At 46.1% G+C, this 72,089-nt stretch overlaps 1 protein-coding gene, 1 long non-coding RNA gene and 1 pseudogene across 2 annotated transcripts; all 3 read left to right on the forward strand.

Annotated features, from left to right (window-relative positions):
- The first annotated feature begins 5,626 nt into the window (after positions 1-5,626).
- On the forward strand, positions 5,627-9,644 carry LOC121832908. Its single transcript, XR_005716291.2, has 5 exons — positions 5,627-5,681; positions 6,546-6,653; positions 8,398-8,456; positions 9,007-9,079; positions 9,558-9,644. It is a non-coding gene; the product is annotated as an uncharacterized LOC121832908 (long non-coding RNA).
- Positions 9,645-10,014: 370 nt separating this feature from the next.
- On the forward strand, positions 10,015-12,998 carry LOC115327047. The gene is made up of 3 exons (XM_040215376.3): positions 10,015-10,111; positions 12,330-12,451; positions 12,818-12,998. The coding sequence occupies exons 1-3, from the start codon at positions 10,056-10,058 to the stop codon at positions 12,913-12,915; spliced, it is 276 nt and encodes a 91-aa protein (XP_040071310.1). The 5' UTR covers positions 10,015-10,055; the 3' UTR covers positions 12,916-12,998.
- A 3,205-nt stretch (positions 12,999-16,203) lies between these two features.
- LOC115314059 lies at positions 16,204-19,630 on the forward strand (annotated as a pseudogene).
- Positions 19,631-72,089: the final 52,459 nt, after the last annotated feature.

The raw sequence follows: 72,089 nt of genomic DNA on the forward strand, positions 1-72,089 counted from the left end.
ATTAAGGAAAAGCCTTATATGTCTCGTCGTTCAGACGACCTTAAAAGTTCTTGAGTGGAAACACGTCGAGTCACGAAAGGTGCTAAAACCGGCGACACAAAAGGTAGAAAAACCTGCATTATTCAGTATCCAGCTGCACTAGAACCTTTTTGGACCAGGGCGGTCGTTAACGAAGCAGCTTCGCAGGGGTTTTAGACTGAATTAAAGTTTTCAACACCACCACCGCCACCATCATAAATATAATAAAAATTAAAAAAGACAAAAAAAAAACACAAAAAAAATATTCTCCCTTCTCCCGGGGGGAGTTGAACCAGCGACCTCTCGTTCCGTACGCCGACGCGCTACCCCTGCACCACGGGCGGATTTTTTTTTCTTTATTGCCGACATTCACACAGTGCAACCAAGAAGTACAGTGTTGTAAAAATGCCGTCAATCACTTACCGACTGACGTGGCATGGTTAAAAAAAATTTACATTTAACAGTTTTTCCATTGTTGGTAACCACTCCGGGACATTTGATCGAACCTTCCAAACTTCGACAATATAACGGACAGACTCGGAAAAATATTCCCCCACAGGCCTTGTGTCAACATTTGCATGGCGAACCGCCATGCGGCATCTCCATATGATGTGAAGGCCGAGCAACATGAAAAGATCGAAAGGCACACAATTATCGTTTTCGACTGCTAGGAACCGTATGCCATGGGAATCCAGAGGAAACTCCTTTTTTAGAGTACGCTGCAACACATCCCAGAAAAATATAGCCTCCCAACAGTCCAAGAAGACGTGCTCAACTGACTCAGGTTTCTTACACAAAAAACAGTGGTCACCCCACGCGACAAATATACCCCTCTCCACCATCCACGTTTTAACAGGCAGAGTACCGGTGTGCAACTTGAAAAAGAAGGTTTTGATGCACGCTGGGACGGACATATTCTTAACGCGTTTCAGTACATCCTGTCCCCAACCTGTAGAATACAGAGCTCTATACAGTGGAACCGGCAGGGTAACGTCAACAAGGTCCTGGTACAGCCTTTTCCTAGTGACTTCACTCAGATATTCCAACGAAAAGCGTGCTCTTAGGAATTTGTACGCTCCCACCACTTCGCGCATATAACCGAAAATACACCCACCATTTCCATACTCTGACGATACTATGAACTCAGGCAGAACATTACACAATCGCACTTGACAAACTGTGCTCAAAAACGGGTCCTTGACTTTACGTAAGAAAAGGAAACGATTTACCAGCTGCTTCAAAAACAAATGAGATAGCGCCAGGCCTCCATCACTCACACTGCGAAAAAGACTAGTCCGGCTCGTGCGCTCATAGGAAAAGCCCCAAATGAAGACCGCAAACACCCGATGCATTTTTTTGGATATTCACCCTGGAACAATGTAAAACCTGAAGCACATACCACAATTTACTTATTAGGAACACATTGCAAAGAGTGGATCGGGCAAATACCGACAGATCCCTTCCTCTCCACTTCTCAGCTTTTCCTTGCAATTCGACTACCTGGGTCCTCCAAAAAGGGTCGCTGTCCCGATAGTTTTCCAGGGGGACCCCTAAATACTTTACCGGAGACGAGACCCATTTGACGTTTTCAAACACACTGGGCTTCATGTCCCACTCCCCATGCCAAAAACCTATGCACTTTTCCCAGTTTACGGCACTACCACTTCTATTGCAAAAACGTTTTACTAATGCTATCACCTCTCGTACGCTTTCTCTGTTTGCACAGAACAACGCGATATCGTCTGCGTAGGCCAGTACTCGCACCTCGGAAGCATGTAGCTTAAAGCCACAAATGACGCTGCTTTTAACTACGCTCAAGCAGAAAGACTATATGTATATGCAAAACAAAAGCGGGGACAGAGGGCAACCCTGTCGCACGGACCGGAGGACGCCAATACGTTTACCAACTGACTTGTTTACAACCAGGCTTGTCGTGCATCCCTCGTACGCCATACGAACACCCTCTATAATTACGGAGCCTACGTTTACATATTCCATTATCGCCATCAAAACCTCATGTGACACACGATCGAATGCTTTTTCCAAGTCAATCTGGAGCATTGCAATTTTATCATTCGTTGCGTCACAGCATTCTAGTACACTTCGAGCGGTGTGAATGTTTGTTGTTATCGATCTTCCTTTTATTCCACACGTTTGGTGTGAACCAACTATTTCTCTTATTACTCCTTGAAGCCGTCGTGCCAAAATCTTCATTAATACTTTGTAGTCTACGTTTGTTAAGCTGATTGGCTTATAGGATGTAACCGAACGCAATTTGACAATATCTTCGGTCTTGGGTATTAACACCGTGTGAGACCTCACAAAGGAGGGTGGTAGTTTTTTTCCTTCATAGGCCTCATTAAAGACAATGTGTAGCACTGGCGCAACTTCATCTCTAAAGGTCTTATAGAAAGCTGCATTAATTCCGTCGGGTCCAGGTGTTTTTCCAGGGCTCAATTCGTCTATCGCTTTCACTATTTCTGTTACGGTGATCGGCATCTCAAGAAATTCCTTAGTTTCCTCATTTAGCTTCGGCAAAAGCACTAAGAACTCCTCCATAAATTCTGTCACTTTCACTGGGCTGTGCGCGAACAAGTTTGAATAATACTCAAAAAACGCTTGTTCAATATCTGTTTGGTCCTTCATAATTTTTCCATCTTTTTCGATTTCGCTGATAGTGTTCTTTCGTGCATAACGTTTTTCCATGCCCAACGCCTTTTTTGTCGGAAATTCCCCTACAGCGAACTTTTCTGCTCGTGCTCTGATAAGAACTCCGTGATAACGCTCTTGATCAAGGACTTCCATTTTTTCCTTCAATTCACGTATATCGTTTTTGAATTCGCCCGGTGACTTACTTTCTTCTCTGATGAGCGTTTGAAAGTTTCTGTGCAGGATCGCCTCCTCATGTCTCTGAAGTGCCTTTACAGCACAGGCTTTTCCTATGGTTATCATTTTAAACTCTTCTTTAAAACCCTCCCATTCTGCTGCGTAGTTGCTTGAAACTTCTTCTAACTTGTTTGAGAGGCCTCGTACCAATTTTGTAAACCCTTCGTCGTCTAGGAGTCGACAGTTCAACTTCCATAGTTCCCAGGAAAACTTTGGTCGCCTATGCGTGCTTCCCAAAACAAAAGAAACTAAGCAGTCGTCACTGAACGAAACCGGAACTACTTGATATTCGTTGCAGACTAGCACTTGTTCTAATGATATGTAAACTCTGTCTAGTGGCTGATTCCTTGGAAATGAGAGTACTGAACAGTTCCCACGTGACCGATGCATTCCGCTACGTCATAAACACCTGCCTCGCTGACGATGTCGTTCAATACCAAGGTGCCAGCATCTCTGTACGGGGTCACTCCGGTCTTATCTTTTGCTGAACAATTGAAATCTCCTAGTAAAATAACATTACGTTCGCACATACAGTAGCCACGGACAAATTCAAAGAAGATTTTGCGGTCCACTGCAGACTTCGGCGCGTACAGACAAATAACACGCCAGTGTCTCAAATAGTATGTGAAATCACAAATCACAAGCTTACCCGTTAGACATGTGACGACAGACTCTACAGTTATACCTATTGAGTCCTTTAAGAACAAACAGCAACCTCCGAAAGTTCCTACTGCATGACTTACACAAACGTTGTACCGCGATGTAAAGGGTCGTAACATGCTCTGAGTGCGCTCGTCGCTCTCCACCTTTGTCTCTTGTATTGCGACTATGTCCAGCTCTTGGTCAATAAACAGGCGATTCAGCTGATACTGCTTACGCCTATCACTTAGACCTCGAACATTCAACGTGCCTACACGCAATGGCTTTTCAAGGACTGGTGTGGTCATTTGCGTGTGCGCACAAAGAGCATATCATGCCTCAATAACAAACAGTTACTGGGGCGGCGGGCTGCCTTGAGACAAGGACGATGACCGCCTTGGTGACCCTCCGCGACATTTCTTGTTCTTGACGTCGTCCCCCTCTTGTTGCGAGCTCTGCCGAGGCTGCTCACCTGGTCGAGCCACAGCCGCATCTGCCCTTTCGTGTCTTCGCTTAATCATCGCCGGGTTGAAGTCCATGTCGTTGCCGTGTTTCTCGCCCTCGGAGGTTTTTGTTGTATCAGATCCAGGCACAGTCCTGTCTTCGCTACTTTCCGTCGTCGAAGAAGTCTGCTCAGCCTCCGACTTTCCTTGCCGTTCCTCATCCGTGGTATTCGGTGCCCCAGTAGGTGCTTGACTGTTGCTACCGTGTGCACCTTCACTCTTCGCACCCCCGGCCACGCTTGCAGCTTCCTCGGCCTCGACCTCGTCCATCAGTTCCTCGTTGACGCCGCCACCATCGTTGTGCACTGCCACAGCCCGGGCATACCTGCGGGTGCAGTCCGTGCTTTCGTGCCCGAAACCACGACACTCTGAGCACCAAGGCGCCCTACACTCACGCCGTATGTGCCCAATGCGTCGGCAACGTAGGCACACGGGCGCACGCCCCGGAACCACTACCAGGACCGTGCCCCCGTAGAATCGAAGCTGGTGCTGCAGGCTCTCCAGTGTTAGGTCCTGGCGGAGAGTTAGGACGACGGACAGCGTTGTAGACTCGACGCCCACGAGTCCGTCCACCTGCCACATCTCACGAACGACGCTCTTTACCTCGCCGTACGGTTCGAAAGCGCGGCGGACAGTGTCGACGGGCACGTCAAAGGTCACCCAATGCAGCTTCACCCTGACCTCTCTCCGATATGGGTCAATCGCTAGGCAGCGACGCCCCTTCACCTGGATTTCACCGGCTTGCAGCAGCTTCTCCTTGGCCTCTGGTGTTTTCAACTTGAGGAGCCACACGTGACCCATCTGATAGGCTCCGAGACCCGCCAACTCCGACAATACTCCAGCCTGTTGTAACGGTCGTACGAAATCTTCGGCCCGGTATGGGCGTCCGCCGGTGTCGCAGTGCAACACCACGCTGTTCTTCACCATTTCTCCTGTTGGCAATTGTGGCAGGATGGTCCGGTATTCTTCAGTCATAGTTCCCTTAGTACCGGCCGAAGCCTCAACAGTTCCCCGGCCTGTGGCCGGTGAGTTTTCCTTGGAGAACATTGAAAAGCGTCCGTTTGGAACGGCGTCTTCTTCTTTCTCCGCACCACGGGCGGAGGACTGTCGAAGGTCGCGTAAATTATGAGTTAGTCTTTAATGTATTGGCTACTGTCACTGCCGACGCATCGGCTACTTGCGGTGCCAGTTTCTTTACACGCAGTGTTGACACTTGACCGATTTCTCTCAAAAATGTTCTCATTCAAGTTCATACGCAGTGTTCGACACTCGACAATCCGTTAATTTTAATGTATACTTTATATTTTGAAAAACGTTCGCCGCTTATATCCGTTCGAGCAACTGCGTCTTCAAAAGCTTCGAATCCAAATCCAAATCCAGTTGTTTCGTGCGCTTTGTTGCCTCGGCAGCTTCACCCTTCCTCGTGGAGTGTTTTCGAGGTTTTAGATATTTCGGTAGGTTTCACTCGATTTTGCGAGAACGGAGAAATAAGCGACGTCCACAGGGCTTTATTTAAAAACTGCAATCCTTCGAATGTGGTCGACTTCGAGCGTAGGACGGCGTACAAGGTGTCTTGAGACGGCGACGCGAACACTCGAGGAGGCTTTTACGACGCCGAGATCCTCGAACTGACGGGTGAGTGTGTATTTTTTACCATTCCAAAGTGCGACGTAGCCACAAGCAATCGCCGTTTTCTTTCTTTTTTATTGCGACTGTAATTAAAAGTGAATATTGTAGACTGCTTATATGGGGCACCAAGTTAGGCAGATGAATGCATGGGCTAATACTTCAGTTGAGCGTGTGGACTGAACTGCCTTGCACGTGACATCATATGGCACCCTAAAAGCCGCCATTGCTCCTGTGCCTTAAGTCCGCGCTAATTTACTCGTACTCCACCGTTCCAAGTTTCACACTCCGAGCGCAGCAACTAAACGAAGCATAGCGTACAGTAGCGCAACACACCGAAGCTGTCGGCGAGCTGTATAAGCCACTTCCGACCACAGTTTTATGACGAACCCAGCATCTCGCGGATGCCAAAATTATTTTGAAGATAAATTAATTAAGGGCTCTGTAAAATTGTGAAGTAAAAACCCCCCTCCCCCCCCCTCCCCCCCCCCCCCAAAAAAAAGAAAAGAAATGCGCGGCGACGTTAGAAAATTTTTACGAATGTTTTAATATTTGTGAAAGGTTTGAAGACTCGCTTCGACCAGATATGCTGAATGTTACTTTGACCGATCTATTTATTGACCATGCATGCTGTTTAGATTCAAATGAAAGACAACATTCTTGAACTCGCTTGTCAAAACAAGAAACTTTCAAACTTGTCAGATATCTTGGGTTTCCGTCTTCCAGTGCGAGACGGAACCTGTCGATGTGCTACTCCAATACTGGCACAGCACCGTTCAATAAATAGCACATTAATTAGTTTTCAGGCGAGATGCATGGACAAACTGTTTCCGCAACGTTTTCGCTTTCCAATCGAAGTATCTTTATTCGCAGGGCTGTGCATTCTACAAAGGGCAGCGATCGGACTGTCCTCTCATCTCGACAACTTTTCTGTCGCTGTACCATCATAACGCTACTGTTCGATGGATAATTCGTTTTCAGGTGAGATTCAGGAACAAACCTTTTCCGTAATGGTCCTGGCTTTGAAATCAAATCATGTTACTCGCTGGGTTAAGCATTCTTCAACTGAAATGAGGCAGCGATCCACTGCACTCCTCGTCTCGGCGACGTTTCTGTCAGCGCGAAGAAATGACTTGCACTTCGAGAAATACTCGGTGCAAAAAGAGCACGTGTGAGTGTCAGTCCTTTGGTGGCGCTTCTGTCCATTTAATGGACAGAGCGCCAATCTCTTGCACTCCGCAGCACAAACTTAGGCGCACAATCGTGGCTGATTCAATGTCAATTCATGCGAGTCATATAATACATGGCTTGCATTGATGTTGCATCACCTGCCATTGCTTCCTGACCAATTTATTTATTCATGATCACAAATGTACAGTCGAAGACAAAAGTCCCCAGGACGTGCTAGCTGCGGCGGAAACCCATTGCTCTGCCACCTGCCGGCGGGTCGCCTGGTTTCGAGATCACACAAAAGCGCATGCGCATCCTACTCTGCCTGCAAACATGTGCGTTTCCTGCTCTTCTGCGGCACAGCACCTAACTAGGAATCGGGCACATGGTACCGCCTCGGAGATAGCGCTGGCGGCTGACGAGCGTCTGCTACACATTCCAAAACTCAAGATACCGCCTGGGGCTTTGCGCCGCATTTCGTCGTGTCAGCGCACCTTGCTTTATAACCAGTTCAGCTTATCGCTTAATTGAGCTGCCGTGACTTCTTGCTTTATAGGTGCCATGTCTGTAAGCACCATCTCCGAAGTGGTACCACGCGCCCGATTCCGAGTTAGGCGCCGCGCCGCAGCAGAGCGGGAAAGCGCACACGTTGGCAGGTACAATAGGACGCACGTGCGCCCTTCTGTGATCTCGAAACCAGGCGACCCGCCGGCAGATGGCAGAGGAATGCGTTTCAGTCGCAGCTTGCGTGTCCTGGAGACTTTTGTCCCCGACTGTACCTACAAGAAACCCAAGAGGAAATGGCAACTGAACTGGCCAGGCGCAAACAGGCAGCTGAACCATCTGCAAGTTCACACAAAGCTGCTCCTCCCAGGAACGGCAGCCCCTGTGCCCTCTAACGCAAAGCAGTTTTTGTGAAAATTTTGTCACCAGAATATCATTACCTGTCTATGTAATGTGGTACAGCCTATTTTTTCTGGGAGTGTCCAAAAGCTAAATCTTCGCGCTAATGAAATTGTTAGATGCGGTTTATGTCAGGACAAAAGCTGAAAGTGACGATGTTGCAAGGCTCTCAAAAGCAGCGCCAGTCACATATGGCTAGCAGCGACCGAAACGGGCACACAACTGACCAATCCAACTGATGCAGAAAGAGAGCTGGTCGTGCACAAAATGTGAGTGTGGAAAGCAGCTTGGGAACCCCAACACTGCGTAATGTCATGTCGAGTCCTTAACATTTATACTTCCTTGGGATTGCTCTGTTTCACCACTCAGTCAAGGCTTTGCAGTTTACCTAGCCTTCTTTATTTCACAAAGGCCAGTAAAGCAGTCGGGAGTGACAAGGAAAACAAAGAATCAACTAAATTACAAAAAAAAAAGAAAGATAGCACAGGGATCCAGTTTGATGCCGGCAACAATGTGTTGTCATGATTTGTTGATGAGGAATGCCGTGCTTTCTGCCTACACCCCAATGTGCGTGAGTAATGCTGCTAGGGGCCACACCGGCAGAGCTGCTAGAAACACCTTTCTCTGACTTACCCTGCTCTATCAATTGCAGGACTACCTGTGGCTCGGCTGTTGATGCGGGAGGTGCTGTAGGGCCCTACTGCCTAACACGTAAGTCATTTATGGCCTGACCTATGGGTACTCGTATGTTTACCGTACTCACAGAACCCATGCTTTAGCATTAAAAAGGTAACTTTTTTAATGAACCTGCAGTATATGAAAGAAGTTTGCTGTGCGGTGATAGAGCCGAACATGTCATATGCAACACATGGCTTATATCTTGCATAGAGGATATTCATTCATAAAGGGTAGAAACAATAATGCTGAGAAAGAAGGCATAAACGGCAAAGAGCTCTCTACTCTACTGTTGTGGCTGCGCTCTGTTGCTGTGCAGAATGACCGAGGAATGTCCTTCCTACGTCATGACTACGTAGCAAGTTCCCCAATGTTGCTAGATTACCTCCGAAATAGGCTCCACATGCATCCACCAGGTGCACATTGAAAGATTGTTTGATTAGCTTTAAAATTAGTTTGCTTGTGCCCTTCAGCAAAAGACTGGTATTTTTGAGGTTATGTTGCAACCTGCAACTCATTCAAGTGATAAAATGAACGCTGGAATTTGGTTTCTGTACCTCTTTAATGTGATATTGTTTTTTTTTAGTTGCTGACGAGGACATCCTTGCAAAGAATGAGATCGTGGATCCTAGCATCGGCCTCCAGAAAAGGAAGGAATGGTAAAATAGAAAAACTTTTCACTTTCATTCAGTGTATAATATACATTAAAAGAGTTTAGGATAGTGCAGGGGTGGCCAGAGTGACATGGAGTTAGAGCCGCAGACAAAACTACGAAAGTTTAGAGTCGCTGGAAAAAAGAAAGTGGGGGGGGGGGGGGGCTACTTTTAACAAGAAACAATATGGAGGGAACAGTTATTTCCATAGAGGACAAGTATAATGGGCGATAACAACAAATGACAATATGCATCAGAAGGTCCTTTCCACTGCTAAGCAAAAATTAATACACGATTCACTAGCCAGTCGCTGCCCCTGACAACTGTTATGCGTATACGGTTGAAAGTCTTTCTAGAACAATAAAGGAAACGGTCACTCGACGCATCTACGTGGCAAAAAGAATTCCAGGTGTATATATGTAGTGTGTTGCCAGGCTGCCAAGACTTGTAGCTCTTTCTAAATTCTAGAACCCTTTTCGTCTAGGGGACACGTTTTCCAGGGAGCCGCGAGCTGCACTTGGACCCGCAAAGAGCCGCGTGCAGCTCGCGAGCCTCACTTTGGTCACTCCTGAGATAATGTAAGCACAGTAGATTGAATCGATTGCAACAAGAAGTCATTAAAACATTATTGTAGCCAGGCTCTTAATTGTGGTTACAGCCAGTGCCTGGAAAACATTATGTTGTCATGCTCACCTGATGCAACTAAGGGATTATGTAGCTGTTTCATGCAGATGCCATGAAGCTTTGTAGGCCCATCAGCTTCGCAGATGCCCATGAAGATAGGAATTTATGTGTAGTGCTGTGTTAAATTTAAAGGCCTAAATTTCATTAATGCAATTACTTTAGTGCATTTTCAATGCATCTCGGAGTATACAGTACCACTCTACGTCAACGACTGGTATATGTGAAGCTGTTTCTCGCTTTTGTTTATAACAGATCTATGTCGGGCAAGGTGTGCACGTCAACCAGGAATGCGGGCAACATGCGGAAAGCAGAGTGCGACTCCATGTTTTGCAAGATCACTGCTGCTTCCATAGGGTGAGTGGAAGTGCTTTTGGAGAGGTCGGTGACCGGCACCCTCTCCAACAAGGCAAAGGCAGCGAGGCAAGAGAAGGCGTTTGCCCCGCTCACTCAGCGCAAGGTGCAGGCTCTCTCATTAAGCAAACATTTTTAAAATCTTGATATGAATCTCGCGGAATCGCGTAAAATATTTCATGCTAAATTCGTATCAACGAAACGAAACAAAATTTATATTTTGAAATACAAAGAATGCATGAATGTGCATTTATTTATGGCAGAAAATATCTTGTATGCAATTTACATGATTCTAACACGCCCCCGATAGTAACACACGGTTACAATCAACCCACGAATGTTGAAAAATGAATTAATGTCTATTCTACTGCGCAGATAAATGTAGATTCTACTTCGCAGATAAAATAATGACGGCTGAGCAACATACACTTTGTGGAAAACATTTTATCAAATGCACATACTCGGAAAGTGCCCACACTATGTGCTGTTGAAGCCCTACATCAAAAACTTGCAAGCAAAAATTCGGTTTCTTTGTCTTTCCAACCAAGCTCGCATGTCACCGTGGACCGCACCGAAGACGCCACCAACATCACTCGGTTTTCTGTTTTTGCCAACGCAGTTACTTTGTTTTTTTAGAGGTAACCTTATAGTAAAATCGGTTTTGCTTTTCCAAGGCTGAAACACCATTCCACGAGATCGCAAAAACAAAAAAGCGATTTTGGATTCAGATTGGATTGGATTTGAAACATGTGTTGATGGTGATGGGGCTGGCCACTTTGCACAGTTTTTTTTAGCATTTTGTTTAGTTTTGGTTTTTGGGTCCGATTGTAACATGCATGTAATTTTGAGCTCCAGTTTTTGGGTAAAGTGCGGCTGATCCCTGGCAGCAGCAGGCAATCAGCCGCCCGGAGCCTTGAAAGCTTACAGTCGCCGATCGTGGCCTCCTTGCCACTATCAGTTGTGGAGCACGCATTCGTATCAGCCGTCGCAGCGCGTAGCGGAATTCGGAACACCCAAAAATTTTCACGTCGTATGCAATGCACTTCGGCCGGGGAATTTGTTATTTTTGTTTTATTCCGAAGTTCGTACCAGTTAGTATCACCGAGATTTTACTCTAGTAGGTTGTCTGCTAACACCTGGACATGTGAGGGGGGTACCCCGCCAAGAATGAGTCAATCATAACAGATAATAACCGTAAATAATTCACACATTTGTATTTTGAACAAATAATTTTATTTTTCGTTCTAAGCAACAAACTCGAGCAAGTGCTCGAAGAGAAGTCAACGGAGAGCTCGATGCGTCGTGGGCTATCCGGCCAAGCTGGCGTGGCTACGAGCTGTGCCGTTCGGGTGCATAGTGGTGGTGTAGACGTGTTACAGCCTAGCCATTTGAAACACCTGTGGGCTTTACGTGGACCAAAGCGGACTAAGCCGTCTAAGCGCCTATGTGTGAGATAAGTAATGTCAAGGTCATCGGGTTCAGGGCGAGATTACTCGAACAGTTGAGTATACCTCCAAACAGCGGCGCTGCTCCGATGTGTAGTGCAGCTACATAGCAGTTTTCGCCATGTCACGACTACGTCCAAGATCCCCAACATTGCTAGATTACCTCCCAACGAAGCTTCGGAGGCCTCCACCAGGTGCACATTGAAAGACTGTTTAATTACCTTTAAATTTAGAGCCAGGCCATGAATGGAAGATCTTTCAGGGAATGTGAAAGATTGTTTTTATATAGAACTGCATTGTTCTTTCTGGTGCTGATGATGCTATTTTTTAATTCTGTGGCGTGTCTAAGCTGTTACCACAGCGAGGGATGATAACCAAGTATAAGCAGTTTCCAACTTACATTGTCTACTTATCTACAGTTGTAGCTCCTATTTTTTACAATGTCACTAGCCTAGCAGTGAGATTTATAGACATAGGCTACCTGTTTTGTGCTTAAAAGGATCTAACAGAAGCCAGGGTGAGCTGTCTATTGGGAGTGGAACATAAATCAGGATACTGCGGTACTTTTGCTTTCATGATGATCTCTGAACACTGTAAATACTAAGAAACGTTGAAGGCTTGTTAGGTGCCAGCTGCCACTTAATTGCTTTTATTTGAGACTAATTTACCCTTGGTCTTCTCAAACTATGACCCTCCAGCCCGTATTTATGACGTTCTATATTGTTTTAAGTCTGAGCACTGCAAAAAATAATTACCCTGGAATTTCAATATTCCAGGCTGCTTTTGACTACACCTGAGGGAGAAAGGTACCGCCAGGCTGAAAGGGCAGCCCGGCACCAGAAGATACGGCGGTACCTGTCAGAAAAGCTGTCTAATCTCAAGAGAAATCACTACAAAGGTATGTGCATCTATACTCTAACTTCCTTAATTAAGTAATATACTATTTTGGGTCTGAAGTTTGCAAGCAATTATTTTAAATGATGGTATAGATATAGATAAATTATTTAGAGGTTAATATATCTAAATGTTTATGCAAACAACTTTAAAGTAGTCTGTTGATCAGCTGACCACTTGAAAAAGGCTGTGGGTTGCGGCCGTGCTCGCTCACTCTCCAAAAAGTTGCATAGTCACACAATTACAATGAAGCATGTCACTCTTACTGCCCCTTAGTCGTCTCTAGGCCCACTCTGCTGTTTACGTATGTCAATGGTCGCCCTGTGTTTGGACTCATTGCTGATCTCTGAATTGCCCTTGATATGTCCAGGCTCATCCCTTTGCTGCCTGTCCTCCCCCGATGCGTGGTCCCACCACGGACTGCCCATGCTGTTGCAGGTCTGCCATCACTTGCACCCCATGTTGTAGCCTTTTTAACCTTTTCTTCATATTAATTTAGCTTAATTTATATATTGGCAATACTATTGAAATGGAACAAATGTACTATCGCAGCCAATATGAGCTGCAACGCCACTGCACGTGGCACGCGATGAGAGTTGTCTCTCAGATTGTTCAGCAAACCTTGGTATGCGTTGAGGTAGAAACAAATCACTTTTTGTGCTCGTTGCACCACTATGCCGTTCGTGTCAATTTTCAGCTCATAGTGGCACAATGAGTGCAAGAAGCAACCTGCCTAAACCTCAGGAAACACAGAGGTTCACTGAAAATCCGACAGGTGGCTCTGATAGTACCACACGCCATGCGCCATGGCGCTTCAACTAATATTGGTCACAATAGTACTTCCTCAAATGTTTCTGGTTTTTCTGTACCACCTAGCCATTCCGCTGAGCGAAACAATGTATGATTTCATAACTTCATAATAAAAATATCAAAGCAATGCAGCTTGTTTGTCTTTATTCTTGTTAGTAGCTGTATTCGCCGTACTCAAATGTCGCGCTGGCGATTACCAGTATGCAGTGGACAATATAATTAAATTCTAAGTGGGATATGCACCTCGTCATGCTCCAGGCATGGCATAATTAAGTTTCCAGATTATGCATTCACATATTGTTGTTTTTTAAGTTGTGGCCAACTCGAACTGTTTCAAATTAGCCATGAAACCACCATAATCAAACGTTAAAAAATAGGCGTCTCAAAATACGACAGGTCATTCGACCATCAGACCAAACCAACAGACCATCAAACCATCAGGCCATCAAACCATCAGGCCAACAGACCATCAAACCATCAGGCCAGTAGACCATCAAACCATCAGGCCAACAGACCATCAGGCCATCGAACCATCAGACGCCCCAAAATACGACTCCATCAGACCATCAGACCATCAGGATTTTCCTGATGGTCTTTTCGATAGGGTTGTTCTGAGGAAAAACAATGCCTTCTCCTATAACCCAATCGACGGCATAGCAACAGACGAGTCTCCTAAATAATCAATGTGCTCGGCTTCTACGATTTCGCGTGTTAACGCTGACTTGCATTTCCCAATTTTTACGCATCCATCCAACATTGAACGAATGCGTAAAACAAACCACCACTCGCTCTGTGGCTTGCGAACCTCGAGGGCCCTTAAAGACGCCTCGCTCGGTGGAGTCTCCAACTACCGGAGCTCAACATAACAATAGTCTACAAGTTAGGCAGCACGCACAGCGACGCCAACTGCCCGCCCAGAGTCCCTTTCGAGACACCATCCGGGAGCAGCAACAACAGATGACGACGAGTTTTTTCTAGGCGCAGCGAACACCGACAACATTGCACGACGTGAACAAGACGACCCTTAGCTGCGCGCGCTAATCGAGCACCTCGAGGGACGAAGGGTAATATCTGCCGCGACCTCTCGCGAGCCTTGCCTTCGTCGCTCGACAAGGTGTGCTTTACAAGGGGAACTCTGGAGACAACAAGAAGCCATGGCTGCTGGTAATCCCTACTTAACTTGGGAGATTTTGAAAGCCTGCCACGACGACCTGACGTCCGGACACCTTTGTTACTGTAGCACTGCGCCACTGGCTGACACTAAATCAGCCTTGTCATCGGCAGCCTTGTCATCGGTACGGCAACTGCGCCGCTAGGGCATACTGTATATAAGGCCTTATGGTGCGTGCAATAAACGTTGTTGACATCGCTACTTGCGTACGAGCCACATGGTGTCAGAAGCGCTTTATCGCCCGAGCGCCGCGGATCCATGAAGTAGCCGCTGAGCGACGGAAAGTAGGCGACAGCCACACCGCCCAAACGATGGCGTCTCCGCAGCAGGCCATTGTGCTGACCTGTACAACGGTGCTGCAGCCCCCGAAACCCCTGGACACGTCGGGGGACCTGTGGCGGAACTGGACAACTTGGAAATGTGAGTTTCAACTGTTTTCTACGGCCACCCTGCTCAGCCATCAACCGAAAGAAGTCCGGGCGGCGACCCTGTTAATGATAGTCGGGGAAGATGCAAGGAAATCGTTCAGCTTGTTTACGTTTGTAAACCAGGAGGAGAGACAAGACGTGACGACTATCATTGGGAAGTTTGATAGCTTCTACAAGCCGGCTACAAACCAAACTTGGAACGAGTTTGTGTTTGGTACGAGGGACCAGAAAGAAGGGGAACCTTTCAGCGAATGGTTAACTGACATTCGTATTTTGGCAAACAACTGCGAGTTTGGGGATCTCGAAGAACGTCTACTTAGAAGTAGAATCATTCTGGGCTTTCGGAACAAGAAACTTCAGCAAAAGCTCATCTCCGACAACCTGTCCTACACCAAAGCAGTGGAAAGATGAAGAGCCTGGGAACAGGGCGAATAACGATGCAATACAATACAAAGCGGAGCAAAGGAACGCGAAAACGAAGTCAACTTAGTACAAGAAATCGGATAATTGTGCCAAAAGTGTGGGTTTACGAAACATAGAACTAAGGTTTGCCCCGTCGCCGGAAAGAAATGCAACAAGTGCGGAAGCCTTAATCACTTCGCGAAAGTTTGCAAGTCAGGGCAAAAAAGGGCCCCCGTTCAGCAAGCACACGAGGTTGTGGCTAGCGATGACGAGACGTACTTGGAAGCGCTAACTCTCGGTGCTGTATCTTGCGAGGATCTATGGACGGCTGCGGTGACACTAGAAGGCGTTCCCGTTCATTGGAAAATAGATACCGAAGCCAATTGTTGTGTCGTCTCCAGGGCCGCACTAGGCCAATTACGACGAAGCCAACAGTAAAGTGCAACGTCACCCTGAACACGTTCTTCGGTCATGCAGAAAAGGCACCAGAAAGAATTTGCCTCAATGTAGGTAATCAAGACAAGAAATGTCACGCTGGGTTTTTGTTGTACGCCAAGAGGTTCCAGACACCTTGAGTGGCAGTGTAGCAGAACGCCTCGGACTTATTACCTGCGTTGCGGGTGTGAGCACCGCAGAGCTCTACGGTGCAGCACGACCTTTTGAAGCAGTTTTTCAGGGGCTCGGCCAGCTGAAGAGTGTGGTCTACGATATGAAGCTACAACCAGGATCCAAGGGCACCGTCAAAGCATGCAAGACGAATACATGTGGCCCTCAAGGATAGAGAAGGCAGAGTTAGACTGCATGGAAGCGGATCAAGTCGTCACGAAGGTAAACGAACCAACGGAATGGTCGGGTTACATGGTGGCCGTCGTAAACAAAGATAAGGTCAGAATTTGCTTAGACCCATCTAATCTTGACAAACGTCTATTACGCGAACATTATCCCATGCCGACGCCAGAAGATGTAGCTCCACATCTGCAGGGCGCCAAGTTTTTTTCGACATTGTATGCGTCATCGGGCTTCTGGCAAGTAAAGTTTTGAGAGGCAAGTTCGCACATCTGTACCATGAGCACCCATTATGGCAGACGCAGGTTTCTGCGCATGCCGTTCGGAATTTCCTCAGCCCCAGAAGTATTCCAGCGCCCAATGCACGGTATCCTAGAGGGACTGAAGAACGTAGCAGTCGTCATGGACGACATTTTAGTTTGGGGAACCACAATACAAGAACATGACGCGAACCTGAAGAACTTGCTGGAACGCTGCGAGAAACACGATCTGAAGTTGAATCTAAAAGAGTGTCATTTTTTGTAGGACCAAGTACGGTACCTAGCCCACATTTTTACGATTAAAGGTCTGAGCCTAGACCCAGAACGAGTCGAGGATATCCTTGCTGTTCCGGAGCCCAGAGACCGTAAAGAATTACAAATGTTTCTTGGCCTGACGAATTTGGTCGCAAGATTCATACCAAATATGTCTGCTCTCGCAGCACAATTACGCGAGCTGTTGAAAAATGATATCACTTGGGTATGGACCGAGCGTCAACAAAGCAGTTTTAAAACGCTCATGGTGCATTCACACTGGAAGCGGATCCGCGTTCGTGAAGCGGTTGCGGATGCGGTTCGCGAGTGACCCCGTTCAGACACACCGAGAGGCGGCTGGCAGTTTCTCGGCGATCACGCGTGATATTTTGAGACTTGCTTTGGCAACCCTGTTTTACAATCCAAAATCCACTTTAATCAACAATCCAAAGCCGAACTTTTGCTATTTTGCCACTCTGAAAATTTTTCTCCGGGATGTTCGCACGCATCACGAGTTCAGGCAGCGAAAAACAAAGCACGGGCCCGCCAAACTTGCCTGCGATTCCCTCGACTTCGCCCACAAGCAAATCCCAGCTAGGCCCGCCTTGCTGACTCAGAACAGGATGCCCCCCACCTTTTCTTCGAAGTGGACCCTTCCCGCATGAATAGCTGACCTTGTTTTCGGAATAGAAGGCCAGTTTCCCCCCCCCCCTCGTTGTTCGCTCTTATCATTTTCGAAGTTGCGAGCGGTGGGGTGGACCGTGGTGCGGGGGAATGTGTTCGGTGCTAGCCGGTCGTGGCTTCGTTGGTGGCGGACCTCTCGTCGCTCGCACGTCGATCGAGTCTACTGTTTTTTTTACATTAAGCTCAAATAAACGCCGTATGGATTGCCTATGCATCGTCTGGTACGTACACTTTATTCCTTGATTGGGTTCCCTTTATTTCTCTTGTTAGTAGTAAACGTTACAGGTCGAACTAGCGCAGGTACCCCGTTCGCTCCGCGGTAGTACGTTGGCTACGCAATCAAGCTCACGACGTATCTATCGGCCTTCGTGGTGGTCATGCACGGTGTCGAAAGCTTTCAATAGTTCACGCGACTATCTTAGTGGGTAGAAACTGACATTTCGATCGATCAGGGGCGGGTTCCGACGTTCTACGGAGAGACTAAGAATGCAGCGAGCTTGGGCTGTGGCACCCGGGATAATCAACAAACTCTTACCCGAACTAAATAACCGGTGCGAAGCCCGTTAAAATGACATGTCAATTCTTTTCGCGGTGGATCCAAGTGACGGACGTGAACGTCACATTTCTCCGTTGATATTTCGAAAGCTAGGACTAGAGCGCTAGGGCAACAGCGCCTTGGACGCCCCACCAGCGACAGGTGACCTCTTGTTTCGAAAGTCACTGACGTCACGTCAGCGTCTCGTTGTGATTCGTTGCCGCTTTGCGGTTCGTGAAAGCGGTTGGGAGAAATCGGTCCCGAAGCGTTTGGCAAAAACGCGCTCCAACCGCTCGATCCTCGCTTTGCGGTTGAGAACGCGCGGATCCGCTTCGCGTTTGCGGATCCACTTCCAGTGTGAACGCGCCATCAGAGAGTCGCTTATCAAGGCGCCGGTACCTTCTTATTTTGGGCAAGGTAAACCAGTGACGTTTTCAGTGGATGCCAGCCGAACCGGCGTCGGGGCGGTGATTATTCGGAGCAGACATCTCATTGACTACTCATCACGCTCTCTCACCGAGAGTCAGCAAAAATACGCCCAGATTGAAAAAAAAGGCGCTCGCTATAGTACACGGATACAGCAAGTTTAAAGATTATATATTAGGGCACTCATGTCTGACTGTGGAATCGGATCATAAGCCACTGGAAGCAATATTCAGGAAACCCCTCTTTGCCTCCTTTCTCTGATTCAGGGATCAATAAAGAATTTGAAAGGATGAGGCTACTGCTTTAGCGATACCCCTTTTACGTGCAGTACAAGCCAGGGAAGGAGCTTTTTCTAGCGGACGCGTTGTCAAGGTTCCCAACCAAAACTATGCGAGAAGACGAAAGTGACCAGTTTCAAGTAAACATTGTTTCCACGCTATTAGTTTCACATGCACGGCTGCACGACATCCTCCAAGCGACAGAAAACGACGCGGCTTTCATCTAGCTCAGAGAGTATGTATCAGCATCTTGGCCAGCTGAGAAACGAGACGTCCCGGAGGAACTTCGAACGTACTGGAACTACAGAGACGAGATGCTCGTGGAAGATGGGCTGGTCTTCAGGAGTAACAAAGTGGTAATTCCAAAGGACAAGAGGACAGAGATTTTGAAACTTTTGCATGCCGCACATGGGGGTGAAGGAAAAATGAAGATGCGCGCTAGAGAAGTGATGTATTGGCCGACCATGTCATGCGACATTGAAGCTCTTGCAAAGTCATGTGAGGTCTGCACGAAGCATAAGCCCAGAAACGTAAGATTACCATTACTGAGCCATGAACTACCCAACCTACCGTGGCAGCTGGTGGGGCTAGACTTGTTCTACCACAACAATCGGACTATAATTGTTGACTTCTACTCTTTTCTTTCCGAGATGAAAGAATTGCGACAGCCCACGGCAGCTTCAGTGGTATCCACCTGTGCAGAAGTCTTCGCTACTCATGGGATACCAGCCAAATTGTGCAGTGACAATGGGCCCCCTTCAACAGCGACAACTTCAAGGACTTTGTAAGTTTCGAATCATTCACGTCACGTCAAGCCCTCACAACCATCGCTCATACGGAATGGCTGAGGGAGCCGTACAAGAAGCAAAGAAAGTGATAACGAGGTGCTCCTACAACACCCTCGACTTCTGCAGCGCCCTCCTGGAATGGCGCTACAGCCCAAGGGATAACCTGCTCAAGTCACCAGTACAGCGGCTAATGGGTCGCCAGACACGCACACTGCTTCCGGTTCCCGACTGCTGCCTGGAACCTGTACCGCCCAGGGAGGTGCACAATCGACTACAAGAGGTCCGCTGCAAGGAGCGAACCTTCTACAACAGAACAAAGACCCTTCCAGAACTACAAGATGATCAGCAGGTGTCTACATTTGACGCCTATTCACGTACGTGGTCTCTAGCAGTCGTCATGAGGCGTGCGGGGCCTCCCCGCTTTTTTGGGATCGAAACTGGTGACGGACGTGTGCTATGCAGAACGAGAGAGCACCTGCGCGGGTTGCCGCCTCGGCAGCAACAACTCATCACCACGGCGGCTACTGAATTGCTGCCGCGGCAAGAGCAACTTGTCATCACTGCGGCTGCTGAATCCACTGGCTGCCAGGTCAGAGATGAACCCTCAACGGGAGCCCCACCATCACAAGACCTTCCAACCCAGGAGCTCAGGAGGAGTTCAAGACAACGGCGGAGCTCCGCCAGATATCCAAGACCAGAAGAACTTTAAGCGCGATCGTACAAGCGTAATATCCTCTATTCCTTGTTTTTTGTATGTTTCTTTTTCCCTTTTCGGTTACTTTTGTTTTGTTTGAAAAAAGAAAGATGTAGCGCAGCGTCACTAGCTGATACCGAATCAGCCTTGTCATCGGCACGGCAACTGCGCCACTAGAGCATACTGTATATAAGGCCTCATTATGCGTGGAATAAACGCTGTTGACCTCGCTACTTGCGTACGAGCCACAGTCACAAGAGTACTCTGGGACGAAATTGTTGAGGTATTACTGGCCGAGGCTTCCGAAGAACGTTCACTTCTACGCACTATCGTACCATGAGCGCCAGCGACGCAAGAAACCGCCGGCTAATCGGCAGACCTGCTGCAGCTGATTGCTCCCCGACCACCCCGTTCCAGCAGATCGGATTGTATTTGCTTAGGCCAATCCCTCCATCGACGCAAGGCGACCGGTGGATAATGGTGGCAACGAATTACCTCACACCATACGCTGAGACAAAAACCCTTCCGGCGGAAACTGCCGTGTAGGTCACCCAGATCCATGCAGAGTGCATCGTCCCTCGGCACGGTGTCCCCGAGGTCCTGATCACTGACCGTTCATAGCACAGTTGACCCAAGAGATCCTTGGGCTAAGTCACGCCAGCCGCCGTCGCACCTCTGCGTACCACCCGCAGACCAACGGGCTGACAGTGTGAGTCAACAAGACAATCGCCAAACATTATCTCCACATACGTCAACGTAGAGCAGTGGACCTTGTACGAGGTGTTGCCCTACGTCACGGTCGCCTGAAACACTGCGGTTAATGAGACCAGTGGAGTTACACCTTTCCAGCTGGTACATTGTCTCAAGGTAACGACTATTCTCGACGGGATGCTGCCCCACCAGCCAGCTACTGTTGGGAACGACGACTGTTGCTCAACGGGCCGAAGATGTCCGTAAATTCGCTCGAACCCGGACTCAAGACCAGCGATATGTCGACGCTGGGCGCTACAACCTTTGTCGTCGGAGTGTTCACTTCCAACCCGGAGACAGGGTGTGGGTGTTGCTAGAGGCGGGGTTTGAGCCGCACGTCCATAGGCATCCTTGCCCTCGACGACGTCTATTCCCCGATGCGAAGAATCCAAAGGTTCGGTGGAGGTGGGAGACTTGGTTACGTTACGAAAGGTTTAATTGCATATTTGTGATACAGTTGAAAAGATCAGAGAGGGAACATCGGAGCAGCGTCTCGCTCCGCCTTATAAGAGGTCCGTTTTTCCCTAACTCCCCAGGCAGAGAACCAGGGTAGCAAAACTGCCGCCAATAAAGACGCAGAAAAAGCTCGTGCGCAGTTAGGCCATGCTTCTCCGCCTTTCCTGGGCGCACTAACAAGCACACACACGTCCCTTTGACGTCACGGACGCGTCGACACTCGTTTGCGCACACTCACATGCCCAGACTGTAGGGTGAGTTTGTCGCGACGGTCCCTTTTGTTCGGGCAAATCTTATTTCCTCAACGGGGAGAAGCGTTGAGCTGTCCTCAGTTCCGCGGCGTCCAAGCTCAGAAACCATACCTCGTGGGCTGGGCCGGGAAGTATGTCACGCCTGATCCTCTTTGATGGGGTCGTCCCTGTCTCTGAAGACGACCTTGGAGCTAGACAACGAAGCAACTCGTAAAATAACACTTCGCCCACGCCCAAGGGTGTGGCTGGAAGAGAAGTTGCTTCCTCCACTCCTGTCGATAACCAGAAGGGTCGTTTCCGCTCACATTACGCAGACTGGCGAGCTCTCCTTTAAATCACTAAGTCCGGGCGAAGGTCGCCGAAGTTCCATTATTAAAATAATATGGACACCCGTTCGTCGCCGCGACCTCAGTGAGAAACTGCTGAAGAGGTACTTTGGACCGTACAAGGTACTTTAACGAGGTGATGCCCGACGAAAAATAATATAATCATACCTGACCTGAAGTCCTCCCCGCCGTTCGCCTCAAGCCGTGCTGGGCTCAATAAGATTGCGAACGGTGATCCCATGCGACGCCAGATAGAACTGTGATTTACTAGCCTCCGTATTTTCCCGTTCATTTGTTTTCTTCCACGTTGCATCGCGACGATGCTCTTTTTAGAGGGGGAGTAATGCCACGCACGGCTCCGAGCACGCGCGCCCGTGGACGAGTGACTATTTTTGCTTGGCTCCCACCCAAAGGGCCAAGGTTCGATGCCTGGGAACGGATGCACATTTTTGTGATTTCTGTAAATATCGCGCTTTGGCGAGAAGCCTGTTGCTTGTTCGAGGTCCGAATGTTCAACGCGCCTATACTTCTACGCCAATTTTTCTGGAAACCCAGGCTTGTACGCAAGGGGCTACGCATGGCGAGCAGGAGATCAGTTTCTCCCCAGTACTTAATCCTTCTGTTTCGCCGACATCGACGCCTGTGACGCTAACCTTTTTTTTTATTTTGTTTTGGGCGCCAGTTTGACCCATTAAGCGTTTAGTTTGTCCAGTTATTTGCCATTTCATAATTCGTCACTCGTGAGAGCAGCCTCTCACGCCAAATACTAGAGAACATTGTCAATACGAGGCACAGCGCACTAACAAAGAATTCTCTTTTCGCGCTAAGTTTTCTTCACGGATGCTACAGCCATTTCTTGTTTTTTTTTTATGCGAAATCATTATATGCCCCATTACGGGAAAAACCGGCGACGTTGGCGGCGTGAATGAGCGATTGTACCAGAAATAGTCGACGGCGCAAAAAGCAAAAACACGTAAAAAAATGCTTGGGTAGAAGTGAAATTTTTCATGGAGGTGTCTGTAAACAAAGTCAATTAATGGCTCAGAAAAACAAAATTTGGTGCATTTCAGTGGGGCTGGGGATCGAACCCGGGCCCGGGTTCAAGACGGGCTTCCCCGAGGCTACAGTGGTTCCACGGTTCTGGCTAACTAAAGGTGTGCCTAGTGCGAGCGTAATTGTACACTTTTACGTGCTTTCGTATTCACACACGTAAGCAGTCTTCAGTGTTTCTGCCGAATTTTCGGTCCCTTTAAAGTGAAGTCCAAATAGGAATCGCTTTCTACAGTCACAGATGCTGCTCTATCGGAAGTCTAGATTTTCTTTCAATTCCGGTACGCTTTTGCACTTTCTTTAGGGCAGGGTTGGGCATAAATACTTAAAAATGTATTTGGAAATACAAATAGTCTCATGCATGAAAATAGTACCGAAAATACTGATGCTGAAATATATCTGTAAAAATGCATCGCAGTACGTATTGGAAATACATTTTAATAGAGGCAAAAAGTATTTGGAAATACAAATACAAGAATACATTTTAGGGAGGGCAGAAATACAAATACAGAAATACTGGTACTGCAATACATTTTACAAATTTGTTTGAGCCGCCAAATGAGATGAAGTGTGAAGTAGAAGTTTTTGATCCCGAAATTTCTTTTCCGTAGACTTGGCACTTTGCCTTGAAGGTGCTGGTTTCGGACAACAAAAAGTCTTCAATAGGATAAAAAAAAAAAAAAAGTTGCATCAAGGACTGATCCCGGCCCCTTCCCTGACATCCTGTCTGTCTGGCGAAGAATGCGAAAAGACTTCAACCTCTAAATAAATTCTATGTCACCCTAAATCCTATCAAAACGCCACCACTCCCCTGTCCAATAAGGACGCCCCTGTCAACACTGATCACATGACGTCACGTTGGAATGAACTGGTATTCTTTATTTGTAGGTAGGGCCTTGAACATGAAACTTTACCACGCTGCTGTATGAAAGGACAATACGTACCTCGTTGAAGATCGTAAAGGCAATGTCATTGGGAATTTTCGAGAATAGTGGACCACCTGAAGCATCCTTGAACTCATGTCTTATGTTCTGTTACGGTTGAAAAAACGATACGGCGGCATCTCTGTTGTGAAGGTCCTGCCTGCCGACCCTCCGCCACCGACGCATGGATTGCAGTCCCCAAGTTTCGCCTAGCATCATCCAAACACAGACCTCGTGGATTGCGACCTAATATTGCAGGCACAGGCGCTAGCTCCTCAAGAAACAGCGCGCTCGAGACGAGTCGCAGGTGTACGAAGTCCGGTTCGATGCACAGCGAGGCAGCGTCTGGTCTCCTTCCTGGTTTTGGATCACCAGAGGAGCGGATCAACGTTCAAGTCGGCTGATGATATACCCACGGGCGCAGCCGGAAACACCTTCGAATATGTGTTAAACTTCACTGCGTGGGTCATGCTACCATTTCAAGTCAACCACCACCAGGCTCGTGCTGCAACGGACTGTGACTCAGCTTTGTCGGCTGGGTGTACTGTGTACGCTAAGGCAAGAGAGACGGTTACCAGGGGGCATTGGATGCCAGCAAACGATGACTCAATAAGGCCCTATCTAAGGACCCGCGGCAGAAGATGCTCTGACTCTACTCCTGCCACGCCACCTGGTTCGAGTCCCCGACTACGCATTACTTCTCAAAAGTGATAAGAGGACGCATAGAAAAATAGTGTGGAGAATCGGAAAGAACCTTGGTCAGCATAGTAACAATGCCCCAGCACTTCTTTGACATAATGCCCTCAAAAGCTAAAAAAAAAGTGTTCGGACTTGTTTCTTTTTGGGGAAAAGGGAAAGAGTAAATCTTAAGAAATGTAACGAAATACATTTCATCCTAATTGTATCGCGATACCAAAAAAAAAAAAAACATTCCAAATGTATTTTGATACAGGAATACAGGTACTGGTGAAAAAAATGTATCGCGATACAGAAATGCAGTTACGAAATATATTTCTAAAATACTATCGCGATACATTGGTATCGCGTTACTGCCCAACCCTGCTCTAGGGACGAAAGCTTCCTTCCGCTTGCTTCCTTAGACATATGTATGGAGCGCGCTCATCACGTGGTCCCGGACAGCCAGTCACACGCTCTTCTGGCAACCGCCAAGGTCTCCCCTGTTGTTGTCGCTTTCCAACCTGTCCCTCCCGCCCCCCCCCCCCCCCCCCCCCCTCCAAGAAAGAAGAAAGAAAAAAGAAGAAACGACAGCGAGGAGGCGAAGAAAAAAAAAACATGTAGTTTGCGTGGTTGATGCCCAAGCGGATGACAGACGTGCGCACCGAGACCTCCAAGTTTTTTTAGAGGAAATTACACTTTTTTATTGGCGTATTGGCATTCGAGGCATCTTTTTTTGTACAGATCTTATCATGTCCGTCTACCGCAATCTAAAAATGTCTACAGTATTCCCCCTAGTAAAACGTTTGTCTTTGGTTTAACTTTCAACAAAAAACCCGCTTAATTTCGTCGGACATTTTCTTGTTTTTCAATATCCACATTCTCTTCACCTCGAACTGTTTTAAAAGTGCACTGCTTACACGGACCACGTCACTCCGGGATGAACACGTGTGCGTGCGGTTAAGAGCGAATTATAGAACTCGCCACATGATATTAACTACGCACACAGATCACCAATAAAGTGCGTTATACTTTTCATATATTATAAACTTTTCATGTCCTCGTCAAGAACATTGAATGATACTCCAGTTACTTAAAACAAATGTGAAGTATACACGAGATGCTTTCTAGTAAACAAGTTGTACTTTGAGTTATATATTCGGCAGGTGTTTAGCTGTTTTTTTTTGTAATTAGTTCTGTGTAGTGCTTAGTACAATACTGATATAACATTTGCAGAGATGCAACTGCGCTCTAGAAGTTTATTGCATACAACCAGCCGCTAAATTACGTCTTCACGTTTCAATCCCCATTAAGTTACGTAGAGTTGTCAGGCTAATGTTTATTGAAGCAAGTACTTATGCCCTGCCTGTAGAGGCGCATATTTAGGTCCAGCCCCATTAAAGTTGGGGAAGATACAATTGCATGCAAGGTTTTTAATCATAACCGTCTTAACACCCTTAGTAAAAAGGTCGATGTTATGAATCACGCTCCCTCTAATTAACAAAATAGCTTCCATAATTTCCCAGTTGTTTTAACTAAATCAAATAAAACTCTTGATTTGAAATCGGGCAATAAATCGCGCTTGTGAACACAGCTGTCGAAAAATTAAACACTATTTTTCTTATAATAATAGCGCAGGAAACATTTTTTTATTCATTGACTCTAAATTAATAGCAACATTATTTGATATATTTTAGTATATTTCGTCGACGATCATGGTAATTGGTATCAACAAATAACACCCAAGCGGCCTCTGCCACTATGTTTACCGTGTTCTAAAATTAACTCCAATTGAAAATCAACAACTTTAAGCAAACAGTTTGATTTTTTGCTAGTTTGGCTTTAAGCCAAGAGGTGAGCTGGAAAGGCTCGAGCTACACCTAAGCACGACTTATGAGTCGTGAATGCGAAGGCATGCACGTCATTTTTCCGCTTCTTTATTTCGTCTGCAGCGTATCTGTGTTGACGGCAGAGCGAGCCCTCTCCTCGCCGCTTTGACCATGAAGGGCAACTCCGCTCAATACCGAAAAATTTAGGCTTACATGTGATTCCATTTCACAAAGCACTACTAAACAGCTCTACGTCTTCGGATTCGCGAAATGTGGAATATTATTTCTGTAATCCTAATTTAAACATCAGCTGATACCGTAACCGAAACTTCGGTTGCGTCAGGCGCCATTGGTCTCGCGTCGTCAGAGTCATGGCCACGTCACGTCGAACCACGTGGTCTTGTGTCGTTGGGGGGGGGGGGGGGGGGGGGGGGGGGGGAAGGGGGGGACGACAGACAGGACACGCGACGCGGGCAGGTCGCTTCGCATGGCGTGGACGGTGATGGTCCGGGGGAGAGGGGGTGGGGGAGAAAACGAAAGAGGAGAGGGGGAGCGGTGAAACAGACCGATAAGTACTCTGGGCAGCGCAAACTAGCGCATCCACGTTACGGTGATCACGTGGACGCGTTTAGCCAACACCGGGAGGGGAAGCTCATGACGTCATCGTTCAATTTCGCTCTGAGAAGTAAAGACAAACGAAACGTGAGAATGACGCAGTCACGCCTCTGACGTAGTGGCTCAACGTTGGCCGCTCCAACTCCGTCGCATTGACCGCGCTGACGATTGCGCCTCACGTCGCACGCTAGAGTTGGCAGATTTCGGCGACTTCGCTCATTTGAAAGTTTGCTAGCCAGTTTATTAAATATATAGACGGAATTAGTTCGTAATATTTGACACGGGGTCTTCCTATATGATATTGAAGAGGGCTACATAGTTTTCTAAATATCAAAAATGAAGCGGAGTTGCCCTTTAAACGTTTCGTGTAACCGGCGCGATGACTAAGGATGACGGACACGCAGCGCCATGGGGTAGCGGTCGTTGAAGCTGACGCGCAGCGGCGAATGGGAGCCTCGTCGACGCGCGCCAGCCAATGGACCGTTCATTAGGGTCATAGCAGAGTGGGTAAAAAGAGAAAAAAATGCCCTCCCCCTCTCGCCCGATGTCGTCTGCATCCGCCGAGTGGGCAGTACCTAGCATCCGGCTGGCGTACAAACTCTGTTTAAAAATCGCGTCATTTTGGGAATTTCAAGCGCAGATGCGCAGATTTTGGTATGCCAGTTATCGTGTATTACTATGCTAGATAAAAAAAAAAGACTAACAGAGTCCAACTGCGCTGTTATCTGCGTGCAAATAAAAAAAAAAATTGGGAAAACTGTCAGACTGGCAGGTCTCTCCGGCGAAAAGTGAATCAGGTGGCTGTACCTTTTTTACTATACAAAGTTCGTACTGGTGTAGGCCTTTAGAGACCATGAGTGGTTGTCTGAAATAATAAATAAAAACGTGCTGTCCTGCCGCAATACACGCAGTAGTTGGGGGTAGTACTGCCGGCTGACTCAACTGCTATTTAAGTAACGGAAAAAAATATGTCAGTTGATCATTTACCGAAGTAGAACAACAGAGAGCTCTAGGCTGATTTTGGAGTAGCCATAACTATTCTAAGAACGCGAACCACTTCATAACGGCAGCCACGAGCGAGAGTTCGATGTTCCTTACAGCCCGCCGATACAGCCCGAAGATGGAGAATGGCAGCCTCCCGTTTTGTCGTCTGCTAGCGGAGTCGGGCGTGTGCCCTCTCTCTCGTTTTACCCCGCCGAACCCGCTGAATTTCCCGGATGTATGGAGAGGGCGCTGCTGTCGAACAAAATGGTGCCGCCCAGAGAGTGCTAAATGGAATGGTCTATAGGACCGAAGCCGGAATCTATCAGCTTTACTCCGCTTCTTTGGGATCGGGGAGACGAGGTGCCGTTTGGCTAGGTTTTTCACGTGGTTTCATAGCTGTGGCTGGCCTCACTTGAAAAAAGGATTTAAGGTGCCGTTTGGCGCCGCTTCAAAGCTGATGACGTCGGCTCGTTCCACGGGACAGTTAATGCGTTCGCATTAAAAATGTGAATCATGTTTATCCACGCTTCAGTATAGCTTTTTTCTAGACTGCAGCTACGTTTTACTTGTTTATTCGTTGCCTCAACTTATCTACAAATCACAACCGCATTCGTTAAACTCACCGGATATTGGGTCAGGAATCCCCTGATAAGTTTAAGCATGCACTGCATCAGCAGCTTACTTTGCATGCTGGTGGTCTGTAATCATATAACCAGAGAAACTTTTAAAATCTGAATGTAATATTCAGAAGGACAAATTAAAAAATGTAAACGCTGTTGATATTAGTTTCAGGCCTGCATTCGTATTCACAAAACTGCTAATACTCTCGTATGAACTTTGAAATACCAAGTCCACCTTCGAATGAGTGAATTTCTTTATTACTCCAGATGTTTATTGACATTAGAAGTAAGAAAGCGAAACCTGAGAACTAATTAGAACCATAACTATACACAATAGCAAGATACATGCGTAGCATGCACAACCTAGGGATTCACTAGCATTCACAAACAGTAATGCTAGCGATTATTAGTCATCTATAACTATCGATACAATGTAAAAAATATATTAGGTTTTAATAGACCCTACACCTAATTCAGTGTAAATATTAACGCAAATGTAACCCGCTTGCAGTATAGTATTAAACAGAGCGTTTGAAGTGACTTCAAAATTAATACAGAAAAAAATAACGGAATAAAAGGTTGTTCCGCAGTATGAAATGCTCGACCAATAAAGAAAATTGAAAATATTGCGAAGCGCTTTTAGCTTATTTCAAAAGAGCGATTTATTTTGAAAAAAAGTTTTGACTTCACGTGCATTTTCATACAAAAATGTTAACTTCGCAGCTTGACGAGGCCCTCGCCTCCCCTACAGTTCATCGCTGCAACAGGATATCGTCAAAATAGAAGTGCGAAATACAAATGATTGAATATGTTCTATGTTAGATATTTATTAATCAACACTAAAGACAACGTATAAGGACGCTGTAATTGTTTTACTTTTCACTGCAATACCCCACTCTTTTATTCAAAACTGATATCACTAGCTACCCCAAACTCTCTGTTTTTTGTTTCTTGAAAATGGGAGATGCTCATTGAAAAAGAATATGGACTCCAATTTTATTTACCGAAAAAGAAACTTAGTGATCGAATTGCTCCTGGTCATGAGTGGTTTTTATTTTGGGTGTTTTCCGGGTGTTTGTCCTGGGGGTTCGATCTGAGTAAGACTATTCGGGGTTTGGTGCATCTTCTCCTTGTATATCAGCGGGAGCAATTTGAAGTAATATATTTTGGTAGCCTTTTGTATAGTGTATTTTTCCAAGAGTAGGTCTATGCCTGTCTCGCGGGTTGCACTTAAAATTAAGGAGCACCCCTAAGTTTTCTTACAGGCATACGTCTATTGCATAATAAACGAGTACATAAATTACGCATGCCCGCTAACGCACGTGCGCGCATGTATTTCTTTCGGGAGGATTACAAATTAGTTATGATTAATCTTGATTGCTGGACCGCACACTAATACGGCAGACTGCATTCTTGAAAATTTTAAAGAATTATAGAAAATGTTTAACCAAGCTCCGAGTAGTTTATAGAATATATATATATATATATACAGGGTGTTTCGGAAAACGCAGGCCAAATCGCTCCTGCGAAGACTACTCATCGCAACGAAAAAAGGCTTGTGGCATTTTGGTCCTGGGCCAGGGGCCCATTTAAAGGGAAGATGGGGCACTTCTACATTTGAGAAAAAACGCTTGAATTGCGTTCGTTTGGCCTTTAGATTAACAAATATCAAAATTGTATTTCAATGCGACGCGCCGGAGAGCCATACGAGCAATTTCAAAACGGGACAGAAGCCCCGACTCCCTAGCCTTGGGCAGCCAAAAGAGCCGTCGATGACGTCACGGACAGCTACTGTCTTTCGCGTTTTTCTCACGTTTAACAATACTTGCGCAGCAAATGGTTTGGGTATTCGGGTTCACGGGGTAAAAATACACTAGAATTCACTTCTAACTCATTTTTTCCAAGAAGCTCCGTAGCTTCCCTTTAAGAAAATGATTAAGGTTCGGAATAATTAGGTTGTTAATTATTTTTGCGTAATTAACTTTTTAATATATTGTTTAAGGGCATGGTTTAAATTAGAAAATTGCTCGGCGTCATCGAAAAACACTAAATCAACAAATTGCAGAACGATAGAAGGCACGCTAAGCATTTTACGGCTTTCCGAAAAACCGCACAAAATCGAGAGGTTTTTAAGTTTGGATTTGCTATCGGAGCGCATCTCAGCCCCGGCGGCACCGCGCCCCGTGGAGAGAGAGTGCAACCAGCCTTTGCTGCGCCGTCACCGCGCGACGCAGCAAAGGCTGCTTGCACTATCTCTCCACGGGGCGCGGTGCCGCCGGGGCTGAGATGCGCTCCGATAGCAAATCCAAACTTAAAAACCCGTCGATTTTGTGCGGTTTTTCGGAAAGCCGTAAAATGCTTTGCGTGCCCTCTATCGTTCTGTAATTTGTTGATTTAGTGCTTTTCGATGACGCTGAGCAATTTTCTAATTTAAACCATGCCCTTAAAGGGGCCCTGCAACAACTTTTTGACTGATTTTTATTTTGCGCCGATCCTGAGCGCACTGAACGTAGTAACTTAATGATACTTCTCTTTTATCAAAATTCACTTTATTTTAAAAGTTATAGGCAAATTAGAATTACAAAAACAAGCAAAAAATAACCTCCTTCATGACGTCGTAGGTCCTGGCTTGAGTGGCCGTGAACTAGACGAGGGATAGTGAGCTCATCGAGCGTTCACGGCTGCCGCACTCCGTGTCGACGGCTCGAGAGGGCGCCACTAAAGCACGTGTTGGATAGGCTGTATGAAGCGGGCGGTCAGGGCGGCTCGCATTGCATTTGCTGCACGATTAAAGACTAATTCAACATAACACTTCATTGGCCACAAACGACAGCAAACACGGGGTAAATATCAGTTCAGAATGGGAGCCACTTCGCGCTGCCATACCGCGAAACGGCCAAACCGCAAGGGAAAGCTTCTCGCCGAAGGCCTTCGGAGCGCTCGGAGCCGGTCGGATCCTCCTGTCCATACGACCGCAGCGCCGACGCGTACATCCGGGACCTTTCTACGCACGCTGTTTGTCGGCGCCTCATCCCACTAGCCCTTTCTAGTATGCGCCGTTTTTTCCGCCGCTTGGTGGTGGGTATGTCGACGGGTCATTTCTTGTTTCCGTACTTTATAAACTGCATTTGATTCTTTTCTGATCTAAAATAGTGAACAAAAACTACTTTCATACATAATTGAAACGGTTCGCGACACTTGTAATTTGTATCTCGACTAAAAAAAAAGATTTTAGCGGTTCTGACCAGTAGTATATAAGCCCAGGACCAAAGACGTCACATATCCCGCGCTTTCGCCAACGCGGGTCGCCCTCGTAGGTGGAGGAGGTTTTCGCGTCGTCCGGTTAAAATATGACGCACTGATATTTAGTTACTCTCTCCGTGCCCGCTCGCTTGCCCGAACCCCAGAAGACCTGGAAACCGCAAAAAAGGTACACGCTTAAATATGATTGCAGGGCCCCTTTAAACACAATATTAAAAAAGTTAATTACGCAAAAATAATTAACAAATTAAGTATCCCGGACTTTATTAGTTTTCCTAAATGGGCCCCTGGCCCAGGGGCCAGGACCAAATCGCCACAAGCCTTTTTTTGCTGCGATGAGTAGTTTTCGCAGTAGCGATTTGGCCTGCGTTCTCTGAAACACCCTGTATATATACCCTGTCATCCTTTTGATAATTTAAAATTGAGCTTGTGTATATACGCCAACCAGTTAACCTCTTCATTAAACAACGTGACTAAGAATGTTTGCAGTTTTACTGGCTTTCAAGACACTTCATGCAAGTTTATATCGTATGAAAGAATAATATATATTGTTAATTGGACGAAATATCATGCATAGGGTAATTTATAACTAAGGGCCGGTTGCACCAACGCCGCTTAGCGCAAAGCGGAGCTTAGCCGGGAAACTAAGCTTAGTTTCGGTTTCGTTCGGTTGCACCAAACTGACTTATCGCTAAACCTAGCACTAAACTACGCTTAACTTGAGCCCTCAACATTGGGCGCTTTGGTTTTGGTTGTTTCCAACGTTACTAAAACACTCAGTTGGGAGACTCGCCGTCGAAACCTGGGCCGCTGGCGTCCACCGAGACCGAGCGAAATGCGACAACAGCGCCACTCTTTATCGTTTGTCTGTACTGTGGTCACCTTGAGCTTTCTGAAAGCCTGTTTTTGCGTAAAAACAAATGGAAAAGACTCTTTTTGTATGAAATTTATTGGAGTTTAGTACAAAAAGAGAGGCGCGTTATGTTATTAAAATCTTTAGTTTGCAGGGTTTTGCGGCACATTTAATGTCGTTTTTATACAACCATGCCTCAGCGGTCCTTTCAGGTAGCGCGTCCCGACCAGTCTTGTACACGTTACTAAAAAAAGTAATTGATTACAATTACTATTACTTTTGGCTAAAAAGTATTCGATTACTTGATTACTTGATGGCAAAAGTAATTGGACATTACTTAGAGAAGTAATCGTTACTTTTACGATTAATTTATTGTGTGAAGACACATCTTTAGCGCTCGTAACAATGAACTACTTCCAACCTATATTCCACATTTGAACAAGTATTGAAGAAGAAAAACTGGCTCCCTCTTCGTGGTCGTTGCACCTTCACAATGCGGACACAAGCATAGAATTCATTTGAAGACGTTTAATGATTTGGGCGTTCGCCAGTGAGTGTGTGTGTTTGGGGGGGGGGGGGGGGGGGGGGAGCGGAGGGGGTTCTAGATCATGTTAAGCTTGAGCAAGGGTTGCCGCTCAAAGTTTGCGTCGCTCATTTTATTCACATGTGGATGAGCTCGCATGTTATACAAAAGAGCAGCAGCTCCAGGATTTGAAACGGATCATGTATAGTATCCATTAGCGGAAGAGATCGCCCCGACCACTTCTCAACTCGAAACCTTGCTTGTCACAAAGACCACGTAGGGGAAATGGGGAAATATTTCAACTGCCTTTGTTATATTTTGCATCCGCTTTAGGCCTTCTTCGGGTCTGGTTCTCCTACGGGCTTCGAGTAGGTACCCTAAGCAGGATTTTTTTTTATTTTTTATTTATGTGTGTGTGTGCGTGAGGGGGCAAGTTTGAACGAAGGACTCACACAGCTACATTCTATTTCCTCAAACTTCGCCCTGAATGGCCATTGTCACGCACTGTGGCTTCCCTGAGGCATCCCACTCCCAATCCCAGCTCGAAAAAAAAAAAAAAGACATTCCGCAGAAACTGTACATAGAAAGAGATTGACCTTGTTTCCTACAGCTCCGCAAAAATCTTTCTTTTTTCCGTTCAAAGAAAAAAAGAAAAAGAAAAAAGAGCGAATTTTATTTTTGTCATTTCATAAAAAAAGGCGTGTGCCGGCGGGGGGGGGGGGGGGGGGGGGTTCCCGTGGACAAATTGTAACGGTTACAAGTAACTTTATTACTTCAAAAAGTAATCAGATTACTCTTCTGATTACTGCGTATTAAAAGTAATCAACTGATTACAAAATTACTCCAAAAAGTAATTGATTACAAGTAATTTGATTACTTGTAATGCGTACGGTACTAGTCTGGTCCCGACCTAGGTGCATTTTAACTTCGATAGGTCGACGCGGCGCGTCCGCCGGGGAGATGGGGGTGGCACCCCTGTAACCTCTTCCGCTGTATCTGTTCTTAAAGGAGGACCAGCAGAAATATTCTTCCGCCTGGCGGAAAGTCCTCCTCGCCCTCTTTCTTCCTTTTATTGTAGCACGACGAGGCGAGGGGAAAGGTCCCCTTTTGCGCCGGCTTCTTCTGAGAGGATAAGCCAAGAAAATCCCCATTCTGAGCGACGGGCGATGGGTGCGGCAGCAGCGACCTCGTGACTTACAGGTAGCTTCAGCTCCTATCGCGTAATCTGCCCCATTTTTTGGCGCTCACCAAGCCTAGCCCCCTCGGGTGTAGGTTTTACGGGGCTGCAAGGCTGCGCCCGCGCAATCACCGAATTTCAGCTGTCGAAGGTCTTTGGTTTAGCCCGTGGCAAAGTAGACGCATACTTGAGAGCTGCGATTCATAACCGCACCCATTGAAGGAACGTTTCATAGATATTTTCGGTTGATCAAAGAGCTCAAAACACATGCGCGAGATGTGGTGACTTGAATATGTAAGTATGACTTACATCTTCACAAAACATTCCATCATCAAAAAAACAAAACAAAAAAACGGCTTATCACGCTCAAACCTGCCTCAAACTAGGATCGATTGAAAAGAAAACGATGTTTCAGGCGCGGGCACCTTTTATACTTCGTTTCAGCTTCGGTCCGAGCGCGGCCGATGTTACGAGCAAAAGGGCCAATCAAACAGCGTAAAGAACGCAACGTCATGGCGTGCTCTCTGCGCTTGATAGGACTAGCCGGCGGAGGAGCACGCACAGAGAGACGGCGAATACCGGCTGGTCCTATCAACTGCAGAGAGCACGCCAAGACGTTGTGCCTCTTTTGCTGTTTGATTGGCTCTTTGAATCATAACATCGGCCGCGCTCGGACCGAAGCTGAAACGAAGTATAGAAGGTCTCTGTTTTCTAGCAGCGAGCACAAATTATTGGAGAACTTTAGCAGACTATGTTTTCAGGCCACGGTATATTTAGCGGGAGCTCGCGCTGCCACTTCGATGCATTCTCTGAAGCGCGCGCCTGAAGTGGCAGCGGGCCTTTGAAAACGATTTACTAAAATGCCCTGTTGTGTGCCTAACTCGCAGAACATGATGGCCAGCAAAATTGTATGAAATTCATATTTACACATTCCCAACAACCACGTGACGTGAGAGGGCATCAAGGGTGGATGTCAATTTTAGAAAGTTTTAGTGGGTCGCTTTTAGCCACTTAGATAACCGTACGGTCCGTACCCCACAACGAAATGTAAGCTAGACTCGCTGTTTACATTCTTCATCGAGTATGGCTATGGAGCGGAAAAGACAATATTAAAACCCTTTTTGGCGAGTCTAGCGTGTCGTGTTATGGTTCAACGTTGCTTGTATTGGTACCATAGCACGGGCCGCCACTTAGAAGTATTTGTGGTGTCTCAAAGAAACTAAAGCAAAAGCAGACAATTTTTTTTAACGTGACACAGAATTGTATTTGACATTGTAAAAATCTTTTAGGTACCCTACGCCACGCAGTTAGCACAAACAAACTATCGCCGGTGTTTCCCACTTTTTTTTCTTCTTAGATGTGAATGATGTTTAGGAAACTGTTAATGCGAGTATTCAACCTAAGCGGTAGATTTTAGTGCGAGTCGATACATTGTTGGGGAAAATAGCAAAAAGCGCCGATGTCGTGTTTGCGCTAACAGTGTCGCGTAATGTACGCATACCGCTGCACAATCAACGCTAACGGAGTGAATCAGTAAATTTGGTGGCCCCCCCAAAAAGTGGTGTTATTTTGTCTGGTTTTTATGGTTGAAAAGTTGTTATTTTTATACAAGCAATTCCGTAAAGAGTGCTTCCATTGGGCACCAACTTACAAGGCAGCAATTTGTTCTTATACACTAAATTCTGCGTGGGCCTTGCGTAAAAATGTCAATATTGCGTTCGTGCTAGCTGTTTCACGCACAGTAAGAGTACCAGTTCATCGCTCAAACATTTAAACTAGGCCTTTCTTACGCCAAATAGACATTTTGCGAGTACACTCTATTACGGGTGGTTCATAAAATAATCTACGTTGTTTATTTGGAGGAAAGGAAGTAGTGGTGAGGGGAGGCGGACTTGAATACAAAAGATGACTCTAGGGAACCTCGAACTCTGTAAATATTGCGCACACCCTATTATTCTGAGTTAATTACATCACGTTTGCTTTGTCTGTTTCAGAATTTGTTAACAGTCCCGCTAAAGGCCAAGATGAGCGACAAGTCAGATTCCCCTGTTTACTTGAGCAAGAAGCGTATGCGAGATGGGGGGGGGGGGGGGGGGGAACTGAAAAAGCATACGAATGTAACCGTAGCAATCTCCGACCAAGCCTGAACCACACTTTTTCTGAAACCGCGGAGCTGGCTGCTTTTGACGACTTAATAAAGCAAGCCAAAGCCGTTAATAAGTGTGACTCGTTGTCAGCTGTGATAATCAAGGCGCTGCGACGATTCCTTGAAACCTTTAATCTATTAAAAAAATTGTGCAATACATTCATCGCCATATTATGCTTGCGCTGATCTTGTAGCGGTATGCGTGCATTACGTGGCACTGTTAGCCCGAACGCGACATCGGCTTTTTTACTATTTCTGCCAGCAACAGGTATTTTCTAGCACTGAGCTCTCCCACTTAGGTGCATAGTTCCATATCAGTTTTCTAAACATCATTCACTTTTAAGAAAACAAAATTAGAAAGACCGGCGATAGTTTGTCCGTGCTAACTGTGTGGCAGTATACCTAATATGTCCTTGCAATGACAAATTACAAACGCGTTTCATGTAAAAAAAAGATCGGCTACATTTTCTTTATTTTTTTTTATTTTTTTAATGCTTCAAAACTACTTCAAAGGGGCAGCATGTGCTATAGCACCGATTTGAGCAACGTTGAATTATAACACGACACGCTTCGATAGCCGCACTCGATAAAGAATGCTCTCAGAAATGTTATAGCTTATATATTGTTGTAGGGTACGGTTATCCAAGAGCTAAAGACGATCCACTAAAACTTCTTAGTATCGACACACACCACTGCTGCCTTCTCACCTCATGTGGTTGTTGGGATGCATAATAAATGTCATCTACATTCGTTGGCCATCATGTAGTGTGAGATACGCACACAATAATTTGTGGTCGCTGCTAGAAAACAGAGACCTTCTACAAGATGCCCGCGCCCCGGTATATCGTCTGAGGCAGGTTTGAGCGTGATAAGCCGTTTTTTTGAAGGTGGAATGTTTTGTGAAGAAGTAAGTCATCCTTACACATACAAGTCACCACACCTCGCGCATGTGTTTTGAGCTCCTTGATCAACCGAAAATATCTATGAAACGTTCCTTCAATGGGTGCGGGGATGCATCGCAGCTCCCAAGTATGCGTTTATTTTGCCACGGGCTAAACTAAAGAACTTCGACAGCTCAAATTCGGTGACTGCGAGGGCGCAGCCTTGCAGCTCCGTGAAACCTACACCCGAGGTGCTAGGCTTGGCGAGAGCCAAAAAATAAAGCAGATTACATGATAGGAACTGAAGATACCCGTAAGTCACGAGGACGCTGCTGCCGCACCCATCGTCCGTCGCTAAGAAAGGGGATTTTCTCGGCTTATCCTCTCAGAAGAAGCCGGCGCAAAAAAGGATTTTTTCCTTCGCCTCGCCGTGCTACAATACAATAAGAAAGAGGGCGAGGAGGACTTTCCGCCAGACGGAAGAATATTTCTGCTGGTCCTCCTTTAAAGCCAAAATAGTAGTCACGTGCAGTTCCTCGAGTGGCCGCTGCGGGAGAAATGGTGGCGTTGTGTTCGTCATTAGCTCGGCGCTCGGCGCAGATTGGGGCAACTTTTTTAAAGCTGTCTCTATGGTAGTTTCCCAACTGAGTGTTTTAGTAACGCTGGTTGTTTCTTAATCCTGGATTAAAAACATGGCGGCTGGTTTGTCGCGGTCGACGCGGTGGACGAAATTGGTTGTGCGAAGTGTTTTAGGCTACATCAGCGTGAAAGTTTCGACAGAATGACCTTCGATTGTGACAAGGATGCAAAATGTTGTCGCGTGAAGTGTTTATCGACCCCTGTTTTCAAGTTGGCTCTCCTCTTTCAGTGCGTGTTAGCCCTAACCGAGATACGTACGGAGCTGTGGGGCTCACGGGGCTCACGTCTGTCTTCCCGTTGGTTCTTCTGTCAACGAGCTTATTCGTATGTACTTACTAATTTTCGCATAACCGTAACGTATTTTTATTTACCACCTTGTTTATTTACACTTGCAGCGCGTATCCTTTAATTCGATCACCGCGTTGAATAGTGGCAGTACATGATCTCGGCGATCAGCTGATTGTCGACACCTCTGCTGTTCGCATTAGACTGCGGCGCTTTTAAGTAATAAAACAACGAAAATTCAATTTCTTTTGTTTTCTGAGTTTTGAGACAATCTTCAGTGAATTTTCCTAATCTCGCGAGTAGAATCTTGGCTTCAGAAAACAGTATCGTTCCATAACCGTAACTTTTTTGGTGATCGCGATTTTTTAGGAATATTTTGCTTTATATCTTTCATTCGTGGCGACGACAGATCGTAACGACTACTATGCTAGATTCGTTCATTGCTATATCGGGGAAAATTGGTGCAGGCGATGCGAAGGGACGACCGTTCTTATCAGCACGATGTGATGTACTAGTGGGAGTTTTTTTTTTTCTGAACTCGACAGTGTGAAACTGAAGTCCGTTTGAGGCTGCAGCGGATGCTCAACGACGGTACAGTGCAGTTCTGTCACCTTGCTGATAGCAACGAGTACCGTCGATGCAAGGTCTCGTGACCTGACCTCTCGACGACTTCTATTCGACGATTTCCGGGCATTTTCGCAGCTGCCGGGGCGAGTTCGTCACTGTTTTGAACTTCATCGGTCTCAGGCTTGACTTGATGTTAGTAGTCATCTTACCTGCCTACTTATATCGATGATGTTTTGTCTTCAGCGCTGTAGCGAGTAGAGTGTCCTTCTCGCGTTCGGTGAGATTTGGGGCCCCCGATGGCTCCTTCACTTTAAAATGTGAGCACGAAAACTACTACCACTGTCAAAATATCCTGTTATCAACCGATATTAAACACACAATCACAGATGTAAAGAGCATTCGTGTTTATTTGAAGCTTTGACTTCTGTTATTGAAAGTTCACCGAAAAAATGATTGAATTTGGAGACCTTTAATTTGTTACTCACCGAAGAAATACAGCGAAAAGCAGACGCCGACGACGACTACTACGGCAGTTCTTTTTTTTTTTTTTAACATCACGTGATTCTTCTCCGCCAATCGTATTCGTCCTTCTGAGCGTTCCCTAGTTCGCTCTGTTTGTCCCTAGATTCCCTACGGAAATCCAGCGTTTAGCTAGGGGCGCGTCTGTAAAGCCGGCTTAACGTTGGTGCAACCGGAATTTAAACCCGTGCTTACCTGAGCTCGGTCTAGGGCACTAAGCCGGCTTAGGAAAGTGCCGCTTTGGGTTAAGGTAAGCGGCGTTGGTGCGACCGGTCCTAAGCTGTTTTCTTCTGAGCTTTAAGCTGCGGGATATTCTCCATCATGGATGGCGTTTTAATGGGTATACTTACTAAAGCACAAAATGTTTTTGTAGTCTATACGTCAGTCGCTCAGACTCCAAGTAACAAATGCTTCTAGATTGTTTCCTTTTTTTTTATTTAATATTTTGTAGGTCTGCACTCTTGAGTGGTCCTACCATGGCGCAATTATATACGAATGAGTGGCGACCGTTTCTCTGCTAGTGAGAATGCACCGGCCTCAGAATCCCCAGCGTGAGTACACCTGACGTTTAGAAAGACGGTTAGGAAAACTTTACACCAACTTATCTTTGACCCTTGCCCCCACAAGGGGGTGAAAGAACGGATAATTTATCAGAATAATGTTGTTTTTTTCGCTTCTTTTCGCCATGCCTTTAGCTACCCGCGCGCGAGGCACGTAGTCAGCGGAGAGGCCAATGGGGCCCGTCCCCCCCCCCCCCCCCCCCCCCCGAAAGCTTCCCATCTTGCTGGAGCCTCGTCTCCCCCCTCCCCCTCATACAGCATTTTGTAATAGGCGACCCCCCCCCCCCCCCCCCCCGCCCCCCGGAATCCTGGCTACGTGCCTGCTGCGCACAATTGGTTAACAGAGATAAATTTTTTGTTGCTGCCCACGATTTCAGAATACTCCCTAGTTACGAAATGTTTAGAAATGTTTTGCTTGAATGTTTGCAGAGATATATTATTTAATTTATTTCAGATGTGACCGTCTTAAGACTGGTAACAATGATCGTGATAGCTAGATGGATTACTGACACTCTGCAGGTTTCTTTCGTTAGGTTGTCGAAAGCATTGCAACTCACATTTCCGGCGTCAGACGCGTAGGAGTGGCAGAGTCTCAACATCGCACACGATCGGCGGTACTCCTGTAATAAACACGGTTGCGGGGAAACTTTTTCGCAAATTCATAGTACAGCAAAAAAATTGAACACATTTTCGCCATGCGCAGGCTTTACTCTTCCCGGCATGTCATTTGTTGCCTTGAAATTGTACATACGTCTGGAGAAAACGGCAAATGACTGTTATGCCGTAACCAACAAACGATAACATTTGTTCACCCCTTCAACAAAATGATATATCTCATTTTCAATATCTCTTAAGTAGAGCATGCAATCTAGAAACACAATATTTTGCGCTTATTTTTGTTTTGCTCACGTGAGCTTCCCCAACATTTACTTGAAACCTTCAAAATTCTTGTACCTCGTTGGTAACAGGCTGCACTACTTCCTATGACAACATCTGACGTCACGATTTGAGTATTGCTGAACGGCCCTCTCAGTCGACCAGGCGAAATTCAAAATGCCGGTTGTCCTAAACAGCGGCCAGGCTCTTTAGATCAAGCGCAAAATTCGGTTTTTTAAGCTATCGTGCTACAATTTTGTGTAGCGTTGCCTACAGATGGTGCTATTTTCTTTGTAAAACTTTCAAAGAGCGAATTCACCCTAAGAAAAGGTTAAAAAAAATAAAAAGTTTTAACTAATATGGAATTGCAGCGAAGCCACCGGTCTTCAAACAATAGGGCTCCCTATTGTTTAAAGACAGGCGGCTTCGCTGCATTTCGATAGGAGCTAAAGGCCCATTCACACTCTTGCAATCGAGTACGACCGAGAGAGACGAGACTTGTTAGAACCTTTTAAAATTTCTTAGGAAGAGAGAACACACTGGCACGCTGGCGCCATCTCTGCGGTGACCCTGGAAATGCATTTCATAAGGGCGAAGGCTTTTGTGGAATTTCCGAGGTCAAATGTGCGTAGTATCTACAAGAAGAACTCGTTTATAACGTTGACAAAAGTTTTTCGAGACAAAAAAGAAAAGATAATGCGCGAGAGGAATAGAAAATATGCCGGACCGCCAAGTTTACACTGCTACGCAATAGATTGCACCAGTGTGTCCTCTCGTTGTAAGAGGTTTCAAGGAACCCTGTTTTAAGAGGTCGCAAGAGTGTGAACGGGCCTTAAGACTTTTTCTTTTCATTGTTTTTGTCTCAGTTAAGTTCGCTCTTTGAAAATTTTACAAAAAAATTCACCATTTGTGGGCAACGCTGCAAAAGCTCGTAACACGATAGAATAAGGAACCCAACTTTGCGGTCGATTTAAAGAGCCTGGCCGCTATTTAGGACACCCTGTACAATCACTTCGCTAAAACAATTTATAGTGACTCACATTCGGAGTCCCTAGATCAGATTATCTACCATTGTGATTTTAAGATTTTGAGGCACATCAGTGACCATTAACATTTCTGCGGTCTTTTTTAACAGAGGAAGGAACATGATTTGTATCGCAAACCAAGGAATCTTAATCATGAGGTCATATTTGTCCAGGGCTATATGTAGACATTCGCCATAATACCCTGAAGTGCGCGGGCTCCATCTTGAAGTCACAACCCTAAAAGTTGGGAAGACCATGAACCTTTCGCTCGCACGTAAACTAAGGCGGAAACAAGCGCGAAGCTGAACTAACTGCTCGGCTGGTTGACAGTTTTGAGTTTGAGTATGATCGAGTGAGCCGAAACCTCTCGTGACCGCTTAACGGCGAGAGACCATACTGCCGCCATCTAACAGACAGCCCTAAAACTTGTTTGATTTAGGTATATTCCTTAAACTTTACACATGATTCTTTTACCACGGGTGCGATATTGGCGCGCGCGCAGCTGACCAAGTATGCAGAGCGCCCGTGGCCTACTAGTAAATAAAGACCTCCGCAGACTATGTCACCTCAAGCGCGAAAATACGGGAGGGTTTGAGGCCCAGCTTAAAGGGCAACTCCGGTCCATATTTTAGTTTTTGGGATTATGACTGTTTTTAGTGCTGTGAGCGTCCCTGAATTGCATGGTGTAATTTTTTTCTCGTTATTATGCGTGGTTTTAAAAATATCGACGCCTTAAAGTTTTGTTTGGGGCGCGGCCAACAAAACCGAAACTAGCCGCTCGAGGCCCCGGCAACACTGGAAATTAGCCGCTATGGGAACGTGACGTCAGGATCGTTCTCGTTCAACGACTACACAGGCCGAGCGGCACCTACCTCTGTTGCGCTCAGCCGTCTAAAGATAGGAGGTAAGCTGATTTTGTTTTAATTCTGTATACGTGGTAGTTATCCAGCATATCTAGCAAGAGTTAGTGTGTATACCCAAAAGCTAGCGACTGGAAAACCCGTGAACTCGTACGGTGCCGTACTCAGCGGCCGCGCCATACGTGCGCTATGCCGTAGTCGTCGCTTGTATACCCAAAAGCTAGCAACTGGAAAACGAGTGAACTCGTTCGGTGCCGTACTCAGCGGCCGCGCCATACGTGCGCTATGCCGTACTCGTCGCTTGTATACCCAGAAGCTAGCAACTGGAAAACGAGTGAACTAGTACGGTGTCGTACTCAGCGGCCGCGCCATACGTGCGCTATGCCGCACTCGTCGCTTGTATACCCAAAAGCTAGCAACTGGAAAACGAATGAACTCGTTCGGTGCAGTACTCGGCGGCTGTCGCCGTGTGTGCGGTCTTCCTTACTCGTTCCTAGGCCTAAATTGTCATCGGGGATCCGTGGATGGAGCGGCGTTGCTCTACGCCGCGCTGCCAGTGACGTACAGTACTGGGGGACCTCTCGCTTTCGCGCTGCGGGTCAGTCCCAGACACGAAGCTTTCAGGCTCTCCGGCGCGGGCCGCGGCGCCCGAACACACGTGTGCTGGGTTGTACACGTCTGTCTTTAGGGGCGAAGCCCCTTAGGGGCTAGCCATGTCCGTATGTCCGCCTGCCGTCGGGTTCTGGTGCTCCTGCTCGTGAGCTCACGCGCTCACGTGCTCACAAGCACATGAGCACGTCCTCCGGTGCTCGTGTAGGGCAAAAAACAAACAAACAACCGCATCTCCACGTGGTGCTTGATGTTGATTGTGGCGAAGCTCTGGTGGTGCTTGTCTGCGTAGACGGTGAGCCGCAGCATGCCGAGCCTTTCTTTCGTTTTCATCCATGTCAGAAACAAAATGTGTGCTATGGGGCAACGTGGTTATATACGCATTTAAGCATTTTACCGCAGCGTGACAAGGATGAAAACGAACGAAAGGCTCGGCATGCTGCCACTCAGCGTCTACGCAGACAAGCACCACCAGAGCTTCGCCCCAATCAACATCATTCACCCCGTGGAGATGCGCTTTACCGTTCTTTTTTCCTCGGACGCGTAAAAGCCGAAGTCCAAAGTCCACTCGTCAAACAGCGTTCACCCACACCTTCTCCGATTTCCCGTGCGTTGGAAACTTGTGAAAAAGCACCCCCGTGTTGCGCGGCAGGTTGTTTAAGCAGCCCACAGCGCTATAAGCTGCACTCGGTATCTTTCGAGGAACAGCTGGGAAGTTTTGGGCGCACCGATTTGCTCGCTAAAAAAGTCTTGGAGTTTTCACAAGGCAAATAAACAAAAGGCTATACCGAAGCTACACGGGCTACAGATAAAATCAACGGCTAAACACGCCAATCACAAACCGAAGTAGCGGTGGTAGCTGCTCAAAGAAGCGCACTCCGCGCAACGCCCGGACCGGAGGAAAAAAAAAAGAACGATACTGACGTCACGGCCCAATGTTGCTTTAGCGATCGGCAAACCGCTGGCCGCCCGCTTAGGAGCAGCGGCTCGCAGCGGGTCGCGTTTGTATTGTCGGCATTAGTTGAGAATGCGGTGTCCCACGGATGTAATATTTTGGCTGGGGTCGTATATTGTGTCACTACAGCGATACCAGTAATTTTTTCATTTTGAGTTTTGGCCGGAGTTGCCCTTTAGGCAAGGCAAAGACAATATTGCTCAACTAGAAGCAGAGAATATAAAGGTGCTCTGAGACGTGCTCGCGCCCAGAAGTACATTCCTGGTGAACAACCAACCAAACGGGCATTAAGCGCCGAGGCCAAATATATGAAAAAGAAACACATTGTAGAAATAGAATACGGGGAATTGCTGAGAAGTCGTCCTGATTTCATAAAAAAGGCATTTACTGAATGTTATCACAACCTCTTCGCTCACAAGAAACACGGGAGTGACTCGCAGCTTGCTGATTATCTTGCGGTGATGCCGCCGCCAAGAGACGAGATAAAGAAGCGACTGGAAGAGCCGATAAGCATGGCCGAGATCGAGAGAGCGATTGACGAACTACCGGAGAAAAAATCTCCGGGTCCTGATGGCTTGACTGGAGCTTTCTATAGGAAATACAAACATGTCACCACCCAAGCGCCTTCACACAGTAAAACTGATGCATACGAGACGAAGCAATTACCTACGTCATTGATGAACACGCATACGGTACTTATTCCCAAGGAGGACGACGAATATTAGTTAAAAAATTTAAAGAATTACAGCATTACAAAAGGTCTAACGAACTTGGCAATGCCGACTATAAAGTATTATTGAAAGATTTAGCCCGCCGACTGCAAAACATCATAAGTGGAATCATAGGGGACCATCAAACATGTAGAATTAAAGGAAGGTCCATTTTAACAAATGTTCACGTCGCGAGGAGTATACTAGAGCTTTGCGATGAAGATCTTGATTAGGTTGCCACGCTCCAAATTGATCTGGAGAAGACGTTTGGCCGTGTGCAGCATCAGGTACTTTACTAAATATTAGAGTATGTACGAGTAGGTAAACGTCTAATCAGCTTCGTTCACAATGCATACACTTGGTGCACTACAAAGTTTATAATCAACGGCAAGTCAACCACCTGTATTAGGGTTAACTCATCCCTTAAACAAGGATATCCTTTATCTCTATTGTTATTTAGTTTTTGTTTAGAGCCGTTTAAAAGAATCGAAATAACAATGAGGAAGATTATTTTTTTCCCTTCATAATATAGAGGTCAAACTTCTGTCGTATGCAGATGATGTTGCCATATTTTGTAAAGATCAGAGTAGTATTGCTGAGGCTGCGCGGGAGGCGAAATCGTTCTGTGAACTGACGGGAGCCGCAGTTAACTGGCAGAAGAGTTGTGGCCTCTGGCACAGTACATAAGCCACGAAAGCCGACGTTTTTCATGAGATAAATGTTTATGACCACCCCGCCTAAGTATCTGGGTGCTCCACTACAGCATTACAAAAGGTCTAACGAGCTTTCGTCGACGGTAGTTAAGGAAACGCACGAGAAGGCAAGTAAATTGGGAAGTTGAGAGATGTCTATTTTTACGCGAGCCACTCTTTGTAATATTTTTTTAGTACCTAAATTTTGGTACGTTCTTCAAGTTTTGGCATGCGCTCAAGTAAACTTTCAAAAACTACATCGTATCTTTGCTGTCTCCATCTGGCGGTCCGGGTGGAAAAGAGTATGTCGAGATAATCTGTTTCGTCGCGTGAGTAAAGGAGTGCTTTCATTATCACATGTGTTCATCAAGCAAGTAGTTTCGCGTTTCATCTTCCGTAGAGACGAAAATAATCCCTTTCGCGCTCTCATTCAGACGAGACTGCCAAAGGAAATTCCCGTTTTTGTTGTTTCCTGGTATTGTTACCAAAAGCGTAGAATCGGTAGTTTTCTGATGCGAAGAGGTAGACGCGTGTCGTTTCTTGTCTGTCCGTTTTTCCGTGGAATATTTGTGCACTGTCAGGGCGCAAGCGTTTATCGCATGACATTAATGAAAGTGTTTTTCCCGAACCAGTGTATCCTTCTATGTTCTATGCAGGCCCCGGACAGGATGTTTTGTGCAGGGTTAAAAAGATGGTCGTCCAGCCTTCAATGAAAACATTTGTCTTTCTACTACATACAAAAACACGCTTTCAGTACAAACTTGACTCAATCAGAAACATATTTTTGTAGCATGGGGTGTTCACTGGCTTTCTGTGAAAACGGCTGACACTGTGGAACCTGTATGTTTAGACCGCTGGAATGCCTTTTTTTTTTTTTGGATGTTCTCCAGCGAATTCTTAAAAAAAGACTTGACCCTATCCCCACATGACATTAGGTTCGTCATTGTATAAAAAGCATGATGATATCCCTGTTGATTTGTTTATGCTCTTGGGCCTGCACGGAATATGGCAGAGCAGAATGGCTGGGCGGCACGCTGATGTTAACGCGCGCCTTGTACGGTCGTATTTTATAGAAATTGTCCACAGACTGAAAAGGATGTACGCCACGATGGTCTGCCCTCCTGATTGGGCGCCCATTCTGGATGTTCTGGAGAATGTGAAGGAATTTTAAACTTCCATGCCCGCGCACCACGCGTCGTGCATGCGATTTTAACAGTGTGATTAATTGTGTATTCTCTTGTCCAAACAAGCAAAGAGAAAAAAAAAAAAGCCGCCGTGGCTTCAGGGAAGCGTTCCCGTCTCGCACCCTGAGAAGGCCAAATTCAAATCCCCCCTAACAAAAAAAAAAAAAAAAACGCTTTTGGTGTAACGGTCATTGCGCTTGCCTTCCACGCGGAAGGCTAGGGTTCGATTCCTGTCCGCGGCTACACATTTTTGTTGACTCTCTAATATGATAATCTGGTGAATGCGAGAACCGTCTTGCTGATTCGAGGTTAGAATGCTCTACGCACTGAACCTTCTACGCCAAATGTTCCAGAAGCCCACGCGTGTACAAAAAAGGCTCCGTGTGGCAAGCCGTTGTCAGTCTCGCCCCAGCGCTCGATCCTGCTGTTACGCCGCCATCGTAGCCCGCGACGCTCTATTGTTATCGTCTGTTTCCTTTTCGTTTTGAGCACAAGTTCGCCCCACTAAACGTTTAGTTTACTTTGGTTTTTGTTGCCTCATCACTTGTCATTCGTGACAATGACAATGTCGACAATTTATCGTATATAATGCGCCAATTCCACCTAGCAAATTTTACAAAATTATTGCGTCTTTTAACACGCACATCAAAATACTTCCAGTTTTACTCGAAAGATGAAGCCAGCGTGCCAGCGTGCTTTTGTATGTAAATTGGCATTAACACCCCAAACCTTTTTTTTTTTTTTTTTTTGCAGCGGAGCTGTTAAGGGGCTCGTTTTCTCAGTTAGGTGTCTGTGGACAAATAAATCTCGACACAAAACTCTGGACAGCTATCGCCATCTATGAGCGATGGTGGCAACCAGACAACCAGCTTGCCGGTTGTCTGGCTGCCGCGGTCGCTTAATGATGGCGGCAACCTTTCCAGCCTCCCCACTCTGGTTTTCACCAGAGTGGAAAGGCTGAATTTCTCTAGGCGTCATCTAAGAAGTCGAGGACGACGTCCTCTAGACGTCGTCCTCGAGGTCATTAGAGAAGTCATCCTTGAGGTCATTCTAGACATCGTCCTTGAGGTCGTACTAGACGTTATCCTCGAGATCGCCCTAGAAGTTGTCCTTAAATTCGTCCAAGATGTCGTCCTTGAGGTGGTCCTAGACGTCTACCTTGAGGTCGTTTTAGACACCGTCCTCTTGGCGTTGTCCTTGAGGTCGTCCAAAAAGTAGTCCTTGACGTCGTCTCACAATAGTACAGCTCCGCTGGTCTTCCTACTTAACAGAGTAGAAAGGCCGAAAGCTTTTTTTTAGCGTAACGATTTAATAACGCCGCGTAGAATACTGAATTTTAAGAACATTTTATAAACAAAGCATGGTGGTTTTTTAGAGATGGCTGCTCCAGAGATCAACGCGAAATTCCACGCGAGTCTGTTGATGGTGATAAGATGGCCTCGGGGATGTATACTGAATTTCTTTCCCCTAAAAATCAAAACGCTCAGGAGGTTGTTGTTGTCTAGTCGGCCTTCTGAGAAACGGCACTGGTGAGGTGGTCCATCGTTCATCGGCTGCACTTGAAAGTATAGCACGTGTAAGACCCGTCGCAGGCTGGCCCGTTGTCGGGGGAACTCGCGTCCAGAGCTGGTCAGCACGCCGCCGCTTCCCCCCTTGTGAAGTATCCACCGTTGCCATCCGGACACCCTCGAATGACACGATGGCTCCACGAAGCCAGCGATGTTCTACGCCAAAATTGCGCGACAACAGGGCCCTGCCTGCTGATAAAGGACGGCTGCCTCTCTTAGACGACAGTCAATCCAGCAGTCAATAGAGCTGTCAATCAGGGAATGAATGCGCTAGCCGGGACACTTCCTATCTTTTATGTGGGTCCTCCGGTAGCGGAAAAACAAATCTAGCAAGCCTTGTTCTAAGATTGCCAGGCAATACTTTGCGAATGTTGTCCTTAACAGTGCGCACCGCACGAGGGGGATCGGTGGCCGAGTGGGCTGAAGCGCACACCCAGCTCGACGCGCGTGGAGCGAAAGCTCGCGCTGCAGAACCCAGGGATCCTGGGCTCGAGCCCCACCCTTGCCCGTTTCGATCTGGATGAGCATCGTACCGGCGTGCGGTCGTGTATCACTACTGCGTGATGCACGTTAAAGACCCCAGGCTAGCGGTTGTACTGCACTGGCTAAATCGCTCATCTACAGTGTAAACCAGTGTCGCCCCTACTGGCAGACCAACCTTACGCTGTATAAATCACTAAACGCCCAATTTGATTTGCGCACCGCACGCTCGGATAATCGGTTTGACTGCCGAAGGTATCAAGCCGTAGTCAGAAGCTGTGTGGAGTTAGCTTGAATAAACTGTTCAAAAACAGCGCTGGTAAACTGTGCTCCTTCGTCCGACACCAACGTTTTTGGCTGCCCAAACCGCAAAAACATAACGCGCAGCACTTCTACTGTGGTCTCGGTTTGTGCCTTTTTTATGGCTACCGCCTCTATCCATCTGATATGTGATTCGATCAAAATTAATATTATTTGAGCCTGCTGCGGACCAGCATAGTCTACAGGAAAGCGTTACCATGGGTGTTTAATGTCCTGCAATTTGACGGGAACTTCAACCGGAGCATTGAAAGGCATGGACGCAAGTGTCGCTTTTCCTTACGAGATCTTAGATATCTTTATCAACTCCAGGGTACCGGAAGGCGGTTGGAGTAAACTTTTTATGCATAACATTCCTGGATAGATGTCATGAATGGCCGATAACTTATACAATCTTGTGCGCAACAAAGGGGAGGACAAAAGCAGAGAAGAAGATACAACAAGGCGACGGAGATCGCGCTCTGCAGATGGCTGTGGCGATGAAGGTGACTGTGGCACACGGATCACGATTGAAACACATAAAAGGGCCCGATGTACTAGAAATGAATTCAAGAAGAGTGGTTGTTTGGGCGAGTTGGTTTGACATGTTATACAATCTTGTGCGCCACAAAGACGAGGACAAAAGCAGAGAGGAGGACACGACAGCAACTTTCCTGAAGCATATGTTGCTTGTGGCAGAACCAATCGATGACTTCACTGGACGAAATCATGACTGAGAGTCAGTTCATTTCTTTGGTTGAAAAAGGGCAGGGACAACTGCTCCGTCTCAGCAATGTGCCCTGGACACCTTTGCTGTATCCAGAATTCTACTAAAAGAAGCAATTGGTCTTGTTGTCATGTCCGCGTACCGCATATCTGTTAACACACCAATATTCAAACGCACGGTGTACAACATGTATTCCGTTTGTTAGCTACCGTTGCGAAAGACTTCTCGTCGGAAACTGGAGACCGACTAAGGGCATCTGCATTGACATTGTCATTCCTCTGGCGATACAGCCGATCTTGAAGGATCCGAGGAGTAAGGCCCAGCGCTGGATTCTTCACGCAGCTATTTATGGTGTTGCCTTGTCTGTGTGAAATACACCTGAACGATGTTTGTGGTACGTGACAAGTGTGAACCTATGTCTTTGCAAATATCCTTAGAACAGTGACAATCCAAAGAGTGGAGCAAGTGCTTCTTTCTCTGGCTGCGAATAGTTCTGTTCGGCCAGCGTTAGCGTCCTAGACGGGAAATCGATTGTGTAATTTATGCCATTGGTGCAATGTGACCACACTTCCCTTCCCTCTTTGGACAGGCGCCTCCCTCCAAATTCAAAAAACTTGTTTTCAGTCAAAATGAACCAGGAACCCCGCAGTCTCCAACGCCTTCTTTGTTCCTGTGAACAACTTTTCCTATTCTTTTTCGCATTGACATTTTGCGCCTTTAGCTAGCAGCTTGTACAGAGGTGATAACTTCGTGGACATATTAGGCAGAAATTTACAGTAGTAATTGGTCAGGCCAAGGAAAGACTTCAGCTCGGTCACGGAAGCAGACCGCGGTGCCCGGGACACTGCTGACATCTCCTATCTTCGGGGTAGACCTCTGGCGTCAACGCGATTGTCAAAAAATGTCACCTCCTCTTGAAAAAACTTGCACTTCTCTTGCTTGACTTTCAAACCACTGTCTCGTAATCGCTAAAGTACCTGGCGGGGGTTAGTGCCATCATTTTTATTTTCTGCAACAATGATAGCGTCGGATACACTTTAAGAGAGATTCAATGCGACGCTGAAATAGGGCCGGGGCGGACGCAATTCCGAAAGGAAGCCTGTTGAAGCAAAACATCCCCTTTTGCGTGTTGAGACCGTCATCTTGCGAGACTTTTTTGTCAAAGACCAGCTGTTGTAGGCATCCCTAGGGTCGAGGTGTGTGTAGTCTGTAGCATCCTTCAGCGTAGCAATAATGTCGTCCAACCGGGGCCGGGGGTACGGTTCCCTCTTCGTGGCCGCGTTTACTATTCGTTTCAAGACCCCCAAGAGCTTGATGATTCCGTTGTTTTACAGCGAGCCTGTTTATGGCTAGGGTTCCGTAGATTTTTCTTGTGCGTCAGCAAAAACGTAAATTTCCTCGCTAAATTTAGCGCAGAAATTTCCCTGCTAAATTTAGCCGAGATATTTTCCCACAGGAAGAAGGAGGAGGAGGGAAGTACACAACCCTCTCTTTGTTGTCGTTCCAAGTGCTTGCGTGAATAGTTTCTTCTCTTTGTGCAGGGTGGCGGATCCGTCGCGCGTGTTTAAATTACTCCGGCTGCGTATGTTTCGTCACGATGAACACCAATAAAAAAAAAATGTGTTCGTATACCTTTGTTCAAAATTCTGTGTCCTGTCTGTGTCGTGTGCTAAGCAGCTTCGCTGGTCATCCACCGTCGCAGAGTGGAATCGCTCAAAACTTTTTCATCACCTGTGCGACGCGGGTTGCCCAGTCGGAAACCGTGACAGGAAACAGTACTCCCTCCTTGACCCGTTGCTTGATTTCGTCGCACACTTTCTGACGAAGCGCATAGGGCACTACGTGTCTCGCAAAAACGAGGAGTGACTCCATCTTTTAAGTCCAGGTTAATTGGTGGGTATCAGCAAAGACCTAGAGTTGGATCAAGCACGTTAGCAAAGTTGTCCAGTAAGGTCTTCAATGTCTCCGGTTTCGGCTCAGCAGCCTTAGCTACGCGTACGTTTTCCAGTGTGTTTCCTAAGGAAAGCATAGGCACTTTAAACTGGTTGTTTCCTTTGATCGTGTCTTTACCACAAAGGAGAGGCCCCGTGTAACCCACCACTGTTAGTGATCCTCTCACTGCCTGTCTCCTGTACTTCACTGTCACCTCTATTTGTTTCCGCGATGGAAAGGGGTTTTAGATAACAAGAAAGACTCAGCTCTGTTTTCTTCAGAGCGGGCCACCAGGTCTTGTGCTGCTCGTACAGGTCTCGCGGTATAACGCTGAACGGGGGTCCGGTGTCAATTAGTATCATGATCGGTGCGTTTTTCATGGTCACTGATACATAAATGGGCTTCACTGTAGTGGTGCTGATTGAATTGTGCGACACCAGCGTAACCAGCAGATGTCGAAGACGGTGGTTTCGATTCATTCAAATCGGATGCGTAATCCTCGTCCAGTGCGTTATTCTTGTGTGTGTAGCGAGGCTCTTTCTTGTCAGCCCGGCAGGACATGGCAAGATGTCCACGGTTTCGACACTTCAAGAGAGCAGACTGCCGGTGTGTGCAGTATTGTAACAGATGGAGTTCGTCGCCGCACCTTCCGCGGGGTCGTCGGCTATCTGTCCCTGGATTTTTTTCCAGGTTTTCGCCTGTTCTTCCGGTAGGGACCCGACTGAACAAGGTGAGCGATCTCTTACACGATATCATCCTGCTTCCTCGTTGGCCGTGAGCTTTCTGCCGCCTTTTCGGATGCAATGGCGAAATCTTTAGCCTCTTCAAGGGTGAGCGTCCACCTACTAAGCAGATGTCTGCCTAAATCGTCGTCACGAAGCCCAGAAACCGGACAATTTGGTGTCGTGCTGTGCAGCATTTCGCCACAATTGCAGTCTACTGCCGCTGTACGAGCCTCAGTTAAGAATGCTTTTACGTACTCTCAGGCCCCTTCGTTTCGCATGAAAAATTTGTAGCTTGCTGCGGTCTCGCTCACTTTCGGGGCATAGTACTCTTCCGGATGGTTCACGATGTCTTCGTAGCTTAGCTCGTCAGCTTTCTTGGGGTGACACCGGCCTACATGCACCTTCACCACGTTGTTGCTGAGAGCAGCACCAATAATGGCCGCCGTCTGGGTTTCGCGATGCTGTGGCCTTCGAAGTAGGTCTCCAGCCGTACCTTGTAAGTGTTTGATGAGCCCGTTGCCTCGTCCAACTGCAGTGGACGCGCTGTCGTGGCTGGAACTGTGAATGATGCAGGGTTGCTTCACCGTATCGTCAGAAACTGTTGCATCGCTGCCTAAGTAACGCCGGGCAAGATACGGAATTTAATGGACACTTTGTGAACAGAGCATGGTGAAGTTTTACAGATAGCTGCACGAGAGAGCACCGGGAGATCCCCCTCCCCCACCCCCCTTTTCTGCGAGTATGTTTATGATGATTAGATGGCCTCGTGGATACATAGAGCAGATACTACTCAAGGGGGCGTCGATGGCCGGCTCTCCGCTGGTGAGAACGTGGCGGTAGGCTTTTCTTTTTTTTCGTTTTGTAACGCGACTTTGTCGACAACGCATTGCCGACCTGCTGTGCTGTGCAACGCAAATAGTTAACACAAAAGGGACAAGCTTTTTTTTTCCCAGGAAAGGACAGAAACATTTTCTTGAAAAAAAAAGCAAAAAAAGAAAACAAAAAAGTGAAAGCCGTTTACAACTTCCTGTAACGCCGAATCGGAGCGCAGCTCTTGAGGAGGAGGAGTGAAGGGTATATTCCTCCTCCTCCCTCGTGATCATGCCTGCTAGTCCTCACCTCCTGCTCCCCCTCCCTCTCCTTTACCACCTTTACCGGGCGGGGGAGGAGGGGGGAGGAGGAGGAGCGGAGGGGGAGGAGGAGGAGGGAGAGGGGCGACGCCGACGCCACACAGGCTGGAAACGGGTCATGTGACCCCCTCCCCCGAGGTCACGTGACCCGCCCGGACCATACTACACAATGAGGGGGGGAGAGGAGAAGGAGGGCGAGGAGGAGGAGGGGGAGGAGGAGGGGAGGAGGAGGGGGAGGAGGAGAGGGAGGGGCGCGGTTACGCCGACGCCGACGGCGACGGCGACGCCAACGGCGACGCCGACGCCGCTCAGGCTGGAAACGGGCCCCTAAGAGCTGCGCTCTAAAACAGAAGCCATATTTGTGTGAAGGGAAGCGAGAGAAACGAGAATGTTTTCTCCCACGATTTAAGACAACACTGAGACAGGGGAAACAAGAAAAACAAAAACGACGAAGTCTCAAAAGACTTTGTCGTGTTTTTCCTTCTTGTTTCACCTGTGTCATGGTTGTCTTAAAGGATTAACGTAAACCTGATCCCCTGCGCCTTATCGCTCATTTCAATATTTGCTCCTAAAACTATGTTTGAGTCCATTACCGCGGATACCTGTTCGTTAACCTGACAGTTGCTTTTATGGCACAATTTGTCGAAAATGACTTTGATACCTATTTGAAACAATACACACCCAGATTTTTTACACATTTCAGCAAAAATGAACTTAGTTTCGGTTTCCGGATTTAGCTCAATTTGGAAAACAAACGGAACTGAAGTTTTAACATTAAACAGAACTCCAAAAACAGTAGTCTCATTTACCCACCAAATGTAACTGTTTTTTTTTTTTTTTCATGCTAGGGGAGTAATTAGCAGAGGAACTTGTAAGCTGTATAGCCTAATAAAAACTTGCGTGTGCATTTGAATCGTTGCAGGTAGCTTTCCTGGTTAAGAAATATGTGAGGTAAATTGAACCCCTGGTTCAGGGCGGAACAATCAGTAGTGCAAAATATCAATTAAAATATCCAGCGTCTACACCTTTATATTCCGAAGCCAAGTGATTCCGTTTCAACCAGTAAACTTTTTTTTTTTTCTACGTTAAGGCAGTAGTGCTCTTCTTGATCTGCGGGCTTTCAAGAAGTGCTGTAATAAACGGGTAAACGCAATATATTTCTGCAGAGCGTGTCTATGTGCTACAATTATCGGTTTAAATCATCTGCTTTTCAGCGGAATGAACGCACGAAATCAGCAGCGTGTTTTGTGAGCGAGGGACCACTGCATGGCATTCGTTGCTTTCACTTTACGACGACGACTCGCATGACGCAGCGGGTACACCCGCTTTCCCGGTCCTCCTCTCCCGATCGGGCCTTTCTTCATCTGATAGCATGATATTCGCGCCATCCGTGCTCCATCGACTGCAGTCCTCCGACAACCGGACGGCGGTGCGGCGAATATCTGGCAACTTGGTCGCATGCCAGAGCCGGACGGAGCGCCCGTCCGACGCTCCGGTGCGACGAAAGCTCTCGCCTTCGACCGCCGTTCCGACACTTGGCGGCTGGCTAGCAGGCGCATCTGCGTAAAGGTCTCAACCATTCTGCCTTACCTTGCACGCTGCCGAGTGGGTATCGCAATTTGTGCAAATAAAAATTATTAATAATAATATTATTGTCGGATCGGAGAGTTTTGACGAGCATGTGTCTCGCGCTTGAAGGCCGACGTACACTTTGCGCTTTCCACTTTTGCTCGCCTCCTCCTTTCCTATATCGTCTCCAATTTTCACCTTGCTTCAACTTGACTGCCCTCCCAGCTTAGGAGAGGAGAGCGCTAAGAGGATAATTTTCTTTGCAGAAAACCGAGTTGTAGTACGTCGGCCATTAAGCGAGCATTCCGGGTCACCCTCCCTAATGGCAGCGGAGCTACTACAGCGAGCAAAGGGCGAGGAGGATTCACCTCGATAGAAAGGAGGACACTTCGTGGGAGAATAGGTTTGCGCTACCTTTCAGTATACATGACCTCAGCTCTGTTTCGTCATGACGCGGCGGTGGCGCGTCGAGCCCACTTCTGGTCTGGAGCTGTGGGCGGAAGTCATTACGCGGGATGTTCATTCCTGCGTTGTTTTGAAAGAAGCCAGACTAAAACCCGCCTGCTCGTCAAAACGCCGCAACTGGGTCTGTACCAAAAGTTGAGAAGCTGTACCAGAGAGTTGACAAAGGTTTGAAGGTCAGTTTTCATGTGCTCGGTTTGTCCAAGAACGTCGACATGTTCCGTGAAAAAAAAAAAAAAAAGAACAGACGCCGTCGGACCACGATTGTTTGGGGGAAAGTACTTTGGGTTGAATTCACGGATACTTGAGGTCATCAGATATATTTCTTTTGCTCCAACGTAAACGCGAAAGAATCGCCAAGCTGTACGTATCACCTGCGGACTACATTTAGTGCGTCATCAAGTTCAAACTACCGCCTGATTGTTTGAACTGTCATCTGCTCTTTTAAATGTTTCTGCTTGTCGTCTGCTCTCTCAGACGACACTAACCCGTAGACCAAACGCTTGCCCGATAAGTACGATAAGAAGTAAGTGCAGGTTTGAAGAGACTTTTAACTTTGAATGTTGGATCTGGATAAGATGGCTCGGTGTAAACAGCAGATACAAGGATATTAGTATTATTTTTACCAGTGGTCATTACCGACTTGTAAAGCCTGATTCACTTGGCCCGATTCTGCTTACGATTTTAGTATCGATGCCAACCATCTCAGCTACGGTTCACACTTTTGCAGCCCGAGTGACATCGCGACTGAAAATCGCGACGGAATCTTATCATGCGAATCAGGCTTTAGCGTTCAATCTGCGGTGTACACGAGGAATAAATCGCTCCATGTAACATTATTCACACGAATTTTCGCGGTGTAACGAGCCTCGGTAATTTTGTTGAGGTCGCTCATGTAGAATCAAGAATTCAAACGCGAAAACGAGCACGGGAACTCACACAGACGCCGACAACATCACATTAAGACTTTGGGCGTTTGGTTTACAAATAGTATGTCTTGGAAGAAACATGTTGATAATCTTTCGTCGAAACTGTTAAAAACAGTGGGGTTGCTAACGAAGTTTAAATCATTGCTACCTCGTTGTGTCAAGCTCCAACTTTACAATGCTTTGGTTTATTCCCAACTTAATTCTTGTCATCTAGTTTGGGGCAATACAACAAAAACAAATATAAATAAACTACATATTTTACAAAAGAAAGCTGTGCGTGCTATTGCCAATGTTTCATACTGTGATCATACGGAACACTTGTTCTCATTGTTTAATATAAAACTAATTTCAAATATTTACAGGTCCCGACTCCTTGTGGCGTACAAAAAGTCTACGCCGTTTAAAAATAAAGTTCTTGAGGAATTATGTAACCTAGTCCTTTTCACTTCCTCATAACAACTCGGCCCTAAAGAAAAATGGTTTGTTTCATCATCATATACATTATATTATAACCACACGCTAAATTACCAAATAACTACTTTATTAAATTAATTATTTTTAAAAAGTGTTGATATTCATGAAATGACGCTGGCAGAGGTACGAGCAGTATTTTAGGGTTGTTTTCTTAGGTACGGCAAAGGCATACGGATCACTGTACCATTGTATACCACAATGAATGTATTAATTTTATTTGTTCTCTTGTTTTTGTTGGATCTGTGGTCTGTACATTTAAAATAGTGTTCTTTCTCTCAATGTAGCTATTTTGTTCGTTTTTGAAATTGCTTAGAAATCGCCTGCTGTAAAGGGGGCCAGGACCTCCGTCAAGCTGCTGTAAAGAAACGCAAACGAAACGAAACGTTATTGCTGCCGTAAAGAAACGCAGCAATAAAAAAGTGCGAGCTAAACCAAAAGCTCTTCGGTATTGAAGGCATTTGATAAGAGTGAAATTGTTTTTCCAGGTCATATGTAATTTTATTTAAACCATTTGTCAGAGATTCTTTGAGTCTTGATATATTCATTTATTCATAATTCTTATTTAAAGCGAGCCTGAAGACAATTCAAGCATATTTACGGGGTTAGTGTTTCTAGTGTCTAGAAACACTAACCCCGTATTCTCCCGATATATTCTCCAAAATATTCGAAATATTTGAGAACTTTTTTTTACAACATATCGTGAAAGCTACATTAATTCGGTCTATGCAGGTGAGTTATACGAAGGCGACATACTATTGTGGCATAATCGTCTCGATAAGTCTGTTACTCCAGTAATATTTGATGGTGAAGGTTTTAATTATTGAAGATAAATATATGGATGCATTTAGAAACTTGCTGAGCGCCATTGGCATCATTAATGTAGCTTTTAATGCCTTTCTTAAAACAGATTTTTCAAGCCTTAATTAAACACTTTGTGTATTGCAGGGGAAGAAACCCCGCCATCGAAAGTGAAGCTTCCGCCCATAATACGACCAGGCTATACTTCGTTTCAGCTTAAAGGGACTATGAAACGATTTTGAAATCGAATTTTATCCACCGCACGTCGTAAAAGGTGTGAAAAGAAACACAAAAGTACGAAAATAGGGAGCCAAAAAAAAAAAAAAATCCTCGCTATAGGACTTTTAAAAGAAAAGTGGATTCTTTTGCGCCTTCTTTCCTTCGAATGTTGTCTGCCTTTTCACCGCGATGCATCCGCGGAATCGCAGCAAGTCAGCCGAATCCACGTCGCCTATTGGGTAAGAGCCTACCTCACCAGCACCGCGATCATAAACAATAAATAGCCGGCGAATGTTTCCTAAAAGTTTTGTTGAATAATATTCAGATCCACATTTTGTAGCATAATTAGAGATGTGACAAAAATTGCCAAATTTGATAATGCTGAGAGCCAAGCGCCGTCTACCGTGTGGCAAACGAAGCAAGAAAAATCCCCTACTGCGCTTGCGGCGACAGCGTCGCTCACGACCACGACCAACTCGATTACGACCAACGAACGTTTATTTTTCTACGTGTTCTTCTCGTTCAAGCAGCAAGAAAAAAGTAAGAAGCACAGGCGTAGACTACAGGGGGGGGGGGGGGGGGGGGCGGGGGCAACGGGGCTCGTGCCCCCCCTTGTGAAATCCGGGGGGGGGGGGGAACAGACCCCCCCCCCCCCCGGGCGCGGGCCATGATCCTTACCGAGACGCTGTTTACGTGCCATGTAACGAGCGTTTAGTAGCGGCATGTAAACAAAATAAAGCGCGGGTTGTCTTTATTGACAAAATACATGGGAAATGGAATTCCAGCGTGTTTTCGTTACCTTCAATCTCCAGTTCGGACAAAAAAATAACGCGCAGCACCCCCCCCCCCCCCCCCCCCCCCCCCCCGGGAAAATGGAAAGTCTACGCCGCTGGTAAGGAGTACTGAAAACAGACCACGACGAACAAGTACGCTGGATCCATAAACACCCGAGAAAAGCTACAACGGCCACGAATCCACCGACCCCGACCAAGCGAGCTATATAGGTCTAGCAGAATATAGGCCTAGCAGACACTCCGACTCGGCGCAGCGTTGCTTCAACGGTACTTGTCCAAGACCGTCTGTCCACGACCGGCTGGCGTGCTGAATGGAATATGCCCGCGCGACCCTTGTGGACCCTTCCCGTATTATAGTTTGATAGCTGACCTCAATTTTATATTAAGAGGTGAGGTCAATCTCTTCCCTTGTCATCTCCTTGTTTTCCGAGGAAGTGGTGACGAACACTGTCGTCGAAAAGGGACTCTTGTCGATTCTATCTTCTTGTTTTGTGTGATATAGAGCTCAAGTAAACGCCGTATGGATTACCTTCGTAACACGGTATGTGCACTTTGTTATTAGTGTACCATTTTTATCCTGACACGACTGCACGTTACTGTCGAGCTATAACAGTTCGTGGGAGCTACGTGCAATGCCGGTCCAACCTTGCTTTGCCGAGTGTCACGTCAGTATCGAGTTGCTATCGTAAAAAATCAGTCCCGAAGCGCTTACCAACAACGCGAATACAGCACTTCCAACAAACGCGCGCGTCTGCTCCGAGTGTGAACAGGTATTTACGTGGCTGTTGCTGACACTGTCGTAGTTCAAACGTATCTTTTTTAACGTCGGCTCGCTCCTGCATCTCCGAGGCCGCGAAAAACGCCGCGGCAATTTGTTTCCATCTGCGTCACTTTGCAAACGACTGACACGGGCCGCCTTTCACCAACAATGAGAGTTGGGTTGACTTCTGGCGCCTTCACCGGAAGACTCGCCGCACTTCCCAACAGGCATTCCGGCGTATGAGACTAGTCCCATCCTGTCGCTGTAGCGCAACATATCTCATTGAACTACGCTCAGCTGCGATGTGTCCATCCATGGCTATCGCGGCGATGAGAGGCGCCGATTCAGAAAATACGTCGGTGACATCAGCGCAGTAAAACCTACCGGCGCACCCTCAACTCCCCGCCGTTAACCATCCCATTCTCCTACTGCCGAGATAACTTCAAGCTCCTGTGCCAGGGTACGTCACGACCGTCAAAATTACGCCGCAACTTGTTCTGCGGTCAGTTGGAGAGAAAGAAAAAGTCGATATCTCATTAATTTTTTGTGTAGAAGTTAATGAACCGAGACGAAAACGGATCCCTGTTGGGCATTCAGTGAAAGTGAAAAGCTCAAGTCAATAGGCTTTTTTTCTCTATGATTGGTTCAGCGATGATAGAATGCGTACAGAAACATGACGAACAGCCCTGTGGCGCACTTTAGAAGAAGCTGTTTTTATTGGCCCCGACTACTCCTAGCTCCTGCTGAGTCTGGACTCAAGGGAAGTGAAGTATAGAGGAAGTAAGACTGCTTGTTTCTACTTTTTGCGAATACCTAAGTAAAATTGAGCGGTAGGATCGTACACGTTAGTGTTCATTTCAGTTCTAGATTAAAAAAGAGCCTCTGTCTCATCTTAAATTCACCGATATTCGTACACTTTCTTCAGTGTTCTGACAGTAAGGCTTTACAATTTGTCACAACCACACAGGGAATTTTTAAGGTTTATGGCGGATCACGTAATAACTATGGTGCATTTTATAAAATTCAGCTTCCACGTCAGATATCACGGAAACGTGTTTTCAAACCCCTTCAAAGAGCTTAAACACGGACTTCTACACAAGTATTTTTCAACAAATTATTCCACAATATAGAGCTAGGGATGATGGATTTTACCCCTCTTAACACTTTTGTGCTCAAAAGTTTACTTGAAATACAAGAGTCTTAAAAACCCTGACATGGTTTAAGAACAGACAGAATAACAAAAATTTTTTCCCGGAAAAAAATTACTTTTTTTCATCAGCGTGTTTTCGAAATGTTGCTTGTGAACAACGCTGGGCATTTGCAGCACTACTTTATGTCGAACGAATGAAAGCAATTACGACATAGAAAAAAGCCCAAGCGCATTTCAAAATTTGCACTGTAAAGAAGGCATAACTGAATTTGTAATATTTGCGCAGGTCATTCTTCTCGCAGTTTTGAGGCCAGTGGTGCATTCCATCATAGCTCACATAAACTGTCGGCTTTGGTTTTGGAGGAAAGTGATCTATTTTGAAGATGCGTTTCAATACTCCACTACTAATTGCAGGTATCGCCCTTGCAACAGTGAGTGCTAAATGTATTGAGGCACACATGCCACAGAAAAAACAAAACATTTTTGAGTCGTTGCTCCTGGGCAATGCTGGCAATCAAGGGGTTAGATAAATATTAAAATGGTTCGTAAAAATGGAACTAAAAGCTTACCTCAATAAAAAGCAACAAATAAAAAAGAAACCATTCTTACCGCTTAGCACGCTATTAGGTCAGATACAGACAAACAGGAGATAGCGTTCGCGTAAATGATTGAGTCGCTTAATTGAACCAAAGAAGGAATAAGAGCAGGATCGCAACATATTGTTTTTTTCAGTCGCTTTCTTTTTGCGTTATATTAAATATCCAGAACAAAGTTTTTTTTCTACATTGGGATTTTTTTTAAATCCATATGGTTTTTTTTAGTAAGGTTATGGTTTTTATTTAAAAACTTTAAATGAGAGTTGTTCATTTATAAAGAAGACGCAAAGCAAAAATGCATAGAAAATTACTGGGCCATTGCATTGCACGTGAAACGTGTAGTTTCTGCGCTGGCGGTGCTCTTCGTGGGTAACTTGAGCAACTTGCTTAAGGCGTGGCATGTATACTGGATAGCAGCTACTGGAATGGAGAGGCCAGCGCAAACCCGGTTTTTCAGAACGTTTGAGAGGGTGTCAAGTTGCTATCTACCGGAGAAAGGGCTTTCCAGTTAAATTGCATCTGGACACGCAGTGATGTCTCATGACAGGCTGGAAAGAACCTTATTCAATAATCTAGATGGCTTCAGTTCAATTCCCGTCTAGCGCAAAAGTTTTTTACTGCGATAGCCTCCTTCACCAGCCCACAAAACAAATCACTTTGGGGCCTTTCCACCGTGCTTTTATCCAGGAAACTGTGTTGGCCTTCACGAAACGCCGAACACCTAGCAAAAGAATGCTTCACGTTAAAACGAACGCAGCACTGAGCCACGCCTTCGTGCAAAATAACAGTCAGGGAGCATCCGAAACTGACTCTTCAGATTGATTTGAAGTGAGTTCATCCAATTTGACCAGCGCAGATTCCAAAGCAAACAGAAACAAAACGTTTAAAAGCTTAAAAATGTACCCTTATGCTAGTTGCCTTGATGTCGAGGTCCATGATCACGTCCTTGCAGGCAATGAATTTTCCCGTGATGTATCTGCCAGCTTTAGCCGTGTCCCAGGGATCTGAAATAATTACAATTGTTTTGAAAAAAGATTTTTATCGCTGACAATGCGTCTGTTGCTCTGTTCACGTTTAGTCACATTGAAATAAACATCTTTTACCTCTCATTAATGGGCCCTTAAAATGCTGTTCTTTGCGCGCGCGTGTGTGCTTTGTGTGGGTCGGGAGAATGGTGCTGTAGCTCAGACAACGTGACCACGTCACGTGACTGGAGGTCCCGTCACATGGCTAAGGGGCGTGACGTCATGCGGTAACGTGACCTGATGTCACATGATGTCAGGCAGGGATGGGCAAAATACGTGCAAATATGTATCGGAATACAAATACAAAATACTTCGTCAAAAATGTATTTGATTACAAATCTACTTACATTTCCAAAAAAGCGTTTAAGTACAAGATGCAAATACAACCAAATACTTTTCCATACACATTCCTAAAAATTTGCGTCAGCGACTTCACGGCACCTGCAACGGGTTTCTGGGTATCTCATTTTAATTTTGCATCGCACACTCGGAAGTTAGTGTGCGAGGCTGTAGTAACGTAATAGAAATATAATCACAAAAAAAAATGTAATCAGCTTGGACGTAATAGGTGAAAAAAGTACAGAGCCTCAAGCAGCTTTTTTTGTCGATTACATTTTGGTATAGACCAACAAAGAACCGAGACGACCACAACGCGCAGCACTAGCTAGACAATTTTTTATTGTTGCAACTCGCACCGGTTACGAAAATCTGGACGACCGCGCATTTAGAACGTTCCAGACAAAAATATGGATGGAAATCAGGCTGGAAAGCAGCACAAGTTGTCACAGGCACTTATTAAGCCAGTCTGCCTGGGAACGTCGATTTCGTCACTATTCTTTCTCTGGACTACCACCGTAATCACAAAGTCACTAAACACTTGTGTTGGATTGAGAGACACTGCATTCGGTGCAGAACGTAGTTTTCTTCCTGCTCTGGACAGTGTCACTAAATTTGAGGGATCTATTTTCGCCCACAAAATTGTATTTAATTACAATTGTATTTGAAATACCCACGTTTTAGTATTTAAATACACACATCAAATGCATTACCCAATTTGTAATTAAATGCAAATGCAAAATACACAAAGTATTTGAAATACGTATTTCAAATACTTGTATTTTACATACTGCCCATTCCTGATGTCAGGTGACATTATATAAATTTCCCCGTTTGATTTAGCGGTGAAATTGACGTCACAGTAGCAAGCCGCATTTTTAAGTGATACCACCAAGTCACAGGATTAGACTTTTGCGCGCCGGGGTCAGGTGAGGTAACATATGGCGACACGCAATTACATGACGTGGTATCAATTTCCCTGCTAAATATAGACCAGTGTATGCTCTGCTTTACGGGCACCACCTTCGCTATTCATGCTGACGCTATGACTCAGTGGGAGATTGCGTTTTTAGTAAAACTCCTTTAAAAAAGAAAAAAAAGAACTTCGCACATATCGTAATGCAAGAACTTCAGAAAGCATAGCCACGAAGTTTCAAAAAGAAACATTGATTTAAAGGCTGCTGTAAAAAGCAAACAACTCTCTTTGATATAACCTGCTATTTAGATTATTACTTTCCATATTTATCGCTGGGGGATAACATTTCGGACGCTGGTCTATGGAGGGAATTGCAGAGGACAGAAGGACGTAGGGAAGAAAAACAAATTTGGAATTAGGGAGTTCAGTTAGAAAGCATTCTCTGTTTAAACATTGACTAACAGATGGAACTATAGGGGAACTTCTGTGGAGTTTTTTTTTTTTATAAAGCTCCTAAGTAAGAGCTCCCTAGAAGTAGCAAAATTTTTTGAAGAGCCGATTGCGTGACGGTGCCGGTTTTAGGATGCGAATGGCGGCGCATAGCACGAGACTGAACTGAATGACGCCATTTTGTTCCAGGAAAATGTTCTTCGTCATTCGTATTGCATGTCGTTACTTGCAAAACGAAGTATTAGGGGACTTTGGATTGTTATCCACAGAGCTCGGTGTTTATCGAGAACAAGCTCTGTGGACTGGATTTGTCTCCATCTTCGTCGACTGATCGCGGGACGCAAAGGACAGGAGTGACATGTCAACGTTCGTCTGAAACTCGCACTTATTCTATGCTTCTCCGATGGAACATGAGCCCTGCCGAACTTTGACGTAGCGTCTGGATGCGTCAGCGGAGCACTGTGCCACCAACAAATAATTTTTACTGTTGTTGCTTCTGAGGTTAGTTCTCAACTAAGCCAATAGGAGCGCGACATACAAATTTCCTACCAGCTGCAAAACTGCGCGTTAGTCTCAGTTTATAGAGGGCAACCACCGAGAAGATAATAACGATACGTATGTTTTCTCTTGTGCGTTCCCCTTATACGGCATGTTTTTACACGTTCTTTATAAATATATAAAACAGAGCAGTAGAGTCGTTTTACCCTTCGTCCTCTGCTCACGGAACGTATGCGGAGCACGATAACTGTGTGTCATCCCTGTCATCCCATGTGGGCGCAGTCCTGGCGACGGCCGAGGTACGACTGCGTGACATAAGGCTGAACGGAACACCCGGAGCAGGGGTGGCCGCTCGCTCAGTGCCGAAATTGTGACTGGGAAGGGGACACCACAGCAATCTTGCCAGCTCAGCATTTACTTCTATCTCCACACGACGGTGCGTAGGTGACAAAGTCGTCCGTTATAGGCATCCAGCGTTGATCAGTCGGCACCGCCTCTCTTTGTTAGACTAGCGCCGTCTCCCACGACGTTTTCTTACCCTTGGGGCAATAGCAAACCCATTGCTCATAGCTCCGCCTGTATTATGGAAGGTCTGTATGAAATCGTCTGACCGCACCCTCGTCCGTTTCATACCTGGTAGGGTCATCTCTCGACATTTTTTAACACTATTGGAGATGTTAATTCCCAAAATGTCGCGGCGCAGCTTGTATTGTAAAGCTGAAGTTGTGGAGGCCCAATTGGGTGGATCATGAAACGTGAGAGTACCATTGATTACTGACGAATTCCACAGCAACCAACATTGTGTCGTGCACGACCTCCTTTATTCTTACGACCACGTAGTGCGGGAGTACCACTGTGCCCGCCTAAATACTTTACTGGTTTGCCTTCCTGCCGACAGGTAGCTGTGCATCTGAAGAGTCCTGATAAATGGCCTGCATTACAGAGAGTTTCCAACTGCTCGATCGGGATGACATGCTTTATGGGTGCATTTTGAATTCAAGCTGCGAGGAGGTGACGGAAACTTTGATCGTCTGCAGACGTCTCGTGCCTTTCCTTCTGCTTCTCTCTTGCCAAGCGAAAACGGAACGGATGCGTAGTTACTACCGATCGCCGCATTAAATTGCATACGCTCCCCATGGTTTAAGAGATTAGCCTTCTCTTGAATCTAGGTTTTCTATGTCTTGCTCGTGGTTCAGCGCGAGCTGCGTTTCAGTCAAAGAGAAAGAAAAAGGTGACATAAAGAGGAAGTCACTAACTGAGATAGAAGTGTTAAATATTAAGACGAAAGCAAATCATTCATAAACAATTTGCGACAGCGCCGGGCGCGCACACGCCCCCTACCACGAGCATTCCTAGCACGACTTAAACCACATTGAACAGCAGAGTTATGGCGCCATCCAGTCGGAAGGCACGAAACTATGTTATCAGCATCAGGGGACAGCGTGACCCGCAGTCGGGCTACATTTGACGTGGTCGTAAGTATAGGGGAGGTCGTGATCTCGCCTGGCTGGACGGTGTGGCGATAAGCATTTAGAGTCGTGACGGTCTCCCCGTTTCGCCCTTAAAGGTGGTTTTTCAAGCTATTCAAATGAAACAAGTTGGGAAGACCCAGGTTTTTTTGTAAGTTGAAAATCGCTATTAAGCCATTTTCCCGTGTGTGAAAGGCTATTAAGCCTTTTCACAGGGGTATTTGGTTTTGTGATTGGTGCCACACACATTTCTTCTCTTGACTTGCGGCTCCAATCAAAATACTAAATACGCCCCATGTGAAAACGAGTCATTACAACATTCTCTTGGGCTGCAGGCGGGGCTACATCGGCCAAACGGGGCGCTGCATTATTTGAGAAAACACGGAAACATGCGAACAGTCTAAAAAAAACAAAAAAAAAAACTTGACGACAGCAGGAAATCTAGCCGCACATTGTCGCGCATGCTCGTGCAAGGCCAACCTCGAGCATATCACTATCTTGGGGCGCCACAGAAATAAGTTTGCCCGCGAGGTGTTGGAGGCCTTGGTCATAGAAAGGAAACAAGTCGACTGCTTTATTTTATCAACAGTCTCTCTGTCCAAAAGAGAGAAAATGTTCCTGCGAGGTGTCAATACTTGTAACAATTAAAAAAATCGAGGAAGAAGCATAAGCTAGTCGAAGCAGAAAAAGACTCTCATGAAATGCAGAATGCAGAAAGAGACGAAGAAGAAAATATAACAAACAGCTAATCGAAAAGAAAGAAGACTCTCATTAAACAGAACCCACGTTTCCCCGTCAGAGACACTCGCTATTGAAAGAAAATCTGCGCAGTGGCGAGAACTTGCGCAGTCAGGAAAGGGCATTAATATCGATCAGTTTTTTTGCGAGCAGTTAATATCGCCAGCAAAGAAACATGGGTGATCTGGAAACTTTTATACTGAAGCTTTAAATGGCTAGGATTTTGTGAATTTTTCATGTGCGTAAACAATAACTCGAAGGTGGCCTGTCTTTTTTCGTCGTTCCAAGCGCTTGCCTGCCTAGTTTCCTTTCGCTCTCCCGGGGTAATGGTCCCGTCGCGCGTGTCTAATTTCTTCCGGCTTCTCGGGGCACCGAAAGTCGTCCAAGCGAATGTATATATACATAAAAAAACGAGAGAATTAAGTTGCCGTTATTCATTTTCACTTTCACTTCTCTCGTCATGATGGGGATGCCGCGTATAGTCCGGACTCCCGAAGAGCAACGCGCCTACGAAGAGCAACGGTGCGAACGGCAACGAGAATGTCAACGGCGGCGGCGGGTGGCAAACACCACAGATGAAGATCATGCATAGATATGTTCGTTCCTTTGTTAAAAATTCTGTGTGATGTCTTTGTCGTGTGATAAACAGTTTCGCTGGTCATCGACTTTCCCAGAATGGAATGACTCAAGATTTTTTTACGGCTGCAAGGACATTGTAGAGCGACATGTTAAATTCGGCGCGATTAACACGAGGTTCACGATAACAAAAAAAGAAAAAAAAAGAAAAACAACAACAACAAACTGACGAGTCGCAACAAAACTACAATTTTACTTCAATTCAAAGCAGTTCAAGATCTTTTGACTATGCAATTTGGAAGTATGATACAGATCTTTTAACTGCGATGATTACACATCCACCCTTAGCGAGTTGTCTGAAAGTAACCCCATGGATACGAATGCATTGAACATTACTCCTGATTGCGAAATTCTCTACCTGCAAAGTATTCCCAACACTAACACTTCATAAATTGTATGAAATATTGAGCTCCCAAAAATAGTCCTTTATACCAGTGGTCGGCAACCAGCGGTCCGTGGGCCGGATCCGGCCCGCGAGGTAGTATCATACGGCCCTCAGCCTCCCGGTAACCCCCCCTCCCCGCTACGCAGTCAGCTAAAGAAAAATAAATAAATAAAGTTGACCAATTCGCTGCCCGTCTGCGAGCAGACTTTTTCACGAATGAAGTGCATAAAATCCAACTTCCGCTCACGAATGACTGACGAGAACCTCCACAATGTTTTGCGACTCGCAGTTAGCAGCTTGAATGTGGATGTTCGTAGTTCCGCGAGCGCAGTTCAACACCAAAAGTCTGACTGAGAGGAGTCTCTAGGTTTTCGTGGAAATGTCGTATCTCATGTTGTTTGCTGTGAAATAAAGAAACTGTTCATTTTCTATTTATGTACGTCAATGTAAGTTCGTGCAAGTGCTTCTTTTTATTTTAACTCCACTCCCCTCTCTCCCCCTCCCTCCCTCCCTCCCTCCTTCCTCCCTCCCCTCCCCTCCCCTCCCCTCCCCTCCCCCCCCCCCCCCCTCCGCTGCTTGCCGTCCGGCCTGTTCCGCCTTGGCTTCGAGGCGACTCGGCTCGCTTCGCCGAAAGGTTGCCGACCACTGCTTTATACCATTCAAACCTTTCAAAGCGCTCGCAAAGTCACCATTGCGATGGATTTGCTTTGTTCAGAGCGCTTCTCCGCATGTGCCAGTGCGCTGCAGAGATTAGTTCTGGATGGAATCCCTAGAATAAGACATTTGAACGTGGGACATACGCACTTTTTGGTAAAATAGAATGTCAAAATTTTCACATCAAATGGCTTCCCAGGAGACTTCTCGGGTCCGCATGCACTGTTACTCCGCAACAAGCAGGCTCTCTTGGGATGACAAGAAAAAACCCAGCGCCCTGATTGCTGTTCGAACCAGCACTCGGCCTGTCAAGCGCTCGCTACGGGACAAGCCGCTTACTTCCGGTGGTTTCATACCTGTCTGCTCGATGCACCATCCATCACCCATAATATAGATCAGTGGGCAGACGTCACATTTACTCTTGTGATGCAGTTCCCTGCAGGTTCCCGTAGGTTGCAACCTGCTAGTCAAACTGAGTCAGGCCTGCAGCCCTGCGGGGAATGTCAATTACGCTGGAAAACGTGCGGCTTCGGCATACGCAAAGAGACCGCGCGTCTCTACGGCACAGGCATCAGCACAGGCTAGAAATCATGCTGCTCGCTCTTGTAACGTTTTTCTCGCTCCCGCTTTATGAAACAAATCGTTGGCGTGAGGCTGTTGGGCCCACACGTTCGAACTAGCATGACCTGTGATTGCTTGAACTGCCGTCAGACTGCACTTGAACGCTCCGCAAAAGCATCGTCGGGCGCGCGTCGTAGGACGGCGCCCGGAACAGGCCCTCGGCTGGCCCTCGGTTCCGCCGCACGCGAATCTTTCTCACTCTGCGGAGAGAACCAAAAATTTTGAAGATACGCTTTTTTCAAATAGCGAAATAACACAGGGTAGAGAATAGTTATATTAAAGCATAGCTTAGCAATCACACGCTTGCACCAGTCGGTCATGACTGTCCGCCACTTACTTGCGTTGGCAAGACACAGCGTCTCACAGCTCTCAGTAATCGTTTGCTATTCTTAAACACGGTATTCGTAAGTAAGATATCTGAAATATCCGCTAAAAAAATGTAAAAAGGAAGCGATGCTCAAAGCCTCCGGAACTCCAACGGCGGCCGAACGGAAGCTAATTGCAATAGCGATAGGCTTGCGCAGTTTTCAAAAGTCTCTTTTCTTGTTCTTTTTTTTTTTTTTTGAACACAAAGCTATGCAAATCAATACATATTAGTAATATTTATGTCACTATATTAATTTTGTAAAATATTAACAAAAATTTAGTCACTCTTAGGTTTTATCTAAACTTAATTTAGTTTTTCTTTTTCAGTGTAAAACCGAAACTATCTCAAGCAACTTCTCCTTCGTCACCAAGGCTATTCTGATTCATCTGCGCATGCTTTCACCGCTGGGATTTCGGCTTTTCTGTAAGGCTCGACTCTCGCGGCAAATAAATAATGAGGGAAACCTCGTATTTTGAAACAATGAGCGTGCCCGTCTTTTTTGGCGAGGGAAATTTAAGACACGTAAAATTTACGTCGATTTTTACAGTGTGGAACTCTCGATCGACTGTGTTGGCGTGTTCGTTGTTGCAATTGTCAAGCTATTTTCAGGTGAATGATGATGTCTTAGAGTTTGGCAAGATAAATCTACACCATGAAACATTTTCGGTCAAAGCTTGAGGTTGTTACATGAAGGCGCCGATTTCTCCAGCCACTTTCAGAGCGAGCTTCCATTCATAACACCACTTCGCTTATGCGGTTCAGAAGTTGATTTGAGCTGAATGTGACTATATATACGAGGGGGAGAATCTTATGTCCCCATTATTAGCCGTGGCTTCCTTTGCGCCTACTGTCCTTTTATTTGCTGTGGACGCAGATCTCTGAAACAGCGTATAGTGCACTGGGACAAATTATGTTTGCAGGATTATCCAGTGTTTTTGTAATGCATGCATTACAAAAACATTGGATAATCCTGCAAACGTAATTTGTCTACTAGCCTATGAGGCAGCACGCATGTGGCGGTGCACTTTGAAAACAAAGACATGTGAATACTTTTGCATCAGCAGCATCAAACCCTTGGTGCAATTGTCCTCGATCATCTAGCTTCCGAATAGTGTTAACAGTGTTTCAACAGTAAACTTTTATTCTTCAATAAAGGTAACAAATACAGTTCAGGGAAAATAAAAGCTACCTCTGCAATAAAAGTAGACTTTTCAATTGATAAATATTGCAGAAATGACTAGCTAAAATAATTATTGACAAGTTAGATAACGCTACTTTCCATGGCGTACAATGTAGATAATTTTTCTATTTCTACTTTGTATAGGCGTATAGTCCATATTGCATTTGCGACGTGAGTATGCTCTGACAGTGCCGGTCGTTTCCCCGGGGAACTTTTGGACCACGTGGTCTGCAGTAAAATGAGAAATGAAGCATCCCTTTGTCACATTATGTCAGCTATACCCGGTGATATTTTATAATCAACAGGTTTTTAGAAAAAAAAAGGGCTCACTGCCACGTTGACGCTATCTTATGTGTGTCGTGCGACTCGGCGGACATTATATGGATGGATAACCGTGGCAACATTTTTATTATTTAACTAAAATCCGTAAATTGCTTTTTTTACTATTGCTGTTTTAGAGGCAGTCATTATTAGAGCCTAACCCAATGAAAACTATTCACGAAACAGCAAGGGCTTTCAGATATTTATTTATCAAGTTTTGCACTTTCTTCCCCCGATTCAAGAACCACGCCCGGCAGGGGTGGGGAAAGTGAAGAGTTACTTAGGGGTTTTGACATGGCATGTCGGTGATGGCATTTTCGTTTGTGTTAGTGAGAACTTCTCATATTGGAGTTCCATGCATTACTTAATTTTTTAGTGAAGTTGCAACCCTCATGAAGTGATGTCGCATTCAGCATACACAAACTTGCGCACCTTTGACAGCGTGCCTTTGGTGGATGCTCAATCATCATACTTCCAACAGTGCGTCCGAAGCGGCTACGCAAACATAACATCCTGCGCTGTGCAGCCTGCTGTTTTTTAATCAAGCGACGAAAGGCAGACTTTAAGCTATGAATAACCCAAAACATTGTCGCCTTTTCGCAGATTGTTTCAGTTGGGCTAGAGTTTATCCATAGCCCCTTTAAAATTGAAAATTGAACGTGGTCAATTACACTGTCGATTAAAGAAGTTAATTAGACAACCTACTGTGGCGTTTATTTACTGATCTAATGTCCGCCCAGCCCCACAAATATTTCGTGAAAACGGCATCGGCATATCTATCGCGTTTTTGATGTGTTGATGTTGAAAAATCGCACTATATATATATATGTATATATAAAACTGAGAAGAAAAAAACCCTTAGTGAAAAACAGCAACAACGGACGATTTAATCTTCGACGTTTCGGCCGGAGTCCGGCCTTCGTCAGGAAGACTTCTTCGTCAGGAAGACTTCTTGTCTTCCTGACGAAGGCCGGACTCCGGCCGAAACGTCGAAGATTAAATCGTCCGTTGTTGCTGTTTTTCACTAAGGGTTTTTTTCTTCTCAGTTTTATACCCACGCCTTCGGCCTCCCGCCACCATGCCCGTTATATGTATATATATATATATATATATATATATAT

The sequence above is a fragment of the Ixodes scapularis genome, unplaced genomic scaffold (assembly GCF_016920785.2).
Source record: "Ixodes scapularis isolate PalLabHiFi unplaced genomic scaffold, ASM1692078v2 PGA_scaffold1__304_contigs__length_218370807, whole genome shotgun sequence".
NCBI lineage: Eukaryota > Metazoa > Arthropoda > Arachnida > Ixodida > Ixodidae > Ixodes > Ixodes scapularis.

Excerpts from the sequence above, each read along its gene's own strand:
- LOC115327047 (XM_040215376.3), top strand. The coding sequence starts at position 10,056 with ATGCGGAAAGCAGAGTGCGACTCCATGTTTTGCAAGATCACTGCTGCT. Across the intron at positions 10,112-12,329 it reads ATCACTGCTGCTTCCATAGG|GCTGCTTTTGACTACACCTG; the intron begins GTGAGTGGAAGT and ends TCAATATTCCAG. Across the intron at positions 12,452-12,817 it reads CAAGAGAAATCACTACAAAG|GCTCATCCCTTTGCTGCCTG; the intron begins GTATGTGCATCT and ends TGATATGTCCAG.